At 39.5% G+C, this 72,089-nt stretch overlaps 4 protein-coding genes, 1 long non-coding RNA gene and 1 other non-coding gene across 9 annotated transcripts; 4 read left to right on the plus strand and 2 right to left on the minus strand.

Moving 5' to 3' along the window:
• The first annotated feature begins 604 nt into the window (after window positions 1-604).
• On the plus strand, window positions 605-33,024 carry HPO (serine-threonine kinase-like protein). 3 transcript variants are annotated; one of them, NM_001123346.1, is given in 11 exon segments: window positions 605-627; window positions 20,437-20,539; window positions 21,483-21,641; window positions 23,205-23,432; window positions 23,955-24,163; window positions 24,239-24,348; window positions 24,651-24,769; window positions 25,152-25,287; window positions 25,638-25,794; window positions 26,860-26,935; window positions 28,191-28,349. In NM_001123346.1, coding segments are annotated over 11 exon segments (1,479 nt in total).
• LOC101744364 (uncharacterized) lies at window positions 33,013-39,364 on the minus strand. 2 transcript variants are annotated; one of them, XM_038010904.2, is made up of 4 exons: window positions 39,164-39,364; window positions 37,644-37,734; window positions 36,415-36,654; window positions 33,013-35,211 (listed from the first exon to the last, which is right to left on the minus strand). In XM_038010904.2, the coding sequence occupies exons 1-4, from the start codon at window positions 39,236-39,238 to the stop codon at window positions 35,168-35,170; spliced, it is 450 nt and encodes a 149-aa protein (XP_037866832.1). In that variant the 5' UTR covers window positions 39,239-39,364; the 3' UTR covers window positions 33,013-35,167. The 2 variants fall into 2 exon arrangements, with proteins under 2 accessions (XP_037866832.1, XP_062524491.1); XM_062668507.1 differs by having other exon boundaries at window positions 33,013-36,654; window positions 39,164-39,352.
• A 1,546-nt stretch (window positions 39,365-40,910) lies between these two features.
• Window positions 40,911-42,491, plus strand: LOC105842911 (uncharacterized). Its single transcript, XM_012697172.1, has one exon. The coding sequence runs from the start codon at window positions 40,911-40,913 to the stop codon at window positions 42,489-42,491; it is 1,581 nt and encodes a 526-aa protein (XP_012552626.1).
• An 8,921-nt stretch (window positions 42,492-51,412) lies between these two features.
• On the plus strand, window positions 51,413-51,484 carry TRNAQ-CUG (transfer RNA glutamine (anticodon CUG)). The gene has a single exon. It is a non-coding gene; the product is annotated as a tRNA-Gln (tRNA).
• An 8,671-nt stretch (window positions 51,485-60,155) lies between these two features.
• Window positions 60,156-65,422, plus strand: LOC134198844 (uncharacterized). The gene is made up of 3 exons (XR_009973090.1): window positions 60,156-60,869; window positions 64,185-64,779; window positions 65,285-65,422. It is a non-coding gene; the product is annotated as an uncharacterized LOC134198844 (long non-coding RNA).
• On the minus strand, window positions 62,108-66,113 carry LOC134198843 (uncharacterized). The gene is made up of 2 exons (XM_062668469.1): window positions 65,285-66,113; window positions 62,108-64,779 (listed from the first exon to the last, which is right to left on the minus strand). Exons 1-2 carry the CDS (start codon window positions 66,111-66,113, stop codon window positions 64,670-64,672), a joined length of 939 nt encoding a protein of 312 aa, XP_062524453.1. The 3' UTR covers window positions 62,108-64,669.
• Between the last annotated feature and the right edge of the window lie 5,976 nt (window positions 66,114-72,089).

The raw sequence follows: 72,089 nt of genomic DNA on the forward strand, positions 1-72,089 counted from the left end.
ACAATGTATTGGCGCCAAAATGAGAAAACTCAATGAGCAATCATATAAAAATGACAGATTCCAAATTCAAATGTAATATTTTGTTTATTTTTAATTGTAACAGTATTTATGGCCAGACTAAGTATTGTGTCCTTAAATCATTATGTTCAATATGTGGTCCACCTAGGTCCTGGAACCAGCTCAGGGGGGGGTCATGACCCCCATGACCCCCCCCCTGGATCCGCCCTTGAATTTTCACTCCGTAATACAATTTTTCATAAAAATAGGAATATAAATTAAACTTATTTTATGACTTAAAGGTCTCAGTTACCAGGTCATAAAATCCCTTAAAAAAATATTTGACTTTGACGTTTTCAGTTATCGTTTCCTTCCTTTTTTTAACAGAGAAAAAAACTGTAGCGGTCAAATATATTAAGTGTATGATCTATGGTAGCGGGTAACGCGGGTGTCAACATTTTTCTGGTTTTAAATTGTTTAGTTTTGTTTTCAAATACATCAGTGACAAAAATTGAAATACCTAAGTTTTTATTTCATTTTCTTTATTATATAATGTTCATTATTTGTACATCAAACATTTCGTGATCGTTAAAAGTGATAAGCAAAAATGACGGAAACCTCATCAAAAAGGTAAGAAAGATGACAATAAATTCTATTAATAATATATCTTGTTCTTTTAAACTAATGACAAGTTTATCTAGCTGTTAAATTATGAACATTTAAAATTTCTACCCAATTTAAACCGGGAAACTATAAGATGCTCTCCAAAAGTAGGAATGTTATGTTAGGTCATTAGAACATTTTTGTCTTGTGTGTTTTCTATACTTAAGTAATTTTATTTCGTATCTCAATTTGAGGTAAAGGAACCACGAACAATATATATGCATTATAATCAGTAATAAATGCAATCCATAGTTAAAATTCATTTGCTAATTAAATTTTTTAATTTATTTTAATTGTCATATTTCCGCATCTCCTTAACTTTATCTCCTAATAAGCAGTTAAGTTCCATTCAAACATCACAATTTAATTATTTTTGTTAAATGAATATTGAATGTATTTTACTGTATTTGTTACCTGCTAAGTATTTAAAAAATGTCACATAAAACACTGAGAGTTAATTTGTCAGGCTGTGGCTGTCTCCTACCTTCAGCAGACGAATTAATACACAATATTTTTTTGCATATATTTTAGATGCATGGCCTTTTTTAAAGATTGTGTTATGTGTATAGGTCTTAAATATATAGGAATACATATATAAATACATTCTCGAGCTTATCAAATTGGGTTTAGTTGTCTATATCTGTATCTGTATCTATGGTCTGATTTTAAGTATTACTGGAATCCTTACAGTGCAAAATGCCTACCTTGCCTGCTTACCTTGAGACATACGATTAAAGACTTAATGGCATAAGTAAAAATGAAATGTACTCAAATGCATCTTTATAGCAATAGGTGCACTGACTCAAGATATGTCAATGATTTCTATCTTTAAAACTGCTAAGCAGCAGTACAATTTCAATAAATATGTATAATTGCCTCGTACAATAAGCATGATAGGATAGGACATCATGTTTAAATTATTTGTCATGTTTTTAAAACCAGGATAATAATTGTTTTCCACCGATATATTAAATAATATAATTGGTGTTAAGAATGTAATAGAATAAAATAAATAGTTAATTTGTAGATTTTATATTCTACTTATTTACAAGTTATTTATTAAGTTTATTTCATAAAAGATAATTTTTGCCAGAGACATCAGTACTAGATTATTTATTCAGGGGGTTTATTGAAGACATATTTTATTTATTTATTTTTTTATTACTTAGATGTGTGGATGAGCTCACAGCCCACCTGGTGTTAAGTGGTTACTGGAGCCCATAGACATCTACAACGTAATTACCCCACCTTGAGATATAAGTTCTTAGGTCTCAAGTACAGTTACAATGGCTGCCCCACCCTTCAAACCGAAATGCATTACTGCTTCACTGCAGAATTAAGCAGAGTGGTGGTACCTACCTGTGTGGATTCACAAGAGCTCCTACCATCAGTAAAAAACTGAGAACTAACTAAAAACTAAGCATATATTATTTTAGAGAACACACTAAAGATTTAAGTTTAGTGTATTCAAGAGTATCATAAAAGCTCACCTAGATATGAGCTGTAGGGTCCACTTCTGGCTGAGCCTGAGCTCGCCCACCTGTCCTGGTGTAACTAGAAGGCTGTTGGGCATCAGTAATCCATCTATCCCAATCTATATATTAATACGTGAAGCTAAAACATTGTTCCCTTCTTTACGAAAATTTGCACAGACGGAGGAATGTGAAATTTCCCACCCTTATAGAGAATATAGAGAAGGAGGGCAGAATGCTAATATTTTATTAAGTTATGCTTAAAAAATATATCGATGCTTGAAAGGCAAACGTGACTAAGCGACAATGCGTGAACTTTACAGTAGACTAATTTAAAGTTGAAATACCTGAAAACAAAATTTATTTTAACGAACCTAGCTGTAGTAGAATCTAGCTAGTAGCGGTAGGATTGAAATAATTTTAATAGACCTAGAAATATATATTTTTTGCGCATCGAATATGGTTATTGCCTATCATTTATGTACAAAGCAGTTATTGTCTCTTAGTCACTTTTGCCTTTCAAGCGTCGATATGAAATCAATAAATAAATACATTAATCACTCTACTATGTATTTGACACACATGCATGCATACTATTGGTTTATTGCTCATATGGTCTTATTGCTCACAGTCTATGGTCAAATTGAGAATAGATTAAATATTGTTTGTCTTTATTAATATTTGTCTAAAGCAACGGTGGGCAAACATTTTTAATGGCGGGCCACAAAGTTTAAGAAATTCTAGAGGAGGGCCAAAATTATAGAAAAAATGCATTTTGTATTAAAGCTATTTAATAAACAAAATACCTTTTAAGCCTTGTTAGGCGTGTGAGACGTGAAGCGTGTGATAGATAGGTAAAAAGAATGTTTTTTTTCAAATAAATAAACTAATACCTGTGACAGGCTGTCGAGATAATTATAATTATGGCAAGTTAATTATGAGATAATGAAAGCTCAAAACAGCCCTGACGAATTGGAGCTTTCATTAAAAATTCGAAGATTTTCAATTATAAACGTCAGATTTTATTTTACGCGCTAAATTGCCGACTAGAATATTTAGGATGGATGGACTCTCGGCGGGTCGGATTAAATACCTCCGCGGGCCGTACTTTGCCCATCACTGGTCTAAAGTGTAGTCTTAGCGAAATTTGTGATTATAGAGGTATAATAAATAGCCTTTGACAATAGAATCATAATAGTGTACAAACTTATAATTTCAATTAATTATAGTCGAATTTCGACTACCGGGGGACCACTAGTATATATAAGGTTATGATGTCCCATGCAGTTTATAACCATTACAATATGCAGTAGTTGGAATGTTAATTATGTATTTCTATAGAATATTTGGTACCAGTCTAAGAATATGGACAAGAAACATAGATTAATAGGAATACACCGGTGTCTTAACCTTTAGGCTACGATAACTTCAACCTATCAAACTAAAACACATTAAAATTATATGCATGTAAAATATTTATCAGTATCATGCATACTGCTTAAAAAAGCAGACTATTGATAATTTTATTATCTACTGCATCCAGCATAGGAAGTGTTGACGATTCGATATGAAACTGTTCTCATTTGTTTATAACAAACAAACATTATTTATTTGTTGTGAACCTGCACACTTTCCACCCTTTCGTTTAGTTCGATTGCAATTGATAATTGGACTTCAAGGCGTATGACTAGTTGATATCAGGAGGGCCATGAGTTCGTCTGCCCGTCTTCATAATTTATAAGCGTAAGCTGGAAGACATCGGATCAGCTGTAACGCGAATTCCGCCCTTATCATTAACATTGCAATTAGTGTTAACAGGTGCATCTGTGAACAGTATACAACCAGCGCTCTCCCGGCTTAGAGGGACTAGTGATATTGCATTTGGACTACAAATCCAATTAAACATGATTTTATCCACTTCATGCAAATAAATTCGCCAGGACAACTTTCTCCGTGTGAAACAGCGGTACGACAGGAAACCAGTTTCGCAATGACAACAAATATTTTACGCTGCGGCCTATTTGAATTTTTGTCTCTTTCTGTCAGTCTTACGGTCACTCAACCCAGAAATATATCTATCTGAAATTTAATTATTTAATACTAAGACAAAAGGCAGTCTCTTCTGAAAGTTTTATGTCTATGTTTCGTACTTATCCCATTTGATCGGTTTGAGATGTCTTTTGATATAAAAAGTGCATGAAATTTTGAGGAGAACTAAAATGAGACGGTGCTGGAAGACTAAGTAAATTGTGATATTAATATATAGTAGTGGAAATTATTGTTTTGTGCCATCTCATTCGCCTTACGCTTGATTTGTGGTTATCGAACCTTTACATTATTATATACTATACGTTTTAGAAAACGTAAAGTGTATCAAAATATTGTCGTAATTCGTTTTAGTATAAATAGCGGCCAGCATCAGCTCCGCACGGGTCTTGAACAAAAATTTCAACGATATTTGCCGTTGTTTTATTTTTTTAAATAAAAGAACATTTTTTGCAGCACAACTATAATAGTTAGACATATGCTGTCGCGACACTTTTAGTAAATAATAATGTGTTCTATTAAGTCGAAGTACATTATTTTATTCTATCGTCAATAGTTTTCGCAGGACATGCGATGTAAAGAATATTTTAGATAATTTTTTTACACCTTGAGTTCATTATTGGAGTTGTAGTAAGGATCCTTAATATTTTTCAAAAAAGATTTATGTCACTCGGGAATAGTGTAGCTTCCAAACAGTGAAATAATTTTTCAAATCGGTTCAGTAGTTTTGGAGCCTATTCAATACAAACAAACAAACAAATCTTTCCTCTTTATAATATTAGTATAGATAATATTAGCTAAATTCATGAGATGTCCGAAAGTATCGGCTTCGTTGTGATAAAGGTCGTACGGAACTCTTTTTTTGTCCTCGTTTTCGTTTAGTGCTATTGATTGATCAGCCATTCAATCACTGACCTCGCACAATATCTATCGTTGGACTCCGCTCGGTTACGCTGGCATAGCCTATAAACTATAAAGGATACCAGCTTAGGTAGGGAAGAAAAATTCGTTAGTTAAATCTACAGAGATAAATCCTTGAAGTCTAAACTTAGACTATTTACTTGATTAAAAGAAATAACAAATAAGTATGAAACATCGATGTACCGAAAGTGTAAAACACACAGTACATAGGAACAAAATGTCGGTTTCGAACAGAGTAAAATAATAAAGAAGTAACCTTCGAACTCTCTTTAAATTGGAACGCATAGCTGATTCGCGGCAGAAATAGGAAAGATATTGGAAATGTTACTACTAAGAACGTATGACGCGGAAGTAGTCTTAAGAAGCTGTGACTGTGTACCTACATGGTTGTCTTCTAATTCGGAAGTCGGAATAGTCGGAAGAAATTAAGTACACAATTTTTTTTTTATGGCTTAGGTGGCTGGACGAGCTCACAGCCCACCTGGTGTTAAGTGGTTACTGGAGCCCATAGACATCCACAACGTAAATGCGCCACCCACCTTGAGATACAAGTTCTAAGGTCTCAAGTATAGTTACAACGACTGCCCCACCCTTCAAACCGAAACGCATTACTGCTTCACGGCAGAAATAGGCAGGGTGGTGGTACCCACCCGCGCGGACTCACAAGAGGTCCTACCACAAGTAAACCACCATTTGACCTTAGGTAATAAATTTGAATTTACTAAGTCACATGAATTCAAAAAATTTTCTTTTTGTTCTCTATCTATCCCTATCTATTACCGGATCGGAATCGCGACTCACTGGGAAGATCCGGCGAGAAACTCAGTGGGTAATATTCTTCTTAACTAAAATTCCCTTACAGTTTAAAAATAAAAGTTATATTTAAAAATTAAACTTTTGCCTATCATGGTGAGATCTACGATGAGATGTTTAGGAATTCGTATAAAAAGTAGTTCATTGTTCTTAATTTTTTTGCAAGTTCGTAATGTAAATTCAGAACTTGTTTTAACCATCTCGTCGAATTAAATAAAGTCATTAAATGTTATATTCTCAGAAACGAAAATTAATGTAAGCGATACTATCTTGTTTTAAGTTTCTTTGTTTAATTGTAGCCTATCGAAATTAATGAACGAACCAGGAACTAAGATAATAAAGCTCTCTGGTCCTTTCTATTGCCTTCGTAGGCAGATGACCATATTTTGTGTCCATGATGCACAACCAAGTCACCAATTACCGCTAAGAACTTTTCTCAAATGTTGTTAGCATTTCATGGCGCTCAGGAATCTTCAAGTTTTATTGTAGATCGATCTCAAGTATATTTTTTTCCTTGTAAGGACTGAAATTACTGAGTTACTCTAAAATCTGAATCTACAAAATACCTTGGTGCCAATTGGTAGTCTGTAGCTTACATTTTGAATGTCTGTAAACGTGCCACCCTTTCATGCGGAAAAGGTGCACATCCCTGATTGGCCGGGTCCGGGTCAGCCCTAACAGCATCCTGAACGCATTAACAGACCGTTATGACTGTACCATGGTTCACTTGCGGACTAAACAATAATAATAATAATAATGGTTAGTTCGAAGTAGGTATCAGTGGAATGGAATATTTGAAATGTATTCAACTGATAACTACTTTTAATAAATGTATCTTTTTTATTTGATTGGCTTTGTTAATTTTAAGTATGTTTCAATGATACTTTGTACACATATGGACTTATTGTTGTCTGAAATAAAATAAATCATTCATTCATTCAATATTAAAGATCTCTACAAACTAAGTTTCAAGACTAGAATAGCTACGGTGTGTTTTAGAAATTAAAAAAATATGGATTCTTGCGAAACGGCTCGAGAAAATGCCATTTGCACACAATGACATGTCAAGTGCTATGAAAGAGAAATAATCAAAATTAAAAGCAAAATAAAATTTAGGTGCCCTTAAATATTTGAAAAGAGCTCCATCATCTTATTCGGATTACAAAAATAAAATTTAAAGAACTGAAGAATTTGATAAGATTGGTAATAAAATATTTTGATTCGAATATTCCATTATATGACTTTCTTTGCGACGAAATAAATTAGTTCAAGGCAGAGATAATATACAAACCGATCTCATGGACTATAATATTTGCAATGTTCACAAGAACGTTCTTCCAGTTGCCCACTAATTGCCAATCCAGTTGCCCAGTAATTCTATAGTGAAGACTTATCCAATGTTCAGTAGCAAACTTGCTGCGTCTGCTATGTTGATTAAAGGCCTTTTTTTTTTTTTTTTTTTTTTTTTCCACAGGAGAAAATCGCCGGATCCCCACCCGCGCGGCAGGTGGGGTATGTGGGAGTTGAACCTCACTAAAAACTCCTGCCGCTCACAACCGGCGCCCTACCTCGGACCGGGCCGGAGCCCAGTCGGGGCTATTGAAACGGCGGGACAGGGTTGACGCAGAGCACATTACATCCATCCCACCGTCCCACGGACGCCGGACCGGTGGCCGCCAGCGAAACGACCACCGGTTCCCTCGTTCAGCGGGCCGAGAGCCCGCTTTGATGGCGCCGCGTTACACCTTCCCCCAGAGCGGTCGGGGGAACGCGGTCTACCATCACCCGGCTTCCTATTGCGGGTGAGCGTGCAGAGCACGCCACCCCTCGTCTGGGTCCCTCCCCGCACAAAACGGGTGGGACCCCTAGCTCTTAGGGGGCCAGGTCACGGATACGACCCCGGTCCCGACCCCCTGCTCGGCGGCGGCGGGTTTCTGCGTAGTGAGGAGAGCTTTCCCTCACTCGCCCCGCCGCCTCCTTCTGCGAGATGGTGCACTCGCAGAAGTCGAGCATAGCCTTCCATGACTCATCGCTGCCAAGCATCGACGCCACGACGCCAGGCAGCGACAAGTCAGGTCCTATCTTTGCGACCAGGACACGGCGCTGCACCTCCCAAGCGGGGCAGACAGCGAGCGTATGCTCCGCCGTGTCCAGGTCGTGTCCACAATGGTGACACCTCGTCGTCGGCTCAGCCCCTATCCGGCGCAGGTACTTCCCGAAGCATCCGTGCCCGGTCAGCACCTGCACCAGACGAAAGGTGAGACGTCCCTCGCCACGATTCACCCAGTCATCAAAGACCGGGTAAACCGCCTCGACGGTCCGTAGCCCCCACGTGGGGTTGGCCAATCGCCTCGACCACGACTCGAGCACGGACCGCCGAGAATGGGCCTTCCGCGCCCGCAGCTCACTCTCGGGGACACGCGCCACGCCCCGAGCACGAAGCTCGCTGCGCCACCGATAGTCGGCAGCGAGCGACTCCGCCTCCAGCTCCCATGGCGGCGTCCCCGCCAAAACACACGCCGCCTCGAAGGAGACGGTGCGATATCCGCGGATGACCCTGATGGCAACGGTGCGCTGCGGCCGGCGCAAGAACCGAGCCATAGTGGCCCGGTTGCGCGGCTCAGCCCACACAGGTGCACCGTACAGGGCCATCGATCGCACCACCCCCGCGTAGAGACGGCGCACAACCTGATCCGGTCCCCCAATATTCGGGAGCAGCCGGCTCAAAGAACCGGCCGTCCCCATCAATCGGGGGACCAGCTCCGCAAAGTGAGCACGAAAGGCCCACCGGCTGTCCAACACGAGGCCGAGGTACTTCAACTGCACCCCGACCCCTATCCGGACGCCTCCAACCACGATGTGGGTGTCAACGGGTGGCGCCCTCCGCGGCCCGTGAAACCACAGAGCCTCGGATTTATTGAGCGCCACGTCGAGACCCAGCCTCCTTATCCTTCCGACGACGAGGGCCACTCCCGCTGTGATTAAAGGCCTGAATCAACTTGGTTGAAAGTATAGCCGTAAACAACATTTCACATCTATATCTATACTTCTATACTAATACTAATAATATTATAAAGAGGAAAGATTTGTTTGTTTGTTTGTTTCGAATAGGCTCCGAAACTACTGGACCGATTTGAAAAATTATTTTTCCATTAGAAGCCGACATTGTCCCTGATGAACATAGGCTACTTTTTTTTTTTTTTTTTTTAATTTTTTTTGTTTGTTTCATATGTGTTTTAATGTTTCCGACGCGAAGCGAGGGCGGGTCGCTAGTGTTTAGATAAATCGAAATCAGTTTTGTTTGTTTAGAGGAGCGGATAAAATCACAGTCCATATACGGTGAATCAATTCGGAGATATCAGAATTTGAATTATATCGCCTGTTTTGCCACACGAAGTCTTAATTGTATCAATGCGAATTAAACGTTTTTTTTTTATTTATTTTTTTATTGCCCTTGTAGGCAGACGAGCATACATACGGCTCACCTGATGGTGAGTGGTTACCGTCGCTCATGGACTTCAGCAATGCCAGGGGCAGAGCCAAGCCGCTGCCTACCGCTTATTGTGAGAGAGTGGTTACAAAGACTTTATGCAATGAGAATAGTGTGGCGTGGCATCTTAAAGGTCAGCCATGACCATTGTAATAATAAAAAATAATAAAATAGTTTAAAAAAACTAATAAAATACGCTTTTATAGAAAATCCAACTAAAAAATAGCAAATAAATTTTAATAATTTTGAATTAAAAATAGTGTAAGAAAAAATGATTGTATTGTAAAAAAGCGCGGGGTGCTTTTCAGGATATTATATCTGTTCATAAAATATTTATAACTACTTATACCATGCACCCCACGCTTTTAAAAGCGTATTTTGCTAGTTTTTTAAAACTATTGTTTATTTTTCATTTTTTAATAGTTGAATTTCAATTTTTTCAATATTTTTTTAAATATTGAATTGTCATCGATCCTTAATAAGTATACCAAATTTCCGTTACAAACATACATACATACGTTTGAAGCTAATAAAAGCGTATTAAAAAGCAAAATATCTCATAAGTGAAGGTCGTGGATACTTTGCGAAAGATAAACGCAAGAGGAATATCAGTTTTTGCAAATAAAATTTCCCTTTTTTTTTAATGGCAGGCCGGTTGATATAAAATAATCAATTGGTTTGCAAATTATTAACTGGTCGTATCGCTAGTGCACACGTAATAAATAATTTAGCTGACAATCAATATTCCGCAAAGAAATCAATCTGGGTTATAAAATGAGGTCGAATATCGCCACAGCAGTAAGCGAGTCAAATAAGCAACTTTCATGTTATCACCGGAATAAGTGTCCAGTTGACACGTCGGATAGTATGGAACTTTGATTATGCACTGCATTGTTTATTGTTAACCGCTAAGGACGTGCCTTCAATGACCCCGAGTGAATCAGCACTGCGGATTTTGCGGCCTATATATTTGCTTCTTTTTGTACTTGTGGCTTTTTACTATGAGTTCAAGATGACAAGTTTATTCACGAATTGATGATGTAAGATAATTCAATTTGACTGAATCGCTTTTATATTATGAGCTGTAAACCGTTTAGTCCATCTTGCGACGATTTGAAGTTCAGAATATCATTGATTCATGTCCACGCAATAGTTGGATTAGATATTTCCCAAAGTGGGCGATAACATCCCCTTGTGGGCACTGTAGGCCCAAAGGGAGCGGTAAGAGAAAAAAAAAGGGACGTTGTGTAGAGACTTGTGAGGCGATTTGTAATTTCATCTAGGAGGACTCTTAGACACCGATTGAGCTCTCGCTATAGTGGTTTTTAAGTAGGTGAAAAAATGGGGGCGCTAAAAATTTATTTATTTTCAAAGTGGACAGTAGACAAAATAAGTTTGGGAATCCCTGGATTAGATAAACGGCATTCTCGTTGTACACAGAAACAGTGCCCACCCGCGACAACTACGGTTAATAGATAGAGCCGTTCAAATTGACTGGTTTAGTTTCGTCAATAGCTCCCAGTAGTTTTAGAAACTAGTGTAAATTCGCGAATAGCTTGCGCGTGGGGGTCTCGTATCGGAAAGCGGGATTAACGTTCGTCGCTTCATTCGCTCAGTGTTTCTGGGTCGTCGATCTCATTTGACCTGTCTCGTTCGTCCGAGAGTGTGTGTGCTCCCTTTTCAGTTCTTTACAAGAATCTCGCCGATGTTTAACGTTCTTCGGAATGACGTATTAGTTTCAAGAGACTTCTTTTGGAATTTCGGTCTTCGAAAGGAAAATGAGGAACACTTATAGGTTTCCAGAGACTGGGACTCAGAAAGGACTGGAAAGATATGAAAACGAATGACCACTTAATTAACAAATAAAGCTACAATAAACGTCTAAAATATAAGGCCATTATTATAATATTATGAACGTGTTGATCTATTGATTAGAAACTGCCCTCAGTGAAGGACACACCTAAACTGCCACATCTTACAGCATATCTGTTTATAACTGATGCTTATTGCAGATTATTTACATATTTAGAGTCATCGTGGCCTAAAGGATAAGACGCCCGGTGCACTCGCATCAAGCGATGCAACGGTGTTCGAATACCTAGTTCAAATATTTTTTTACTAATGGTAGGACCTCTTGTGAATCCGCATGGGTAGGTACCACCACCTCGCCTATTTCTGCCGTGAAGCAGTAATGCGTTTCGATTTGAAGGGTGGGGCAGCCGTTGTAACTATACCTGAGACCTTAGTACTTATGTCTCAAGGTGGGTGGCACATTTACGTTGTAGATGTCTATGGGCTCCAGTAACCACTTAACACCAGCGCTGTCAGCTCGTCCATATAAGCAATAAAAAAAGAAAACCGCAGCCATTTACCATTATTCTAATTAAATATGTGTTTGACAAATATTTAGGAATAATTTCCATGGTGAAGGAATCGAAAACCAAACCCGAAAAAATTATAATTAGCGCAATTACTGGTGCTACCGCCACTGGAACCGAGACATAGAACTCATATCTGTTGTGCGAGTTCCACCACTGTTTTCAGTTTTTCTCTTTCATTTTGTATGTCGGTACTTAGTGTATATTATAAGCGCGAAGTAATCATGCGTTTCTGTTTCAAGCGTCATATAACCGTTACTTCAATGCAATCGCGACCGTGACTCAAGGTGATATCCACTTTGGGCTGACTGTGTGCCTCCGTAGCATTTCACGCCACATGGCCTATCTACGTTAATCAATAAAACGTATATAGCGTGAAGTGTGTTAATAAATGCAGTTGGTCATTTAATTTTCTTCTTCTTCGTCTGGCTTCGGTTTCTTCAATACTGAGGGTCGTGACCACCTCCTCGCAACAAGAGTTTATTCTGGATCATTCTACGCATTTTTTTATATTTTATTTCGGACGGGGAAATAGGAATAGGGAAATAGACGGAGTGGTGGTACCTACCCGTGCGGACTCACTCACAAGAAGTCCTACCACCATTAATTACGCAAATTATAATTTTGCGGGTTTTATTTTTAATACACGATGTTATTCCTTCACCGTGGAAGTCAATGTATTTCATTAGAAAAATTGATACCCGCCTGGGATTCGAACACCGGTTCATCGCTCAACACGAATGCACCGGACGTCTCATCCTTTAAGCCACGACGATCCTTTGCTTCTATCTGCCGCCGAGTGTAGAGAATCATGAACTGTGGTGTCGAGAGTAGGGCGGGTCTGGTCAGCGTCTTGCCAGTGACCATTAGCTTCACCAAGCTTCCGTTATCCTTTCTAGCAATTTGGTTACTAAGCTATAAATTAATTTATCCAGTTTTATTTTATAGATTTTGTTGTAGAATTACAACGTCCGCATTAAAAAATAACCTTCCGTCAAGGTAGGCTCAAGGTCCGAATAATTTGTCTTTGTTGTAAAAGAACACCACTGCAACTCGAGCGTTGTATATTGTGCAGTAACGCCTAAGAGTCTACCACTATAAGCAGAGCTATTCTACGAGTAATGTTTCCTGAGTTCCGTAAACTGTGTACTTAACATAACAATGTATGAAACACAAGCGGCATTGGTTCGGACGCAGGCTCTCCGTTCATTGAACTGGTCGGTGGTAAACGAAAACAAAACCGTTTTGCCGACTGTTCTGCTATTTTGGTCTTAACGAAACGCCTGTTATCATTTTGCTTTAGTAATTAGATGATGTTCTTGTAGGTGTTCGTTTATGAGATTATGAACATAGCTACCGAAAACTTATTTTGTCCATTCATTTTTATATTCGTTGTTCTGTGAGCCCAACTAATATCCTGATTGTTGACAATTTGAATGGTAATGGTAATCGCATGTTTTGGTAATTAATAATCTTAGGTGATTTCATGATTTCATTTCATACTTTTCGCAATTGAATCACGTTAGTATATTCAAGTACAGCTTGTCTAATTATTAGCTGTGTTTTAGGATCATGTCATTTGCCGATTGTACAGACAATATAGACGATGATGTTTTGGACCGATTGGTATATTTTACAGAACTCAGTTACAACGTCCAGCCGTTGTGGATGAATCTCAAACTTATCTTTAATTTATGCCTCTATGTCATTCGAAGCGGCATTAATCATACTTGTAATTGAAACTATATTACCCTTGCTTTTTCTAATGGGCTGCAAATTATGTTTGTTTTTCTTTGGGCATTGTTCAATTAAATATGATTTTGGGTTCTTCTAAAACACTAGTACATATTTTTCTTAAGATACCCTCATTGATAGCTACGTCTTGTAGCGCGGTTTTTTAATTTCCTTTTTCTTTCCGTATAAAATATTTTGATGTAGTTAATTAGATATTTACAATACGTTAAGTACTACCTAAGTTAGACAATAATGAGCATTCAGTTGTCATTTTGTCGTCAATAAAATATTATTATAAACACTTAATATAGTTAACTTGCTTTTGAGTGATACCGTACACTTTTATCCACATTTTGAGTGATACCATACACTTTTATCCATCACAGAAAAATAAGAAATGAATCGTCATTCTACGATTTCTCCCATTCCAACAACGGTCGGATGGAAGTATCGGTTAGGTTAGTGGTAAATAGACTTCACGTGGCTACCGAATCGCTACTAAATATTTAGTATCGATTTGCCAAAATATACGCCTGGGTCTCCGTATCTTTTTCGTGATACCCAATACTTGCTATTTACGACCTCAAACTTATATTTGTTGGTGCTAAAAAAAACGAATAAAAAGGTTAGAGTTGTAATGTTGTAGCTAGTTAGAAATTTATTTATAGATAGACCAACACCCCGCATCATCATATAACTAGAGCTCACGTGCCCGTTTCGATATGTCATTATTTCGTGAAATAACTTTGTAGAGATGTGTGAGTTGTGGTGTTTAGGAATTTTGAACATCTGAGAAGTATGGGACTACCTACCTTCCACTAAAATATTTATTTCATTAATCGCTTGCCAGAATCGTTCTGTTGTTTTATGTCAAGTTAATACTTATTTATATAATGTAAAAGACTCATTGAATTTTAGATTTCGTTTTTCTTGCAATATCTAGACATCTGAATACTGTCTAGACCGAGTTTTGAACTCTGAGCACTCGAATGCTGTGAAACCTGAAGTAAATTGCTTTTGGGTTCACTTCACGCAGTCTGGTTTGTGACGTCGACGAGGGCGGACACGCTGTCTCCCATATAAAATGAGCTAATAATAATCTTTACAAAAGATACACATGTTTATTTTCGGCGTAAAGTTTTGTTGTTCTCATCAAGATTGTCTCGCAGTTTGGTTGTTATGTAAACTGTTGAAAAACCCAAAAACTTTAATGGTTCGATGCGTTTTCTAGACGATATTTTCATCGATACAAAATGCTTATCTAATGCACACATGTGTGTCGAATGCCACATGGACCGTAAACCCCATGTCAAACGATAGGCATGTCGTATGTTTACACGACAAATAAACTATCGCATGCATTTGTGAAGAGACGTTCACGAGTTACGGTGCACCAGTGATCTTGAAGATTGTGTAAAGAGCTGAATCTTTGACGCCTTCACCGATATAATTTTGCTGGCGACAATCTCCGTATTTTGAAAATCGCTATGTATGGGATAGTGTGATTTCCGCACCCTCATGGACAGTGAGGGTCGTCTAATATTCTGGAAGAGTGGAGTGTGGGAGGGCGGAGCTCCAACCCTAAACTGCAACACCTGCAAGAAACGTCGCGCGGACAGGATGAGCGCCAACGAGCGACCTCAAGGGTTTGTGATCATTTCAATATTTATTCAATGAAATGTTTGAAATGTCATCACACCATAACTTGATGATGATGAGATCAGGCTTAGTAAGTCTACCAATACTATCTGCTATCACAACTTCTTTTACTACGCTTAACATTTGAATATAGATACGGCTCAATGCAGTATCGCGCACATACTCTGTGATATGATGAGTGCCTCAAAACGTTAAAAAGGGCTTTATAATATGCAGCAATTGTATGAAAATATAGAGTAAAATACTTAAAGTTTGAACTGGAATCGTCTGTAACACGGGAAATAATTTTAGAATGAATCACGTCTCCGTTTCCCCGTAACTAAATAGCTTGTGTCGGTATCGGAAACCTGTTTTTCCTTGTGAAATAATGACTGTTTGAATAGTTAGTTGTATTTTGTTTGTTATCGTAGCATCCGTTTTGATATACGATTTTTTTGTATACTTTGTTTCTGTTTGGTGCTCGTACGATTTTCTCATCGCTGAGTCGCCACTTAGCGGTATATAACTGTAAAGATTCTCACTATTTCTCATAATTGGAGATCTGACATTGTTTAATCGCAATATTAGGTCCGATCGATCGTCTGTTGGTAGACATGATCTCACAACATTTTTCTAACTGTTTGATTACGAGTAGAGTTAATGTATTGTGAAAATTGAATGTGATATTCCTGTCGCGTTCAGTTTGTAAGTCTGTAAGAATCACGTGTTCAACGTATGCTAAGAATTCAATTCATGTTGCATGGCAAAATTAATGACACTAAAACAAACTTTCTGGCGGGAGCGAGAGGAATGAAATTCTGAGAATTGTTTGAATTAGTTCATTTAGTATTCAATCTGGTTTTGCTTAATGAAATAAATTCACAATAATCTTGCATGTGTCCTCTCGGGATCTAACAAGAAGCTCATTGAAGTATCATTGCAATTCCCACTATTTTAGGACGCTAACTTATTTCATCGTGTTTCATTAAAATTCATACCATAATTAATTTGCAATAAACCAACTTCATTTCATTTCGATCATTAAACTTTTCGTAAAACAAAGTACGTAATAAAAAAGAAGAGTTTGTTGAACCCGAGGCTGACAACAATGGCACTCCGGGAAGCCGATTACAATACTGGAGAAATCGGATGAAGACATAAACACAATCTTGTTATTGATATAAATATAAAGAACCAGAATAAAGATAATTCACGCATCTTAACAACCTTTTTATCTGTCGACCATGGTTTTCTTTATATTAGGAGCATTTTTTGGGTATGGTTTGGCCGAGACGAGTTTACAGCCCACTTCGTGCAAAACAGTTCCCCAGACCATCAATACCACAAACCAGTGGGTCAATTGGTCAGATACAACCCGCTCTATAGCCACACGTGTATTTAATTTTGTACCACGATATTATTTTTAAATCGTGAAAGTCATTCATGAACACGTATTGGGTTTATTACTTAGAAATTAGCGCTGGAGAACTGTAGCATCTTAGCAGAAACCTGGATTTGGAATTATTTCGAGAACTTTCGTTGATGTACAAACTCTCATCAATAATTTTGGTTTACCGCGTAAAATGCTTTACGTAAATGACTGCTTGTCATAGTATCAGCATATGGTACGTATTTAAGTTATTAAAGAATGCAGTGTTATCTTTAACGATGAGCTTTTAACAACCGATGTGAGTTGAAACGTAAATGGAGAAAGCGAAAAGAATATTTATTTAAATTAAATTGAATTTTTGAAATACCTGTTACGGTATAAACCAATGATTATTATTTTTTTTTTATTTATTGCTTATATGGCTGGACGAGCTCACAGCCCACCTGGTGTCAAGCGGTTACTGGAGCCCATAGATATCCACAACGTAAATGCGCCACCCACCTTGAGGTATAAGTTCTAAGGTCTTAAGTATAGTTACAACGGCTGCTCCACCCTTCAAACCGAAACGCATTACTGCTTCACGGCAGAATTAGGCAGGGTGGTGGTACTCACCCACGTGGACTCACAAGAGGTCCTACCACCAGTAATTCACAAGTTTCGACAACTCGAATTCTTTGCAATTTTCGGTGTCATGGAAGAGATCGATTATTTTCTGCTTAACCTTCCCTCATCTCGAAAACTAATTATTGATTATATGTACTCATAGTATTCTACTTGAAGCATGAATCATAGCGTACACGTAATGTATAATATTATGTTACATTGTCACAGCTGATCTAATATATTCATAATAGTCATTTCACGGTACCTACCGTCCAGTATATTTATCTTCTAAATACAATTTCATTGATGTATGTCTGTCTGAATCGTTTTGTCTCTTCGGTTTGTTTATAGAATGTTACGTGGAAGTTATTGAGAGTTTCATTAACTACGCAATGTAACTTATGATCTATATTATCTACTTTTTACTGGTGGTAGGGTGTCTTGTGAGTCTGCACGGGCTGGTATCACCACCCTGCCGTGAAGCGGTAATGCGTTTTGGTTTGAAGGATACTGTAAAAAACTGTAAAAAAACTGAGACATAGAACTCATGTCTCAAGATGCTTAGCGACATACCTATACGTTAATGATGTCTATGGGCTCCGGTAACCACGTAACGCCAGGTGGGTCGTGAGCTTGTTCACTCATTTAAGTAATAAAAAAGAGTGGTCGCTGGCTTGACTGTCAACTTCATTAACCTGAATAGGCTGACGAGATCATTGTCCACCTGATTTTAAGCAGTTACCTCAGCCCATAATAAGCTTATGGTTTGTTAAAGTTTATTTCTGTTTAAAATCGGTTGTAATGGCGCAGTTTTACGACGTTCCATAGACGGGATTAACGAGCAGCACATTGGGAGACGGTACGGAACGCTGACTCGGTCTTTAAAATGTAAACTAATCGAGAAACGATTCATTGACATTCATAATAAATAATAGTTTTAAAAAACTAACAAAATTAACAAAACTAACTAAAAGGCGTGGGGTGTTTTTCAGGATATTATCAAAATAACCCTTCTACTCATATCTGTTTATAAAATATTTATAACTACTTATACCATGCACCCCACGCTTTTTTACAATAAAATAATTTTTTCTTACACTTTTTAATTCAAATTTATTAAAATTTATTCTCTGTTTTTTAGTTGGATTTTCTATAAAAGCGTGTTTTGTTAGTTTTTTTAATTATTTAGTTGAATTTCAATTTTTTTTAAGTATATTTTTTAATTTTTTTTTAAATATTGAATTAACATCGGTCCTTAATAAGTATAACAAATTTCAAGTTACCCGACGTTTTGAAGAGGGTCAAAATCATGTTCAAAGATTCCGTTACAAACATACATACGTCTGAAGCTAATAAAAGCGTATTAAAAATGAAAATACTTGGAATTACCTGAAGACAATCTAGTAATTGTCGTGGCCTAAAGGATAAAACGCCCAATACAATCGTATCAAGCGATGCGGCTGTGCCCGTGTTCGAATCCCGCAGGCAGGTGCTAAGTTTTCCAATGAAATACGTACAATGACAAATGTGCACGATTAACTTCTACGGCGAAGGAATAAGGTGTAATAAAAATCCAAATCCACAAAAAATATAATTTGCGTAAATTATCTTCCGTGAAGCAGTTATAAGTTTCGGTTTGAAAGGTGGGACAGCTGTTGTACTGTAAAACCTGAGGCTTTAGAACTTATATATCAACGTGGGTGGCGGCATTTATGCTGTTAATGTCTATGGGCTCCGGTGACCAGTTAGCACCAGATATCCACCATTCTAAGCAATTTTTTTTTTGTTTTGTTCTTTATAAGATCAAAAAAGACTTTTAAAGAAATGCAATTACGAAAAGCGAATATTACTTAATTTATTATTCTGGTTTTAGTATTCATAAAATTGAACATTCCACATTTTAAATACTTATTTTATTATTCTGAATTGAGTTCAAATCATTTTTCTGAGGTATCTTTATGTAAATCAGAACCTTTGAGTTCTGAGAAATCTTTTTCGTAAAATATTTGTCTCAAGTTGCGCATTTTGATTAGTTTCTTTTATTTATTTATTTAAAAACGAATAAAGTATTGGCAGTCGGGTTGCGATAGTTAGTTTACTTTCAGCGTAAAGTTCATAATATTTCGTGCGACCGCTAAAATCATAGATAACGGTTTACAAACCACGTTTTTATTGGCATAGAAGCAGAGACCATTGCGTGCACGAACCACTAGGTGAATCGGAACGAATAGTAGTAGCCCATAGAAACTGGATAAGTCTTTCCACTGCTCTCCTTGTCAGCTATGAGCTATTAGGCAGCTGTCATCATCCGACCGGAACTCTAATTCAATTTCTTCACAACCGCCATTCTCAGTTATGTTATACTTCATTTAAAATCACGTACAATTTACGTTCGCGATCAATTAAAATTATAAGCGGCTTCAGATGATACGAATTGGGACACGCCGGAGTTTGAATGTCCCGATAAAAGGTCGTTGTCTCCCGTTATTGATTACCGTATATTACGATAAAGTTGATGTAAAGTTGTAGCTTTGAATGATTATTAACAATAGTTAATTTTTATTTAAAAAATTTACGTTCTATAAGTTTTAAGTGTAATAACTGAAAATATAGGAGTCGTGGCTGCGGCTAAACATGCAACTCCGACGTATCACATACATTTTTGCTCAAATGACTAAGATATTTAATAATAACCTGGGTTCGGTCGGCGACCTCACGACCCACCTGGTGTTCGACGGTCAGCCCATAGATATTACGATCCATTCCCATAGACACAGAGTTTTGACCGGATCTTCTCAGCGGGATTCCCATCCAGTGGTAGATTCTGCATAGCACTGCTCTTGCTAGGGCCAGTGTTAACAAATTCTCTCAGGTTGAGTCCGTAAGCTCATCTACCCACCTTTTCGCTAGGATTTTTTTTTATCTATTTTGAGATAACAGATCGGAGCTTAAATTACATTGGAATACCGACTGTGCCGCTCTACAAGCCGAGGAGCACGGTCGCTTTCATCAATCACTTTAGTAGTTGTAATCCGTGTACGACATGCACACCAATGTGATTTGACGAGGCCTAGCCCATACATCAGCTTGCTGAGTTTCTCGCCGGAATTCTCAGCGGGTCGCAATTCCAACCTGATGGTAACTGCACTCGCGAATCAGCTGCCCTTGAGTCATAATGCCTTCGGGGCCACTCGAGCAAGCCATCCCTTTCCTTAGGTTAGGTCTCCTTTCGAGGCGCTCGGGCAGCTGTTAGCAAATTCTTACTTAAATTTGAGTTGTTTTGTTTTTCAGTGAATTAAAGAAGTTATCAGAGGAGAGTTTGACGCGGCAACCAGAGGAGGTATTTGATATAATATGCAAACTAGGCGAAGGTTCATACGGAAGTGTTTACAAGGTAAACAGTGCCCTTTTCAATACTTATTTAACCAAGTTTGTAAATGGTTTAATGGTGTATAATTGATTTAATTAACTTGCAACTTATAAGTCGTAAAGGCTGTCGTTCGTCGATATTGATGTCAGTAACATGAGGTTATTCTCGACTCTGCATCTTTTAGAAATATGTTTTGTTTTTAATGTATACTAGATACTACTACTACTTCTACTATATACACGCACGGAAAATGAAAAATTCTGAAGAGGTCCAAGGCTAATACGAAGTTTACGTCGTAGGCAATACGAACTTACGGTCCACTGCGCAGTGAGGCGGTCACCGACTCTCAGGGACATTAGCAATCAAGGGGCAAGCGAAGCCGCTACCTACGCCGATTATAAATTATCGGTAATAAAGTACTCGTAACCCACGTGGACTCATCCCGCTTAGACAATCTGCGAACTTCACATGTGTTCTATGTTGTGCATAGTTTAGTATTTAAGAACGAGCCGATGTCACCAATGTTACCGTCACCGTCCTCGTCAAACCCGTCGATTGCGACGAAGGGCTCGACGAGCGAATTAACTCATAGACACAGCCCACTGAGTTTTTCGCCGGATCTTCTCAGTGGGTCGCGTTTCCGATCCGGTTGTAGATTCTGCCAAACACTGCTCTTGCTAGAATCAGTGTTAGCATCACTTCGGTTTGAGCCCCGTGAGCTCTCCTACTAGTTAAGGTTACGCTGAAATAGCCTCTCAAGGCTATCAGCATAGATAGGAAAAAGAAAACAGTGTTAACGATGGTGATTTGTTTTTTTTGGCTATGACCATATTTTTTGGCAATGCGTCCCAAGCACTCCAATCAGACAGCCCGACAATAGATTTACTGAATAATGATGCAATTTAAATAATTTTTGCACCGCGCTTACTTAGTGCAGTGTGCCTTACTCTACGTTTTTAAATTGCAGGCGTTACACAAAGAAAGCGGACAAGTGCTTGCTATAAAGCAGGTACCTGTGGATACAGACCTGCAGGAGATCATAAAGGAGATATCAATAATGCAGCAGTGCGACAGTCCTTACGTCGTCAAGTATTACGGGAGCTACTTCAAAAATACCGATCTGTGGGTAAGAAATGGGGTCTTTGTCTTCTTCTATGCCCTTGTTCCATTAGGTGGTCTCGGCTACCGGCGAGTTGTCTGACGCGAACTAATCAGGTATTGTGACTACTACTACAGTAGTGGGTGGAAGTGATCTAGGTTTCATATCCGATTAAGTGTATGTGCTTAGTGTTGTTTCTGTGTGAGAAATAAATAGTTAGCGCAAATTTCAACCCAATATTTTGGCAAATAAAACCTCAATGCTCTCGACCGTTGCTGCGAACCTGAGTTACTCCTAATTCCGTAAATAACAAATGCATTCTTAATCAAAAAGGGGATGGCCCATTTTAGGCCCAAAGCGGACAATAGATTATAGAAAAAATACTTAGTGCATTAATTTTGTCATAAATAAATATGCATTTACTTTCTTGCAAATAAGCGCCACTACAGTTTACAATAAGTAGTTTAAAAAAAGTAACTCTATTGAAAAAACAAGGATTTTTATTTTTGCGGGAAAAATATTGCCAGCTTCAAAACCTTTTACGTATGAAGTAAATATTTTGAGTATATAAATAAAACATATAAATAAATCATTTTAAGTATTATCATTAATCAAACGATTTTAATGGATTTTATGCACATAAAATAACATCGAAGACATACCCATTGGACTTTAACTTGTAACTATACTTGAGACCTTAGAACTTATATCTCAAGGTGGGTGGCGCATTTATGTTGTAGATGTATGTGGGCTCGAGTAACCACTTAGCAACACCAGGGTGGCTGTGAGCTCACCCACCCATCTAAGCAATAAAAAAAACTTTACTAGTATTGTTATTTAAATATGTACAACTAAAACAAAAACATAAAAAATAATGTGTACTCGTAAAATAAAGATTAAGATATAAATCAATTATCGGTTATTTAAAAAAATAATCGATATATGAATTTCATGTAATTATTTTTCTTTATACTGACAACACTGAATTTAATCTGACTGACTGATACTTCGCTTGCTGCTTGTGTGTGGTGTTGTGCTTGCGTACAAAATGGATGTGTTTTGATTTTTCTTCGATTTATTTTACTTTTATCAATAACGTTTCATACTACGACTAAAAAACATTGTGTGAATTGTGGTTTTACCCTGACCGAGATTTAAAACCGTGTATATGCTCTCCTTTGCTATTTTTAGATGATACTAATTGTGTATGAAGATGAAGAAAATATAGATATTTAAAGAATTAAGTGTGTTTTTATACCCTATTGGGTAAAAATACATTAGGAACATCTTAAACATTAAGAAAAGAAAAGTTCTTGAAGTATCTCACAATCCGACACTTATTTATATAGAAAATTAACCTCAAAACGAGTTTTTATTTTTATTATATTTTTTATAATAGTGGCCTCAATTTCAATATATTTTTTAGATATCCAATACATTTAAGAATTTGAATCAGTACATTTTTAAAGTAATATTTGATGTCCATCTTGGGCCTAGCACACTATGGAGAGTGGGCAATCCCCTTTTCGTCCTGGCAATGAAAATTCGGATACATTATTATATTGACATGGTGTCTTTTGTAACTTACAGATCGTGATGGAGTACTGCGGGGCGGGCTCGGTGTCGGACATAATGCGGCTGCGCAAGAAGACTCTGTCGGAAGACGAGATAGCGACCATCCTCTGCGACACGCTCAAGGGCCTGGAGTATCTGCACCGGCGGAGGAAGATCCACCGGGACATCAAGGCCGGGAACATCCTCTTGAACACCGAGGGACACGCCAAACTGGCGGACTTCGGGGTCGCCGGGCAGCTGACCGTGAGTTCTTTTTTTTATTGCTTAGATGGGTGCACGAGCTCACAACCCATCTAGTGTTAAGTGGTTACTGGAGCCCATAGACATCTACAACGTAAATGCGCCATCCATCTTGAGATATAAGGTTCTAAGGTCTCAAGTATAGTTATAACGGCTGGCCCACCCTTCAAATGGTGGTACCCACCTGCGCGGACTCACAAGAAGTCACCAGTAATTATGCAAATTATAATTTTGCGGGTTTGATTTTTATTACACGTTCCTATTCCTTCACCGTGGAAGTCAATCGTGAACGTTTGTTGAGTACGTATTTCATTAGAAAAATTAGTACCCGCCTGGGATTCGAACACCGGTGCATCGCTCAACACGAATGCACCGGACGTCTTACTCTTTAGGCCACGACGACTTCGTCCAAACCTTTGAACTTTGGACTCTTACTGACCCTCGAACGTATAATCGTCGTAGGCACGATGTAATGCAACCCTTAGTACAATATGATGGACATGTACACGACTTCCCCATTCTCAGGACACGATGGCGAAGCGCAACACGGTTATCGGCACCCCGTTTTGGATGGCGCCCGAGGTCATTCAGGAGATCGGGTACGACTGCGTGGCCGACATCTGGTCCCTGGGCATCACCGCTCTGGAGATGGCGGAGGGCAAGCCGCCCTACGGAGACATACATCCCATGAGGGCCATCTTCATGATACCCACCAAGCCGCCGCCTTCCTTCAGGTACGCAGTCCGCGCCGAGCCTGCCACTCCACTAGCTCCACACGAGCTGGCTTCATTCTGAACGTTTGGTTGCAGGGAGCCGGACCAGTGGTCGTCAGAGTTCATAGACTTCGTTAGTCAGTGCCTCATCAAGAACCCTGAAGACAGAGCCACAGCAGAGTTTCTATTGGCTCATGAGTTTATAGGTAAGTATAGTGTCTCTTGTGTCGCGCCGGGCCGGGCGCCCTACGGCCACTATTTGGAACTAATACAATGAGTGGGAATTTCTCTAGGACAATACGCGTGTCGTAGGGGGTACGCTCATAAATATATAATCAGAGACAATCCTCACGTGGTCATTGTCCCCGAGCGGAGATCCCCCGTACAGTGGGAACTGGAACACAAATATGTTACATACTTTTAAACATTATACATTTTAACCATCCAAATACTTGTGTGAAGTTGGGAAGCTTCCTCAGCGCGTCAGTAACAGTAATAATTGTCGTAGGTAACGCGAAGCAGCCCAGCATACTGAGCACCATGATAGCGGAGGCCCGGGAGCTGCGGGAGACGCAGCTGTACAGGAGCTCCCACCAGGCCTCCAACAACGCCAGGGCCTTTGCCGGGGTATGAACGTAACGGTCCCCCTAATCCAACCCTCCCGCGCATAACACGCCCGGCACCCATCCCGGGTCGGCCCCCCATCCTGGGTCAGCCCCCCAGCCCGGGTCGGCCCTCCAAACTGGGTCAGCGCCCCAGTCCTATCGCACGTGCCGCGTGTGACCTCGCGCCTGCTAGTTGACTCGTTGAGCTGGGGTTCATTAGGTTTGCTAAAACCAAAGATGTTCGTATGATCTTAGATGTAAATAATTTTGGAATAAACAATACCTTTGTCGTTTTTATAATAAAATATGAAAATTTGGAGCAATTTTTTGGTACTAGCGAGCGCTAGGTAAAGTTGTCAATGGATTTGTTGTGCGAGTGTAAACCGCGTGCTGTGATCCCGCAGGGCCCCGACTACTCCGAGGCCACCATGAAGCAGCGCTCCGACGGGACGCTGGTGCCCGATCAGCTGGCCGACCTCAGCGCCGACCTGGGGACCATGGTCATCAACGAACCAGAACCGGACCTCGCCACCATGAAACGTGAGTTTGCACCGCACCCGCATGTGCTATATGTGGAAAATTCAAAAACATTAAACTCGCTTTACTCTGAAGTAGTCGTGACTCGAATTGATTTCCACATAAAGCTCTCTCCGACGACAGTACCAACCACCACCGAGGAGGCAGCCGGTGGCGTTACAGAAACTGTGTAATTCCTCTTCTTGAGGCTTATATTAGTACCGTATTGCGCTTCTTTACCGCACCGACCAACCTTGTAGCCACTGACCTCTCCACTGCTTCGTGAGCAATATGACGTGTCTCTCTGCAGCAGTGAGTGGTGGTGGAGCGGACAGTAGCCGGCTCGGTAACGGAGGGTAGTTGTATGTCGCCAGGGCACGACACCGACCCCATGGACACCAACAAGCCGAAGTACCGGCCGCTGTTCTTGGAGCACTTTGACAAGAAGGAGATGAACCACTTGAACATCGGGGCCCCCACCAACGGGACCCTCACCGGCCCGCTGCGGCATCTTCCTCAGCACAGCATAGGGTGAGACTCGCGCCGCCCCCCTCGCTCCCCCACGCGCCCCCTCGTCTCCCCGGTGCTCTGTAGTGTACCGGGGGGCTAACGAACGAGGTCGGTGCGCGCGCCCAACTGAACCTACCGTAGTCTCGGTCAATTTACAACATTTTGATGGAGACATTATTTCAATGTACTTAGTTGTATTAATTTAATTTCATATAAATTTACATCATTTCATTTCGCTCTATTTTACTTTAGATAAAACATATGCACGTGTGTATAGATGTGGTCTGTTATAATGAAATAATATGTAATTATAAAAGAAGATTGGACTTAAAGGATTAGGATCCAGGTTATTTGAAAATATAAAAAGGTTTTTTATGATAAAATCATCAATGCATACACATAAGAATACCGCAGAATTCAAAAAGTCTGTACATTAAAGAAAAATAATGAAAATGTAAAGAGGGTAGATGGGGAGGGGTATATAAATTGACGAAACTTAGAATTTTTTTTTGTCTGTTTGTTCGTTTGCTTGTTTGTTTTTACAATTAGATGTTGATATAATTGGGACAAGAAGCACAGTGATTAAAATCAAATGCTGTAATAAAGCTTTGGTGATTTAAGAAAATATGATTAAATTAATTTTATTAACCGACTTCAAAAAAGGAGGAAGTTTTCAATTCGACTGTATGTTTTTTTATTATGTTTGTTACCTCATAACTTTGGAGTGGGTGAATCGATTTTGATGATTCTTTTTTTATTAGAACGCTGACGCTTCCCGGGTGGTCCCATTTTAATTAAATCCAGTTCTGATAATGGTATGCATGAGATAATCAAATAAGTCTTAAATTTGCATTAAGTACGTGCGCAATAAATAGATGTATAACTCAATATCACGCGAACTGATTTCGATGATTATTGTTTTTAGTGTATATTAATTTGTTTTGGAATATCTCTTTTATTTTCTATTTGAAGTCGTTTTTGTGTTAAAGCATGTCTATTTACAATTATCGAAATTACGTATGAAGGTAATTAGAAGCCGCGGGCAGCCGCGGGCTGAAGTGTAACCTAACGTGTTTATCGTTAAAGTGGCGAGAGTGAGGCCAGCGAAGTGGGCGCGGCGGACATCCAGCGCGCGCTGATGGAGGAGGGGAACTTCGAATTCGTAAGTCAACTCCACCTCGTCGCTATACTGCCGCTGCCCCTCTAGCATCGCGTAAGTGCGCGACCTCTGCCCCCCTCCCACTCCCCCTCCCCCTCCCCCTGCCGGCCAGTACGACCCCGACTTCCACATAACATTTTTCTGAACGATTCTGTCATTTATCTGTATTCTGGCCCACAGCACCAGCCGACCGAAGTCAAGTTTTCTAATGAAATATGTACCCGACGGGTGTTTACGAACGACTTTCACCGTACAGCAACCATGTTGTATAGTGCTAAATTAGCAAACATTGTGCGAGCCATTAACGGTGCTTTTAGGTACCACAAGCACCGGTCACCATTCTCGTCGAACCCCTTGCTTTAACCCATAGACCGAATTAACCCACAGATACAGCCCACTGAGTTTCTCGCCGGATCTTCTCAGTGGGTCGCATTTCTGATCCGATGGTAGTTACTGCGAAGCACGGCTCTTGCTAAAGCCAGTGCTAGTAGCAACACACCCGGTTTGAGCTTCGTGAGCTCACCTACATTTTAGGACGAAGCTGAAATAGCCTCTCAAGGCTATCAGCATAAGTAAATAAGATACATATCCAAGTATTATAAACAGTAAATGGGCACCAGAGCCCTGCGGGACCCGAGCTGCCGTCGCACTGAAGCACCGGCTCGAGTTAGCGCGGTAAGATGGGTCCGTGGGCTCGTGCACAAAGAAAGGATAACATTGTGTCTTGGTTGAGAACAAGTTGTCGCGAGGAGAGCGTCCCCTCCGCCGTCAGATCAACTCCCTCAATACAACCACAACTTGTATTCACTGCAGATCGGTACTATACTAGTTACGGTTACGGGGACGTTTGAACCGAAATTAGTACCAAATACCAAAATTACTAAATCGAAAAATATTAGATAATAAAATGCTGATCTTTTACGTACCCAATTTAAAATTTTTTGGTGGTAGGAGGTTTGGTGGTAAAATTTACTGGTGGTAGGATTTTGTGATTCCGTACGGGTAGGTACCACCACTCTGCTTATTTCTGCCGTGAAGCAGTAATGCATTTCGGTTTGAAGGGTGAGGCAACCGTTGTAACTATACTGAGACCTTAGAACTTATATCTCAAGGTGTGTGGCGCGTTTACGCTGTAAATGTCTATGGGCTCCAGTAACTACTACACCAGGTGGTCTGTGAGCTCCTCCACCCATCCAGGCGATTAAAAAAAATGGGAACACGTAAGCCAGAGGATGTGATAAGAGCGACGCCGTTCCAGCTGTGGCAGCTGTCGGAGGCGGAGCTGGAGCAGCGCGTGGCGCGGCTGGACGCGCAGATGGAGCAGGAGATCGAGCTGCTGCGCGCGCGCTACGCTCGCAAGCGACAGCCCATCCTCGACGCCGTCACGCTCAAGCGGAAGCGACAGCAGAACTTCTAGCTCGCACCACCACTCGCAGCACCACCACTCACCAATGCCATCCATGGCTCCAAGCCGGTTTCCGCAACGGCGACCAACATTGTCTGTTCAATAACTTAGAAGCTAATGTCCGTGGTAGCCTATCTTGTTCTTAGACGTGCGCAAAACAGAAGCTACACGTAAGAACACCACCCATAAAGTTGTAAAAAATGGTGGAAGGCGGTATTTATTTTTCAGTCTATTTCTCACCAATGTACTACTGCACTCAACAAACAACTCAACTTCTATAACTTATGTTTCGACTTAATCGCTCTCTATGTTTTGTGAAACATTCGTTCAGTGGACACTATAATGAAATTTAATGACATAAAACGATTGACGTTGTATTCCACGTTAACTTGTCGCCCGAATACCCACTAGTGACGTCACTAGTGCACCCTTATTCTCTCTATTATATAATTTATTTATAATCAAACTGTATATGAAAATTATCCGCCTCCGCATGGTGACCCGTGAGGGAGTCGCCGCACCGCTCAAGTTAACGGGGCCATTAAACTAATGGAGTGCATTTAACTAAAGTTAACTGAGTGTGGTGGTGTCGCGCGACGCTCGCCAGGTGTTGACTAAATTAATTATTGTGCTAATAATAAGGTGCTTTTAACAGCGGAAGTGCCAAATATTATAATATCAATTATTGTTTCTACTGCACGCGGCGCCGCGGGGGGCGGGGGGCGGGGTTAGCGCGACGCGACGAGCAGTAAATGTGAAATTAAAGTGAGCAATATTTCGTTTTATGAGAAGATTCATAATAATTATATTATTCGGGAACGTCGGCGCGATGGAACTACGGTTCTGTCGTTGTCCATATACACACACACAACTTGTATTACTTTGATTTCATAGAAAAAATAGATTTATTTGTTTTATTATATTAAGTTTGTTAGAATTTTAATGCATTTAAAAAGAATTACAGTAATTAACATTTTTGTGTTTCGTTTCGGAATGTTTGTTTGATAAGCCATCGTAGCCAGTGTCACTGTGTTGTTTACTAACCTATGACGTCACGCACTGGTTAAGATGGCTGTTCTATTAACGCGATACCTGTGATCGAAGAATTATATACAATATAGTATTAGAAGACTAACAGAAATGTCTGTGCATTGCTCAGTCACACCCCCCGCGGTCCTCGGGGTCCGACGGGGGTGTCCACGGGCGGTAGTGAGGCAGAGTATATTATTGCATGAGGTCGATGTAGATACATTGTATTATAGTTTAGAGTTATTAGCTAATAAGGATTATACATATGTACGTAATGAAGCGGTGCGGGCGCCGGCCCTCCAAAGATATTCGTCTCAGCGCGCCGGCGCACACTCCTAAAAACTAGATATTGCGGCGCGACCTTAGTGTTCCTACAATGTGCTCACGACTGCTCACCGTGAGTGGCCTGTCAGCAGTGATTGTTTATTATTAACGTGCATTTAAATTAACTGAAACCGATAACAATTGTATGTAAGGCATCTGTTAATTGAATGTTAACGAAGCTTTGACCTCATATGTGAGGCGTGCGATGTCTCACGTTCGTGGAAGCACCGCTCTGTGAAGACTGCGTTAGTGACTAGTGCACCCGGGGCGCGTGTGGCCGTGCGTCGAGGGCGGGGGGACGCGAGGGGCAGGGGGTGGCGCCGGGGAGGGGGGTCTGGCTGTACCCCGCACTATGAGCAGGGCCAATATTAAAAAATCAATCGCAGGAGCCAAGAAGAAATCGTCAAAATGATTTTAAACGATTTCTTCTCGGCTTGAAATTAATGAGAAAATGGAACTTGATAGTACCAATTTTTTTACGTCGAGATAAATGAAATAATGTTTCTCGAAGTAAAAAGAATACTATTTCGATTGATAGTAGTTTGGATATTTCCCTTCAAACCGAATCGCATTATTGCTTCGTGATAGAAATAGTCAGGACGGTAGTATATACTCACCCGCGCGTCCACGGTCGCAATACGGCAAGTAAAACTGGTTCCTTAACTCGTACGATCTCAGTGTAGTATCTCTTCGTCTAAACGTTAGTGTAGTTAATTGTAATGTACAGATGTACAGTGCGGCAGTACACGCCGCGCGCTCGGCGGGACACGTAGCTAGTCGGTTTGGACGTGTGGTGATAGTTTAAGGCTACGTCAAACAGAACGCGTACTTAGCGCTGCGTTTTAACGGCGCGCTCTTTTCATGTCACACAAGTTGACTAGATGAGCCCAACGCTCTTTGACGCAACGTAACACTCCCCATAGTGCCTTTATCGAAACTGCTATAACTGCTATCGAGCAGTATGAAAATTTTAAAGTATTAAAATGTCGAGTGATTTGATTCAGATGCGGCATTGTATAAGCACGGATATTTTTTAACTAATTCTATCAATTTTTCGGGCATTATCCAGTAGTTTAATACATATACAGTCGGACGCTAAAATAATATTTGTAAAAAATTACAACGACTGACGTCAAAGCGTCCTAACGTCGCGACAGAGCGTTGCGTACTTATAGCGCTGGCGTTCTGTCTGGCAGTATGTTACCATAGTAGTACAACACACCTCGGCGTCATACCGCGCCGTCAGTTTAGCGTTCTGACGCGCGCTAAAACGCACATTAAATAAAGGTGACTGAAATAAATTATACTTTTTATTCGGAAGTAGAAAACAAACTAAACCGTCCTTACGCACGGAAAGCTAAGGGACGACTGAAACCATTAAGTAGAATAACTAAATGCGATTACACCTCCCTAAATGCGTTTCTAATTGGCTTCTAAATGATTCAGTCAGTCAGAAACCATCCTTGCTACTGAATTTAGTAGGCTAACTTACTGAATGCTATTACACTTCACTGAATTCAGTCGACTAAATTTAGCCAAGTGTAATAAACCGTTAAGTACGCGTTCTGTTTGACGAAGCCTTTACTAATTTTGTAAAGCAATAAGTACAACGTTTGGTACAAAAATATCTATGAATTATCGAAGTAGAGATGATGTGCTGTTATTATTATTTTGTATCTTCATCATCACATGAGCACTTTAAGATATTGTTTGGGCTTGGGTCCCAGGACGGCGTGCTATAGAGTCGCGTTCTGCATCGACACCCGCACCGCGCTGCTGTCCAGGCACCACACCCTGTAGTGTCCGCGCGGCGCACATCGTTAGGCCTAGATAAAAAAAGGGTTATATTTAATTTTATTTGTACATTTTTAAGAATTCTTTGTAATTCGTTTCTCTTAGTATACGTATACTTGAAAAACTATATTTCGCCTTTAAGTGCCATTAAAATAATATTTTCATACAAAAAATGGATCTAATATGAAATCTAAAAATATTCTTGACGAATCTAAAAATAAGTAATAATAATAATCAAAACAAATGTATTTTAGTGCCATTCAAATGGAAACATTATTTTAGAAGTTCGAAATATTTTTTTACGATTGAAATAAATATTATAAAATGTAGTTTTGTATTCTGCTGCGGCTCTAATTGTACTGGACCGATGCGAACCAAACGTTGGGAGAACGCCGCGGGTCCGCCACGGAGCCCGCCGACCTATACACACGCACACCCACCCACAAACACACTCACAGACGCACACAAACACTCTCTCACTCACACGTACTCACAGACGCACACAAAAACTCACACACAAACACACACACCCACACACACACGCACACACACACACACACACACAAAATGGCTTCGGTGAGAAGATCTTTGAAACTGTTATGTATTGACGTATGTTATATAGTGACGATATTAATTTTATTGATTGTTGCCATCGACCACAACATCGGCGCCGACCAAGGCGATGCCCAAGCGAACAGTATGTGGTAGATGGACTGTTCCTGGGGAATCAATAAAGTCATTTTAGATTCAAAAACAGTATTAATGAACCGACCCGAAGTTCCAAAACGTGTTTCCGATTATAAACTTCGGAAAGGTGCAAGTCTATTTACTGAGAAATAAAACGAATTAGTTGTGCGTGTCGCTCCGGGTGTGCCCCGGGCCGGCCCAAACTGATTTCGTTTCGTCTGTGTAATATGTACAGGGTAAATAAAATATTAATGTATCGAACATTGACTACCGTCATTTTGTATTTTAATTTTATTTTGTCATTTCGGTCTAATCTTCATAAATAAAAGAAAAGTAACATATTTTATATTAGAATACCGGATTTCGTTAATTTAATATACCAAGGACCTGACGTCACGGCACGCAGACTGCCGTGACGTCATTAGTCGCGTCTGCTGGCGCCGCGTAGTTTTCGACACGTGATATATAATTTTTCGTTTTCTAGAATACATCTACGCAAGAATGTTTTCTTTTATTTATTTATAAGATTTACTGTTAACAAAAGTACTCGCGTATTATTGTAACACTAGACTTGTTTATTGCGATTATTATTAATTTAGATTGCGTATAAGATTATATTTAAGATAATAACAATAATAAGCTTGTTCGCGTGATATAAAGAGTGGCCGTCGTTTTGTGATTGTTGTTGAATAGTTTCGGCCTGTGTGTTGCAAGTTTGTTGTTCGCGTACATTGCGTGCTCAGTGCGAGACGCGCAGTGTGCGCCGTCCCGCGCTCAGTGTTGAGGTCGACGGCGTGTGCGTTCTATTTTTGGACAAATGACTCGCAGAATAAAAGATTCATTATAAAATAAATTTGTTTTATTTATTTATTTTATCATAACATTTCAAAATATGAGATCTCACAGTGATTAAAGAAAAAATTAATTATTCGAATAAAATAATTTTGGAAACAATTCCTTAATATTACTCACCTTCATTCTAAATACTACATTTTTAGTACACATCGTTAGGAATACAAATAAACATTAGACAACCTAGGAACTCGCTAGTCACATACTATAACTACATCAGACATTCAAGAGTTGAAACATTAGGTACAACGCTATAACATTAGTAATACTATATACAGTTCCCGCGACGACCGGTTGGCGCTGTAGTTCAACTTCTACTACAAACTCTAATCTAAACGAGAATTACAATTTTGTCTTCACATTTTCTACTATTTTCTTTTAATTACTATATATTTCATAATAAATATATTTTTAAAGAGATTATAATTACATAGTTAAATGATTATTATTATAGTTCAAGAGAGTTTAAAATATTCATTAATTTCGAAATTTAAAACATTAACTTCAGTGTTTGTAACATTGTACAATAGTCGTAGTTTTTAGATAACAGTTTATTGTGTAATTACATTTTCTGTTATTCATTGAACATCAAGGCCCGATCGGATCGACCATCGGAATACTTTAATGCTTAGTAATATTTACATTAACACTAGGAATATGAAATGGCTGCGGCCTACGGTCTATAAATGCAAAAGATTTAACATGTGATATTTTAGATTTTAATCATTGCAAAATTTTTTTTTACCAGTTACATTATTTGTCTTTTAAAGTAAGATAAAATTATATATTAATTTTGTTAATAGTAGTCAAAACATAGGTAAACTATAATTAAACTATGCTCTTTTGACCGTATTTATGAAAAAAATACTGGCGATACCAAATGATTCCGCATACTAACTCAATTTCGAATATTTTAGGAAATTGTACATTTTAATGCGAAAAGACGATATTAGTTTTCATACAAAGTCATAGAAGATGAATTTCATAAAAGTTGTTTCTTAAGCAACCACAGATGATATCGTTTCCAGTATCTTTATTGTCGGGAATGTTGTAGTGACCGTTGGAATGACATAAACGAGAAATGAAACCGTGAAACGTTTTTAAAGAAACAATGAATGAAACGCGTCAAAAAACTTCAATTTATATGAACGCAAGATGACCCCGGGTAGGCACAGAATATTGTTGTCGTTAACCGAATAACTCTTACACTGCATTACTACACGTGGCCATGGACCACAACCTTATTTATGTACTGGAATAAATTAACAGCTTTTTAACGCGGTTACTGTAAAATTCGATAGTTTTTGATTACACACTATAATACTTTGAGGCTTCATTATTATTAAAAATATTTTAAGATTTTGTTTCGTATTTATTTGAGATTCCAACACGTGCGCGCTACGGCTTGGCATGTTCGTTGCCAGCTCGCGCCCGTACTGTTGTTTGACACATACATACACTTACGTAGTAGTAGTAGTAGTAGTAGTGGTACTAGTAGTAGTAATAGCAGTACTAGTAGTACTAGTAGTAGTACGCTCGCGGCCGCGCTACGAAAGCTACTTTAATTCCTCATCGCAGAAAACGTTCCGGAATATTTAGTTTTAAATAAGGACTGGGTTTTAAATGAATTCAATTTGATCTACTAAATTAAACATTGTGATGATATGTAAATACAAACATTTGTAGTTTTCCCTAACAACAATTATATATGTATATTTTTAGCACACAAATATAGATTATATATATGTTTATATTGTGTTATAGTATTTTATATATATTATTGTACGATCGTGTCTCTTGTACAGCCTCTAAGTACATACGATAGAACTACTTAGAACTACAGAACAATTAATATTTATAATAGTTGTAGTAAGAACCGGACACTGAAGCGAACCGAATACCTCATTCTCCGCTGCACATCTCGTAGCTGCCTCACACACGCTCACATTACGTATTCAATTTATATATCTTAATTTACTTCTAGTAAATTCAATCGACTAACAAATTAAATCAATTCATAAAATTTATAAAACATCAATGAAAGTTCTTATAGAACTATTGTATTAGAGGAATGACTGCAGGACTCCTCGGAGTGTGGTGGCGCGGTCGCGGGGCGGGCCGGGGGGCAGCGAGTAGAGGTCCTCCTAATGCCTTAATATCATTTGGCAGTACAGGAAGCTGTCCAGCACTGAAACATTAACGAAATGGTGGTTTTAGGGGTGACTTTCTTACACATTGTATGTAGCTGTTCAAATTATATTAGAATATATCATGAAATTACATGAAGACGGGTGTTTTTATTTATTAGATGAACTCACAGCCTACCTAGTGTTGAGTGGTTACTGGAGACCATAGACATCAACAAAAAGCTGTCACCCACCCTTAGACATGAGTTTCAAGACAATTTTTACAGTACAACGACTGCCCCATTCTTCAAACCGAAACCCATTAGTGCTTCACGACAGAAATAGTTAAGAGTGGTGACCTACCCGTGCGGACTCACAAGACATTTTACCGTCAGTATCTAATTGTGTAATTATAATTTTTGCGGGTTTGATTTTTATTACATAATGTTGTTATTCCTCCACCGTGGAAGTCAATAGCCCGTGGGACTTGAACATCTTTTTTTTCCTACATATGCTGATAGCCTTGAGAGGCTATTTCAGCTTCGCCCTAACATGTAGGTGAGCTCGCGGGGCTCAAACCTGACGACGTTGCTAAACACTGGCCCTAGCAAGAGCCGTGCTTCGCAGAATCTACCACCGGATCGGAAACGCGACCCACTGAGAAGATCCGGTGAAAAACTCAGTGGGCTGTGTCTGTGGGTTAAATCACTCGTCGAACGATGACCGGTGCTTGAGATACCTAAAAGCACCGTTAGTGGCTCGGGAGACTTGAACACCGGCGCACTCGCATCGCTCGATACGAAGGCGCCGGGTCCTGTCCCGCCGCCACGATTTCAAAAGCCAAAGCAAAGGTGAAAATGTAATAACGACATCAGTTGACGTCGGTGCGGGTACACAGCACGCGCGCGGGTCCGTGAGGTCGTTGACCCAAGATCTATTTTGCCTTTTTTAAATAAGAAATCTATCATAACATTTATTTAAAACTCATCAAATCCGTAATAATCAATATCGACACTGTCTCCTCGTCGCTTTCGTGAAGTATTCCTTTACTCCTGGTACAATATCGATTTCGATTATAATACAATTATCTATACGATACAAATATCGATTATAACAGAGCCTGTCATCAGTACATGACGGCAGAGATGACGCGGCACTGCCGTATGTCGTCGACACACTGCTAAAATATATCATTAGAACGTGAGCATTTTTTAAATTGATGACCCTCAGCACGTTGGTCTTCTGTAGGGTAGAGGTGGACTCACGGTACTGCGCGGCGCTGATGAGCAGCTCGTAGGTCTGCACGGGCCCGCGGCCGCGCAGCACCACCTCGCACACGAACACGTACACCACGCGGCTGATCTCGAACATGGAGTCCAGCAGCAGCCACGTGGTGACGTTCCGCCCGGTGTTGTGCGCCGACGGTCGGTTCATGACCACGCAGCTGTTCAGGAACCCTATGCCGCTCGTTAATATCATCAGGCCTGATATCACGTAGTGTATGGCTGGAAATAGAGGATTAATCTATACTAGTATATAAATCTAGTGGTTTTTTTTTATTGCTTGCATGGGTGGACAAGCTCACAGCCTACCTGGTGTTAAGTGGTTACTGGAGCCCATAGACATCCACAACGTAAATGCGCCACCCACCTTGAGATATAAGTTCTAAGGTCTCAAGTATAGTTACAACGGCTGCCCCACCCTTCTAACCGAAACGCATTACTGCTTCACAGCAGAAATAGGCAGAGTGGTGGTACCCACCCGCGCGGACTCACAAGAGGTCCTACTACCAGTAAGTTTTACGGATGTTCCGTTATAACTACTGAACCACGAATCCGATTGACTTGAAATTTGGTATCCATGTAGAAAATACATGTACTTAATGGATAAGCTAATATTTATATGAGTGTTGGACCCCCTAATAATAATGACAATAAATAATAATGCTAATTTTAAATGCCCAGTGAAGCGGGCGAGTACGGCTGGCTAGTTATATTATAAAACGTTTTTCGGACTAACGACTGGGATTGTTACTTCTGCGAAAGCACAGCTGCTATTTAAATGCAGTTGTGACTTCGAGAACTCAAAGTAAAGAGAACCTTTGCGTATTCCAGTGACTTCAGTCACCAGGATTGCTGCGAACTTGTCAGCCTCATCACTTAGATTTGATTGATTGCCAGATACATCTCGCAAGTGCAATTGGGGAATGGTGCATGAAAAGAGAAACTGTAGTTGAGACTGAAAATTTCTAATAAAAGTTGATATGAAGTTAATATTTTATACATTTAGAGATTTTTAGAGATTTTGTCCCCATTTCTTCTGCTTTTATTTAGTTTACTTAAAAACCTGGTCACTGCATGGCTGAAAACATGGAAAATGAATTGCCTATCAACAACCTTTGCATATAGCTTTACATAGTTGCTATGAACACACAACACAGTATGTAAATCTAACAAAGTTTAATTTAACTTATCTTAGACATTTTCTCTCTTACCTAAGTTTCGGTTCTCCATCAGTTCTAAGTAGTATAAATCTGGATTGAGAAGGCGCAGTAGAGCCATCACGAATGCTGTAGCTGATGAGATCTGAAATTTCAAATGTTCATCAGCATCCATGGACATAGGGTCTGTGAGTACATAGAAACCCAAAGCAATTTATGGTCTCAAGTCAGAACAGAAGATATGTCCATTACCTGGTCAAAATTTTTGCTCAACATGTTAAAAGATACAATGTCCAAAGCAATATTAACTAAAAGATAAATACATAGAGGGGAATTTCAATTTGTTCTATACAATCTTCTAATCAATTGTCATAACTATGTTATGTAAATATATTTAAATCACAAGGCAAGCAAGTCATCATGTTTATGTTTACTTTAAATCCTCATTATGTTCTCATAATTATTTGTAATGATAAAAATTTTAAATACAAGTTCACATAATATGATTTTGTTTACAATGTACAGGACCAAACGTTATTTATAAAGAACAATGTTTTATTTCAATCGAATCAAGCAATAGGTTGCACACTAGGCAATAATCATGTAGATTAATAATAATTATAATAATCATAATAACAATAATCATGCTTCTCCAAATACTGATGTATATGAACGACGGCAATACCATGTATCAAGTTTGTTTTTTTATGACAGCAATAAAAAACACCCCTTTGGATGTAAGGTGCTTCTGGTCCAAATTTATAATCGATAACTTTGTTTACATGTATTGTAGAACACATAGCCACTGGGGCCAAAGTGCTTTAGTGGATAATGCGCACTGGATCTATGCAAATAGCATTGTACTATGCAATGGTAGTTGATAATCCTTCTACAGTCTGAACTGAAGACCAGATGAAGGTTGTGAGAATCCACTGGATACAGGCAGTCATTGACGCAAATCTTGGAGAATAGCTCTCCGCCCATACAGCAGTGCAAGCAAGCAGTGGGGTATCTATAGGCTTAAGATGAATGATACATTTAAGTATTATATCGAGGTGATATAATCTTTTTATTTTGTATTTGTCTCATTCATGTTGTTCTGTTTGTTAGCTTTGTATATTTAACAGGACTTAGCCCACTGAAATCATCAAAGTCCGAAAAGAGATTACACCCCTCATTGTTAAAAATGTCAGGAAAGAAAGAGCCTATGAACTATATGAAATGGAAATGCCCAAAGTAAAAAAAAAACAATTCATATAGGTACCTATTCATTAGGGACGATTTACAGCATCATTGCCTTATTTTTGTACAAATTTAGACGGAATACCAGTTTACAGAAATTGTATTAGGAGGATAGTATCAATCTTTATCATTACCAAACCGTTCTATCCACGAAAATATATAATATTTTATATAGGATAATTACAAGCTATAACACGATTCAAATATTAGAAAAATGGCTTGTGCTATTTTCGTTTATTACTCAGACCCATTTCAACTAATAACTTTAGTATACAGTTTTATTTACATTACATTTATGAAGATGACGAAAAATAAATAAAATTTTAACTTACAGAGAACACAGCAGCAACTATTTTTATGTAAACCTTTAAATCTAATGTCGGCATTGTTTTAGACTGGGTGGACATTGAGGTGCTCCAAGTGAAGAAATTACAAGTGACGAAAATATATATTTTCCTTTATTTTGATATATTTAATTTTTGCGGGTAAAATCAATACACAGCATGAATGACAGCAACCACAGATAATACACTTTTTTAAAGGATTTTATGACCTGGTAACTAAGACCTTTAAGTCATGTCTTATTTTAATTTATATTCTTATTTTTATGAAAAATGATATTATGAAGTGAAACCAAATGAAATGAAGATGATTAATTTGAGACATTAATCAACTGGGATGAAATGAAATGAAATGAGATGAGATGATATGGGATGAAATATAATCTCAATAAAGTGGTGTTCAGTTGATTTGTTCAGTGGACTTTTTGGAGGATCACGAAAAGTTACGTCCAAGGGCTTTGTTTCATTTTCCCACATTTGTGCACTTTCACAGATATTAAACAGTTAATAAACCACCGTTATTACACATTTAAACCTGAAGAAATACTAAATAGGCAAAATAAAACAAATCACACAACTTCAATCCTCGCGTTCCCGCCAAAAAGTCCCCGATAATACACTCAATACATACCACAGGCAACGCAATCATTTTTTTATTTTAATTCGGCGATACAACATGCAAAGGGTCTACAGCCTATAGTCTACATATTTTGTAGCAAATGACAAAGCCATGTTTATTGTATAAAAAGTGAGAGGACATGAAAAAAAAATACTTGAAAGTGGAATTAAATCAGATGAGGTAAGATAATACTGTACGTGTTGGATGAGATCTATTGAAGCAACCTATCAGTAAAATGGTGAAAATTTACTGAGAGTTCAATGGACGTTCTAAGAAGTCTTGTTCTACTTTGGTCCCTTGTTAAGTTACGCTGACATAGTCTCTCATAGCTTATATAGGAAAACAAAAGGCTAGTTTGTGTTATTTTCTCAATCTTGAAATATATTAAATAGTTAATAAGCCATTAATAAGCTACATTTATACTAGAAGAAACAGTAAATTAATTAATTCTTTTATTCATTACCGCTTTACAAAACATAAACTTGTTAAGGTTTTTAAAATGCAAAACAAAAAAATGTCCATAATCGGGCTTCCTTCATTAGCGTTTTCACTATTCGCGGATTAAAAAATGCGACCTAATTCCTGCGTTTGCGGTTAAAGATTTCTTTATTCGCGGATCTAATCAATACATCGTTACATACACATAGATAAAAAGGATCCCAATATGTAGATATCCAACCGAACGTCCTTTGTAAACACGCTTTTCCCTATTGACGGCATATTTTTGGAACACATAAGTACCTCGTGAATTTTAATCGCGAATTTTTACTGTACATCCCATAGATCTATCAGTTATCTATTCATTAGAGAGAATTTTCAGGGCTCTGACGGTTTGTCTAAACGTATTCTGTTTGAAAATAACAGATTACAGTTGATGAGTTTCACTAATTAGTTACTTTACTTTTGTGTTTATTGTGACAAAATGTTTATCCCTTTTACGTTTGCTAGTAAGTATTATTACTAATTGTTGTAAGCTTTCGCGTCCATCATAATCGACCGACATTACACCACACTATTAATTAACGAGCTCTTACCATGATTTTAACTGTTTTTTTATTTTTTTATTGCATTTTTTATTTTTTTATTTATTATTATTTCACAACTTCAAATGGCAACACAATGTTTTTCTCCGGTCACGAAACCGAAAGTAAAAACGGCACAGGTATTCTGGTGTCTCGCAAGCTGCGTCATTTTGTCACCGGTTGCAACCCCATAAACGACAGGATTATGACCATACGCATAAACGGTAATCCACTCCCATTAAACATCATCCAAGTCTACGCACCCACAGCCCAGTCGACTAAAGAAGATATTGAAGATTTCTACGGAATCCTACAAACCACCATAGAGAGCATCTCTAAACGTGAGATTCTAATGATTCAAGGAGATTGGAATGCGAAAATAGGGAATACTGAACAGGATGACCACATCCGTCACATACTTGGGAAATATGGACTAGGCACCAGAAATGAAAGGGGTGAAGTGCTCATTGATTTCTGTGTAAGTAACAACCTGACCATAACTAACACCAGTTTTAAACACCACAAACGCAGGTTATACACATGGTCCTCTCCTGGTGACCGTTACCGCAACCAGATAGATTTCATCACAATTGCAAATAGATGGAAATCAGCTGTAACAAACACAAGGACTTTTCCAGGTGCGGATTGTGGCTCTGACCATCAACTGCTAGTGGCAGACATACGAGTACGTCTAAAATCATGCGGAAAGAAAGCAAAGCCTTTAACTAGACTCTCAGTACTGGAATATGATTTCTTCCAAAAACATTCGGAACCAAAACTAGCGGAATTAGCCCCTAAAGTAGCACTTATGAATCCCGAAGAACAATGGCAGCAGTTCAGTCAGAAAATCGTCAGTACACTTAATTCTATGGCCAAAAAACCCATAGACAAAAAGGATTGGATGTCAGAAGAGGTTTGGTCTAATATAAGTTTACGTAAAGAACTTAAACGTGGCGTAAGATCTGAAAAATTCGTGGGAGAGTACTCACAACTCACGAGTACAATTCAAAGACAATGTAGAAGAGATAAAAACAAATTTCTAGAAGACATCTGTACTGAAATCGAACGTCACGCAGTCAAATATCAAACTGCTGATCTCTTCCGTAAGGTCAGGCAAATAACGCGGAAGTTCAAACCATCTTCGCGGGTGATAGAGGACAAAAATGGGAACCCTATACATGAAGTTGCCAAAATAGCTGAGAGATGGAGGGAATATTGTGAGGAACTATATAAGGACCAAATACCCCAACACCAATCTACTCCATCTCTCGAAGTCACGGTAGAAGAGGAACCCTACATACTCCGTTCAGAAATTGAAGCCGCAATCCGGAAGCTAAAAAACAATAAAGCACCAGGACCTGATAGAATAACAGCGGAAGTGTTGAAAGGATTGGGTCCAAATGGCATAATGTGTTTGCATAATTTATGTAGTAAGATATGGCAGACCGGAGATTGGCCATCTGATTGGGTACACTCCTCTATTCTTCCTCTTCACAAAAAAGGTTCGGTACGGAACTGTAATAACTACAGAACCATTGCACTGATATCCCATGCCAGTAAAATCCTGCTTTACATCATCAACGCGAGACTAAGATCTTACCTGGACTGGCAAATACCCCAGGAACAAGCCGGTTTTGTGAAGGGGAGGGGCACCAGAGAGCAAATCCTGAACCTTTGACTTATAGTGGAAAGGTGCTATGAATATAACACTCCTACTTTCATGTGTTTTGTGGATTACCAAAAGGCCTTCGACTGCCTTAAGTGGGAGAGACTGTGGAAAGTTCTTTCCGAGACAGGTGTACCGGACCACCTCGTAATGCTGGTTCGCAAGCTGTATGAGTCAGGATATGGCACTGTGACTGTAGGAGATTTAACATCAGGCCGTTTCAAATTCCATAAGGGTGTTCGCCAAGGATGCGTGATATCTCCCATCCTTTTTAATATCTATGGAGAACACATAATGCGACAAACTTTAGATGGTTGGGAAGGTGGCATAAAGATAGGCGGAGTAAAGATATCGAATCTCAGGTACGCGGACGATACCACCCTCTTCGCTTCATCGGAAAATGAAATGGCGGAGCTACTTCACAAACTGGAAACTGTCAGTATGGAAATGGGGCTTGCTATTAATAAATCCAAGACCAAGCTAATGATTATTGACCGTTTCAAAGCTATCCAACGCAACAATCTCCTACATGACTACGAAACCGTAACCCAGTTCCCATACCTTGGCTCACTGATTACCAACAAAGGAAGTAGCGAACCGGAAATACGGAGACGGACTGGCATGGCAAAATCTGCAATGACCCAACTGAGCAAAATCTGGAGAGACCGTAATATTACCCACCGAACTAAAATACATCTGGTCCGCACCCTTGTCTTCTCCATTGCTCTATATAGTGCAGAGACGTGGACACTCAAAGCCGCAGATAGGCAGAGAATCGACGCTTTTGAGATGTGGTGCTGGCGACGTATGCTACGAATACCATGGACGGCCCGCCGCACCAACATATCTATTCTCAGGCAGTTAAAAATAGAAAAGATTCATCGTCTATCCACAATCTGCCTACAAAGAATATTGCGGTATTTTGGTCATATTGCACGTAGGGATACCAGCAATTTGGAACGCCTTGTGGTGACCGGTAAAATAGAGGGAAAAAGGCCTAGGGGTAGAGGTCCCAAACGATGGTCGGACCAAATAGCGGAGGAACTGGGAATACCTATCAGCGACGCACTCCACCGGGCTGCAGGGCGGGATCGATGGAGACAGTTGGTTGACGAAATCGGACGGAGTCACGATCCTCAGCAGTGAGGAACCGATCGAAGAGAGAAGAGATTGCTTAGGTGGGTAGACGAGCTCACAGCCAATCAGGTGTTAAGTGGTTACCGGAGCCCGTAGACATCTACAATGTAAATGTCGCCACCTACCTTGAGATAGGAGTTCTAAGGTCTCAGTATAGCTACAGCATCTAGCCTACCCTTCAAACCGAAACGCATTACTGCTTCACGGCAGAAATAGGCGGGGTGGTGGTACCTACCCGCACGGACTCACAAGAGGTCCTATCACCAGTAAAAAGGTAAAGTAAAAAGTTGAATACAGTTTTTAATTGATATTTATCTACCACGTTTTGTATCGTAACTGTCACATCCATAAAATACAGTAATACGGTAGTAGTCATGCTTTTTTATATGATTGATGTATTACTGGTGGCTCGGAGGCCTTTTCAGTTTCAGCAGGACAGGAGTGATGTTTTCGTTATGTCTTTATCCTCTGGTAGCTGTTTAGCACAAGGTAAGCGAGTTCGTTTGCCTATCTAGAGTAGTAAAGAAAAACAAAACGTACTTAAAGATTCAGGCTACGTTTAAATTTCAAGAAATTTCATTAATATTATTATACTTCACGTATAGGTACTTTTATAAACTGTAACGGTAGTTACATAACGTCGCTGCGCATGCGAAACCGCGTAAGAGCAGTTTGTAAATACCGCGTAACAGCAAAACGCGCAAAATTCCAATATCGTGCTGGTCGCTTCTAAACTCTCATAGGCATATATTAGACCTCACCTGATTTGAATTATCCAAGGAAAAACACCAGTTTTACTATCAAAACAATACCGCGGAACAGTAGGAGGCATGAAGTTGGAAGCAATTGCGCGTATTTACTACGGTCGTGGGGAAAATGTAACGCAATTTGTGTGTGCTCCCGAAAATAATTATTTTGCCGTGAATAACCACCATGTAAGTTTGTTTTAAATGTCTATTATTTTCCGTTTGTAATGTGCTTATCTTAGAATATTTAAATTACATATAATTATTAAATATACAACGACAAGAACGTGCGAAAAAGGTCGTGGTCAAAGACCGGTCAGGCTTCACAGACTGGCGAAACCCGGGTTAACTCGCAACAAGGTGATGCTGTGTGTGGGGTGAGATTGGAAGGGATTCATTATGGGCCGTTACCACCAGGCAGGACCATCGCTTTTGAAATCTACTGCGAACAACTGATGAGATTAAAACAAGAAGTTGAGAGATAGCGGCCGGAATTAATCAACAGAAGGAGTGTGGTTTTTCATCATGAAATAAATGCTAGACACATCTTTAGCCACTCAGCAAAAATTAAGAGAGCTTGGCTGGAAGGTGTTAATGCATCCGCCGTATTGATGCCTGACCTTGCACTTTCAGATTTCCACCTGTGTCGGTCTCTTCAGAATTCTTTAGGCAGTGTCAGGTTAAGATCACGAGAGGACTGCCAAAACCAATTGTCACGGTATTTGATCAGAAGCCCCAAAATTTCTATAGCAATGGGATTATGTCCCTACCTAAAAGATGGCAAAAAGTTATCGAGCAAAATGGTACCTACATACTGTAGTTAAATGTAAATAAATTATATTAAAAAATGTTGTGAATTTTCTTACAAAATGCTAGAATTTTTTTCCCCAAACTATTATTTAAAAGCGTTTTGCTTGAGGAGAATATTGGATTGTTTCAACCAAAAAAGGATACTTGTGACCAGTGCTGTGCTCACAAAATTGGTAATTTATCAGACGAACAGTATGCTAAACATATTGAACGAAAGGACTTGGCTAAAGCAGAAAACAATTTTGACAAAGAATTAGCCCAAAAAGGAATCATACATGCATTAACAGCAGACCTTCAGGCAATTAAACTATGTTCTTTCCTCAATGCCAGTGCACTTTATTTTGAAACTAATCGCGCCGTACATAACTTTTCTTGTTACAATCTTAGCAATAATTGAGGCACGTGTTACCGGTTCGATGGGACAGCATCCGCCTTAAAAGCCGCTACTTTCGCGTCTTTTTTCGTAGACTACGTAACTAAATTACTGGATAATGATTGAAAGGATGTTATATTTAGAGATGGTTGTACAGCACAAAACAGAAATAATGTTGTATCAAATGCGCTGTTGCACTTGGCTATGGCTAGGAACGTAATAATAACTCAGAAGTACTTGGAGAAAGGTCACTAGCAAATGGAAGTAGATTCAGTCCACTCGGGGATTGAGAGGAAGTTGAAAAATCGGGAAATATTTTACCCTCAAAACACGCCACAATAACAAAGGATCCCAGAAAAGTACCAAGTTCGAAGTAATTACAAAGGGGGCCAGAAAAGTACCAAGTCTGAAGTAATTACACCTGAATATATGTTTTTTAAAGACTTTGGTCTTAAAGATTACCTTATTTATTGAATCTATAAGACCTGGAATGGAAGTCTGAACTCTTATCTCTGTTAATGATCAAATATCAATGATTAAATATTAATGATCTAATAATTATGAATAGGTAATAAATATCCTTTTGTAAACTGATTTCGATAATAAATACGTAATATTTTTGTTAGATTGTACTGTTTCCGATTTGGTTTTTCTAATAATATATACAACCCTTTAATCAATTGTTTCATTTAAAAACCGCGTACCTTTAATAAAAGTCTAATTATTTTGTAATTAGTTAAAACAAAACCGCGTAAGTGACTTTACACAAAATCTAGGCTACCTACGATTAAATTTACGCTATTTTCCATTAAAGAAAGGTGTAAAGAACTAGCTGTGAAGTTCAGTTGGTAATAACAATTGAAATGGCTGAGATATTAAGTTTTTTCTTCCTCCTGTAAAATCATCAAAAAGCAAATACGCGGTCTTTACAAGTTGCTCTTACGCGGATTCGCACGCGCAGCGACGATAAGCTAAAAATGTTACACGATCCTACTTTTAAATTTTTGTGTTTTTAATCGGATTGTGTCAGGATTACAATAATTTATTATGGCTGTCAACAAACATTACAAACGCAGAACATTTATTTCCTCTGTTGGCGCGCAATTAAAAGCCATTAAAAGTGATTTTTACGCTCATCAAAAATCCCGACGGCTGTGACATTTGCATGAAGTCGTAATTAAAACATTTCATTTGATCGCAATCCATTTGTGCTTGCACATGATGTTTAAAATTATTTTTTGAACTGTTGCTATGAAATTATGATTCGACATGATCAAAATATTATTCGAAAATATCATTCTATTTACCTAATAGTATTTATATTTTATAAAATAAAATGGTACGGGCAGTAGAATATAATCGAATGTTGTTCGACAGCTTAAGGGGAAATATTGTTCTAATAACTACGGTAATTGTCAAAGAACCTTATATATATTATGTTTTGAGAATTTGGGAAGTGGTTAAAGTTATTTGGTTTTCTTACAAGGCAGTTGATACTTTTTCCGGCGTTAGAAAAACTATGTTTGCGACTGTTGCCTGCTTAACTGCTACTCCTTTATATTACGTATCCTGTTATCTTCCTTTGCAATCGTGCGTACCTAGTTCAGCTAATCCCTTGACTTCAATGCTGTGAACTGCTTCCAGGACGTGTTGAGAGCCGGCAGGTAGATACTATAGTCTTGTATGTTCATGCTTGCGAAGAAAACGACATTCGCCAGTTTGAAGGATAGTATGTATATTTGATATTAATTATTTTATGTATGTATGCATTTTATGTATGTAAATGGGCAAGTCAAGCGCTGCTCTGGGTTCCAGTAACTCCCCACAACAGCGTCTGAGCAGTGAGTTCGTCGGTCAACTATACAAAAAAATATTTTTTTCACGATTATTACAAAACATAGGCTCATCATTTTTTTCTTTAATATGGAAATGCTTATCAAAGTCCTGTTTGTAGAGAAAAACAAAACCATGAATAAAAACTCTTTGAAATTGGAGCAGCAATTGGCAGTACGGAGGCGCAGGGATGGGGCGCGATTCATTAGGAGCCATTCATCGCGCGACTTCTCGATTTAAATCTAACGATTCCCGATTCAATTTGATTAGATTTACGAATTGTTGCTCGTTGTAAATTTTATTAAATTATCATTTACATATTTCGGTTTATTGTCATTTGATTTATTATTTGGTCGCATCTGGTATGTTTATGGTCCGGTTTTTCGATTTGCGCATGTTGCGGTTTCTTTCAAAAATTGTTTTTAAAGATAAGGATAACTACTGGAAGTAAATAACGTTCTTCAGGTTATTGTCTATTTATTTATTTAATTGTAAAATATATTATCAAGTATCTAGTTATGAAAATAATAGAGATAAAATAGAATAGTGATAAAAATAGAAAAAAAAGGTCCTATCTCTCTTTTCTCTTTCTTCTAACGATGTTGGCAATTGGTCCTCGGTGATGGACAGCGGCTTATAGCAGACCTTAATATCATAGATTTTCTTAAGAGAAGGTGACCACTCACCATCAGGAGGCCGGTATGCTTGTCTCTCTTGGAAGACAATAAAAAATATTTATATCGAAATGTAATTTCTGCCTCTAATATTTTTGACAAGATCAATATCTTTTTATTTGGTTACTGAGTATGATTGCTACCTGAGTGCAATAACAAAACAATATTATTTTCCCGCGGAAACAACACACTTGGACTTAGTAGGGTTATGATCGGACAATGTTCAGTTTCAATTAACTAGGTGCTTGATTAAAATTATCTTTCTAACTTAATTATTTCGAGTGTACCTTACATTTATATTTTCTTTGAACACTTGTTAAGTCATTGGTCAGTGCGATGGTCAATTATTATTCAGTTAAAGGATAACAGTCTTTATCGAGTTGTAATAAGGATGTTTTAGGGTAAGCTATTCATGACTAGCCCTATTTGAGTGGCTAATTGTGAAGCAATAAAACGATATGGTCAACCGTACGCAACAGGGGACAGTTTGATGCAATCTACATTATTAAATAATAATGGTTATCTGTTTGTAACGCTTGTAGTGTTGCCGTGTGATTTTGATTATTGAATGATTTTTTTTATTTTTTTTATGAAGAAATGACACATTGTTTTGTATTTCCTTGGTAAATCAATAGTGAAGCGTATGTCTCAGCAGTAAGGTAAACTTTTGAACGCCCCAGTTTGATTGTCGAAATCTCGATTGAATAGTATAATTATGTAGAATTTATTTACTGGTGGTAGGACCTCTTGTGAGTCTGCGCGGGTGGGTACCACCACCCTGCCTATTTCTGCCGTGAAGCAGTAATGCGTTTCGGTTTGAAGGGTGGGGCAGCCGTTGTAACTATACTTGAGACCTTAGCACTTTAAACTCAAGGTGGGAGACGCATTTATGTTGTAGATGTAATAACTACACTGGGCATCTTACATAGAGGCACTAGATGATTCTGATTAAAAATAAATAAATAAAGTATCAAATATGTTCATGCCCCGTATGTTATTCAGAGTCATACACTCCGGGCGTCCACCGCAGATATGTCAATATACTACGAATAATAAGCGATCTTATTCATATTGTATTCAAAATGTTTGCTAATATAACTCATGTGTGCTCAATGGTGCGAGCGGACACTATAACAGCGAATGTCAATAATGTGTATGCATAAACGGACGACTATTTACGACTTTATTTCAATGTTGCTTTTTTAAGGAATAATACCCACTAAAAAGGTAATTTGCCTTTTCCTTGGTAGCAAAATTTTATGGTGGATTAGTTAATTTTATGGTATGGTATTTTATTTAATGGTATGGTTTTAAATGCTTAATATTAAATGATGTATACTGGGTGTTAGGAGCCCGCTTCCGAAAACGAAGACAGACGATAGTACTAATGACACCTTTGATGATGGGACGGAAAAAAAATCGATCCTGATTAACAAAAAAAATAAAACATATTTTTAAAACGTTTTATTAGTATTGTTTACGCTCCATCTGGTCAGAACAGCTAAATGAAACGATAGTTTCATAAAAAATACATAACTTTATTTTATTTTTTAAACCAGGAATGAAACACAAAATCAAAAACAGCTGATGCTCGGATCAACGAACGCACGGACGCGGCGTTTTTCTTTTACACGCACACAGGCGCGGCGGGGGCTCGACGCTGATACCGCGCTCCCCAACATTTCAAACTTTGAAGCTACAAAATTTTCATTTTCGGACGCGGTCTCCTAACTCCCAGCATGTTACCTATTCAATTATTATTTTTATATTTGATAATCTGTAAGGTAGGTAGGCGCTAATTATGCAATTAGTGCCTACTAGTAGGTACTCCCTGGTATTCCTTTAATGCTTAACAATTCTATGAAACCGTCACTTAAAAACCTTAACAAGTCTCATTTATTTTATGTAACATGTTGCAATTTCTATAACACAAAGCACAACAATATCGAGTAATTGAAATTCAATTTAATAGTACTTATTGATAATTTAATAAAAATGCTATATCGATAATTGGCACATGTTCACCTCTTCCCGATTACGTGTCAAAATTTATGATTGATTGTAAACGATTGTTAATCGATACAAAATTTTGGGTGAATTTTATCGATTTCATTTGTCTTTCTTCTGTCACTAGAATTAATTTTGTACTTTTTAGAAACTAAAGTTAATTAAAAAAAATATGATATGCTAATACAGTCCTGTAATGTTGAATATTCACCCGATAAAATTCGTATCGAGCGATGTGATAATGTCGGAATTAAAATATTGTAGGCAGACATATATATATTTTTGAATCAAGTGTGTAAGACGTGTTCATGAATGTTTTCCACCTTGAAGAAGCAGCATCGTGTTATAAACGTAAAATTAATTGGCAGGACTAATTGTGAGCTCCTACGGGTAGGCACTATCGTCCTACCTATTCTTGATTGAAGGGTGAGAAAACTGCTATATAACAGTAATTGAAACTTTGACGTCTCTAGCTATGTAGCCGCATTTTTTTTTCTTTATTTTTTTTTATTGCTTAGATGGGTGGACGAGCTCACAGCCCACCTGGTGTTAAGTGGTTACTGGAGCCCATGGACATTTACAACGTAAATGCGCCACCTACCTTGAGATATAAGTTCTAAGATCTCAGTATAGTTACAACGGCTGCCCCACCCTTCAAACCGAAACGCATTACTGCTTCACGGGAGAAATAGGCAGGGCGGTGGTACCTACCCGCGGGACTCACAAGAGGTCCTACCACCAGTAATTACGCAAATTATGATTTTGCGGGTTTCACTTTTATTACACGATGTTATTCCTTCACCGTGGAAGTCAATCGTGAACATTTGTTAAGTACGTAATTCATTAGAAAAATTAGTACTCGCCCGGGATTCGAACACAGGTGCATCGCTCAACACCTATGCACCGGACGTCTTATCCCTTAGGCCACGACGACTTTACGTTACAATGTTCACGGAGTTTGGTGACGATTGAACAAGTTTCCACCATATCGAATTTCGCAACTCATAGACATAAATCATAAATAAAAAGAATTTTACATATCTAGGTTATCAAATGTTAGTGAATTATACCTGAAACGTCAAAACTTTTAATATGAAAAAAATTACAGTTATTTTAATGACGTGCTAAATATAATGCGTTCATTCTTGGCAGCTTGGTGTCATTCATACTGTTAAAGTATTCACATCGTTAAAAACAAACAAGCGACTGATCGACAATGTTAAAACCATTGGCCCATCTACTGGGGTAGCTGATATTGCTCGAAAATACATATAACAGTGTACAAAACAGCTTATACTTAGCGCGAAGCTTAGTTGCTGCTACCAATTACTAATTTGGCGACATATGTTCAGTGGTTCCATGGTGTAATGGTTAGCACTCTGGACTCTGAATCCAGCGATCCGAGTTCAAATCTCGGTGGAACCTGTTTTTTACATATAAACATGTCGTCGAAGATTGTAATAAAGACACTGCTTTCTCTGGGGTTCATAGTTCATCATTCAACAGGTAGTTTAATATAAATATTATAATAACATGTTTACAAGAATATTTTATTTGGAATGAGAGCTTTAATAGTTTATAAAATATTACAAATAGTCAAATAAAATTTCTTTTTTTTTCGAACTGATAAAACTAGAACTTTTAGAAACATTTTTGGCAACTGTGTCACGTATCAAGCTATATTTAACAAGCTATAGATTTTAACCATACTTTGGTTGTATTTTAATTGCTTTTGATACTAATGAATTTATTTATTTTTTATCGTCCTGGTCGAAATAATCTTGCGATCCATTGCGTGTTTATTTATCTTGACTTGTCATAGTTTCTTTTTATTGCACACTTGGATGTTCGAGCTTACCAGCGGGATACAACCGAGAGTCCGTATCCTTACCTTATCTTAGGATAAAAATAACAATACGTTCAATTGACAAAAAAACTACATATGTTTTTATTACTTTTTATTACAAACAAATGATTTTATTATGGTCTACGACATGATAGTTAAATTATAGTTATAATTTAGAATAAAATAAAATAAGTCTTGAACCCGATATTGTTTCGTATTTTCAGTAGAATGAAACGTATCATGAGGCTTGGATCGATCAGAGGGAAGAGGTTGTCTATCGTTGGTTAATTATAGATAGTACTATCCGTGATTGTGAAACGCAAACTAAGGACAGAGGACTTTTTCTATAATCGGAGATAGCAATCTATCCGTAATCTCAAATAGGTTATTGAAAACGGCCGTAAATGATTATTGTTTTTCCTTTAGTTAAGCGCGGTAGTTCAATCCCGCCTAAGCACACCGGACGGTTCCGGTGTGCTTAGGCGAGTTTTTAACGTTCTCGATAGCGGAAAAGTTAACTCAAATTTGTATGGCGTTGGAACGTTTGCCTACGTTTTCCGCTAGGGGCGCTGTTCCAACTGCATACAAATTTGAGTTAGGTACTTTTACGCTATCGAGAACGTAAAAAAACTCACACTAAGCACACGGGTCGGTCTCTTTACGCCCTGTATAAATTTACTGTAGTAGTGGTAGTAAGTGGCACGCGTCGTCCACGCGACTAGCACGTGTTCGTGTACATTTACTTCCACAATAATGAGTAAAAATATTTAATTGCTTTCACTCAGCATTGTCCTCTGTAAATTTTAATCTCGTGTAGTGCTTGTTAACTGCCGAGCTGACTGACAGACAACGTCATAGAACCGTTGCAGTTTGAAGATAACAAATATGTTTTCAAAGCATCGTAAAGCTTAAAGCTTGCATTGTTAGGGTAGTATGTTTAATAATTAAAACACTCTACCTAACAATTGCTGGATTTTCTTTTTGCGCCGTTTAATTGGTATTTTACCTTTAAGTAATATCATATGTTGCTTCGAGATGAACTTTGAGTTTGAGCTATAAAAGTTGTAGACAATGACTCTTACTGATAATAGTAATAGTGAAACTATTGGCCCAGTCCTGAGCTTCATCGAACAAGAACCGCTATAAGCGTTGGGATGTTACAAGCCTGCGTGGATACCACCATCCTGTCATAATTCTGCCACGAAGCTATCACGCGTTCGGGTAGGAGGATGAGGAGAGCCAGTATACCGATGCCTACTCGCAATACAAAAATTTATAAACTTTACATATAAATAAAATTGGAGTTTCTGTTTGTAATATTGCAATAACCGATTTTTACTACATGCATATGAATATATAAACGGTATATACACCAAAATAACATTTTTACATTTTTAACGTTTGTTCCGGCTAATCTCTGGAACGTCTGGACCGATTTTGACGAGACTTTCACTGATAGCTACCTGATAATATAAGGAGTAACTTAGGCTACTTTTTTTAGACAAGCTTCGCCCCGCGGCGTCACCCGCGATACGACAATAACCGTGGGACTCAGCTATCAATAATAAAATTTAATGTTTCCAAAGCGAAGCGAGGGCGGGTAGCTAGTTTTTAAATAATATTAAAGTTTAAACACACCTTAGAGTTAACCACGAGTAGCCATGTTGTATTCGATAACATAACATTTTTGTGTTAACTAAAATTCATTATACTCCGGCGTTACTTTTAGGAACGCTCATTTAGTGAATGTTCGTTTTGATTACGTTTTTATCCCTCGACAACAACTTACAAAGCAAAGCTGAAATGTTTTAATAAGCAATCATTTCTTCCGCTGTATCGAATATTAACCGTAAAAACCATCAAAAAGTGGGTCTAATAAATATGTATGGAGAGTACACTTTCCGTAACGTCTCCTCATAAGTGTGCATAAAATATAATAAATAATAATATATAAAATATAACGCGTTCCATCCGGCGCGTGCCGAAACATTTTTGATACGCTTTTACGAGTACTAGAGGTCCCGCAGTAGTCGAAATTCGACTATAATTAATTGGAATTGTAAGTTTGTACACTATTATGATTGTATTTTATAGTTCTATAATGACAAATTTCGCCAAGACTACACTATAAAAACATTAACAAAGACAAACAATATTTAATCTATTCTCAATTTAACAACAGACGTCAAGAACAATAGTTTGACAATAAATAGTAGGTATGCATGCGTGTGTTCGTCAAATAAATGGTATGTAGTGTGTGTGATGTTTTCTTTATTGATTTATTGTATCTTTTAAGCATTATTTTTAAAAAATATTAGCATTGTGCACTTCTTCTCTATATTCTCTATCAGTGTGGAATGTTTCATACTCCTCCGTCCGCGCAATTTTCGTAAAAAGGGTTACAAAGTTTTTGCTTCACGTATTAATATATAGATTATTATATAATAGCTTCAGATGTATGTATGTATGTTTGTAACGGAATCTTTGAACATGATTTTGACCCCCTTCAAAACGTCGGATTAACTCGAAATTTTGTATACTTATTAAGGACCGATGACAATTCAATACTTAAAAAAAAAGAAAAAAAATTGAAATAATTTAAATTCAACTAAAAAATGAAAAATAAATAATAGTTTAAAAAAAGTAACAAATGCTTTTTGACAATAAAATCATTATTTCTTATACTATTTTTAATTTAAATTTATTAAAATTTATTTTCTATTGTTTAGTTGGATTTTCTATAAAAGCGTATTTTGTTAGTTTTTTAAACTATTATTTATTATCATACATTTCCGATAAAATAAAGAGCTCTACGACTTTTAAAACGTACCGTTGAACGTATTATAGTTATGCGATACTTGACGCATTAATAACTTTACAGTAATTCGTCTATTGTTGGGATTTTATAGCGATTAATTCGCGGTCGCGTGCGGCGGCGCCACGCGTGAGAGCGACGCGCGCTTTGCTTCCCACGGCGCACCCCCGCTCCCAAATACAACAATTTATTTACACAACATAAGACTAAGTCAACTTGTGACCGTGATCGGAGCACAGTTAATCAAAACGGTAAAGTACATACGTGTCAAATATCCTTGCGTGTTAAAAATATTTTTGGTTACAATTACATCGACTTTTTAGGTTAGAAATTTAGAGAGGTGACGTGTCACGAGAGAAAGAAATAGTTCTATGAATGATATCTGGTGATGCGAAAGAAAAAAAGTTTAATTCTGATTTCACATGCCCGATCTACAAATAGATCGACTCTCCGAATGTCCAATCCTAAATTATAATTAAGTTTAATTCTAACCGGGAATCAAACTCGGATTTGAATCAATAAACTTCGAATCCGCTGAGAGAAAAACTGTGAAACCAGTATTAAAATTGAAATGTCGGAAACGAATTTAGGAAATGTTTTTTAATCAACGTTCAATAAATTTACTTTTATTTACTATGTAACAATAATGAAGCGGTGTAGCAGCCGAGAGTCGGACGAGGCACGTGCGCGTTTCGTCGCGTTATAAGCACACGATCGGAGCCGCGTGGTCGCCGACGACGCTGATAAACATCACGTATAGATACTAGATATGACAATTAATAAATTTCATAGGTTCGTTTTGATAGATATTTTCAAAGACACAGTGAATTTGTTACTTAAGTCCAGGAATAGAAAAAAACAGCACGATAGCCAACGCGAAACCGTCTTTTTTTTATTGCTTAGATGGGTGGACGAGCTCACAGTCCACCTGGTGTTAAGTAGTCACTGGAGCCTATAGACATCTACAACGTAAATGCGCCACCCACCTCGAGATATAAGTTCTAATTTCAAGTATAGTTACAACGGCTGCCCCACCCTTCAAACCGAAACGCATTACTGGTTCACCGTTGAAATAGGCAGGGTGATGGTACCTACCCGTGCGGACTCACAAGAGGTCCTACCACCAGTAAAAATACATATTTTTATTTATTTATTTAGTAGATCCTCCACCTAACACCACTTAGGCCGTAAAATTGCTCAAAAAAAAACATATAAATTACATGACTTCATCATACATTACCTACACACTATTTGTTTGTAGACATTTTAGATGCTTTTTACTTTGAATAATTGTACTAAGTATGTATTTCTTGGAGCGGATCCACGTCGTTATCATATCGTTCGATAGGAGTGAAACTTTTTTTTACTGACGCTATTAGACATATGATTGCCGATATCATTTAATAATAGCAGTTCTAGTTTATAGCTTTATATCAGTGTAAATAAAAAACTTATTTTATTCCTCTTCAATAAGGTTTCTTTGACGTATTTATTTTACAAAAAGAACGGAGAAAAAAATGTATTCTTTCAGATGATTTAGAATACATGAAATTCCTGTTATATTATCCTGCTGAAATTGATCAAACGTGTTGCTTACTTTAGCATTGTTTGTTCATGTTTTGTAGCATCGCAGTTACTGGTGGTAGGACCTCTTGTGAGTCCGCGCGGGTAGGTACCACCACTCTGCCTATTTCTGCCGTGAAGCAGTAATGCGTTTCAGTTTGAAGAGTGTGGCAGCCGTTGTACTGTTAAAAGTGAGATCTTAAAGCTCATGTCTCAAGGTGGGTGGCGGCATTTACGGTGTAGATGTCTATGGGCTCCGGTAACCACTTAACACAGGTTTTTTTATTATTATTTTTGCTTAGATGGGTGGACGAGCTTACAGCCCACCTGGTGTTAAGTGGTTACTGGAGCCCATAGACATTTACAACGTAAATGCGCCACCCACCTTGAGATATAAGTTCTAAGGTCTCAATATAGTTACAACGGCCGAAACTGCTTCACGGCAGAAATAGCCGGGGTGGTGGTACCTACCCGTGCTGACTCACATGAGGTCCTACCACCAGTAAGTGGTGGTAGGTGGGCCGTGAGCTCGTCCACACATCTAAGCAATAAAAAATAAATTACCACTACATTTATATTAATTGAATTTGAAAATCAACTTACATTGTAAATCATATTGTATACAGAAATACAATTGTTATGTGTTCATTAGTTTGTCGTAATCGTATCGCCGTCGTTCCATTAAGTTAAAACTTATACTTATGCTGTTGTTGTTGTTGTTGTTGTTGTTGTTCATGTTGTTGTTGTTGGTTGCGAGTGCTGAATGTAACACTTTTCAGGTATATATTCCATTCAGTCTTTTACCATTCATTTCACGTAATGCGTAGTTAGTGAGATTGAGAACAGAGTGGCTGTTTGAATTTGTTTGTACGACCATCGTTCTGATTGGTGTTCAGCTTCCCGTAACAATTAATAAGCTTTATTTAGTAATGATATTGGACAAATTTACGGATTGAGTGAACATTTGAATTTAAAATTACTTATTTAATTATATTTATTGGGTATAAACATGTTATACAGCACAGAACATTACAGGTAACTTAAACATTGATTTCATACAAAATGCTAACACAATTATAGGTACCGACTGCATGCATTGGTAAAAAAAGCGGTTCGTTGTATAATACTAGAGAATTTTTTTTTAGATATAACATTACATGAAAACCTTCCATTATTACACATTTACTACCAAATACCTTATTACTTAACTGAAAAAGCTCATTGAGCAAGGTTGTAGACTTTTCGTCTAAAGCTGTCAACGGTGCCAGCAAAAGCATCCAGAGAATACTTGCTATGCAAATTGGAGGCATCGGAACATACTCAAGAAGACGAATGTGAAAATCGTTGTTACCACGTTGTTACGTTCGTTTTCCTAATCTTTTTATATGACGCCTGGACCTTAAAAGAGTCTGATAGAGGATGCATGGACGCGTTTGAGATGTGGTGCTGGCGGCGCATGGTGCGCATCCCTTGAAAGGCTTTCCGGACAAACGCTTCCATCCTCAACGAGCTAAAAGTGGATGGAAGACGACCCAGAGGACGGAGCCAAAAAAGATGAAGTGGTCAAGTGTCCGAGCATCTGGATACAAGACTGAACGACGCGCTTCACTGTGCCACTGACCGACATAAGTTAACAAGAAAAAATCTCAGGCGGGTGCATCACGATGCTCAGCAAAGAGCGATTGATTGGAGGAGGAAGCGTAAAAAATGGCCCACTGAGTTTCTCGCCGGATCTTCTCAGTGGGTCGCGTTTCCGATCCGGTGGTAGATTTTGTGAAGCACTGTTCTAGCTAGGGCCAGTGTTAGCAACACTCCCGGCTTGAGCCCCGTGAGCTCACCTACACGTCAAGGAGAAGCTGAAATAGCCTCTCAAGCTATAGGTAGAAAAAAACAGAAGGGAAAATTACTTTTTATGTCGGTCCGTTACAGGTGTCCTGACATCTATTAGTAACTCGATTCTGAAACGTACAGTTGGTGATCCATAAGTGCTCTTACATGGTTTCCTGCAAGATATATCGGCGCTCGAGTTAGCTTTTTAAATTAGTGTAGATAGAAAGGCCAGCTTGTGATCTACCTAATTTTTAACGTTTATCTGCAGACACCCTAACGTGAACACTAAGGGCGTGAATATTGAACTATCAGCTGTATTCGTGCACGCACCCAGCTCACACCACATTATGAAATGTTTTACTATGTACCCTACTATTATATAAACCTAATTTTGCTTGTTCATTAAGTCGTCCCTGGCACTATTGGGTTAGTTGTAAATAGAAATTTAACAAAATAGCGAACTTATACCCGAGTGAGGCTATATATAATAAAGGAGTGGTTATAATCGATCAGGATATTAGATTTGAACCTCAATTTTGCAAATCAAATTTTGAAAAGTTATGATCTTTGTAAGGTAATTAAATTTTGATAATTAAATATAACTGGACGATGACCGATGTTATGTCTTTAAAGCGGTTAGTTGCCCTCAATTAAGAAAAATAGTATTATCATTCACCAATAGATGTCGGGAAGAGTTGATTATTGAAAACACGAATAAAACAACATTTTCTGAATATAAATCGTAGCTAGATCGATTTATCGCCCCCGAAATCCCGTTTATACTAAATTTATCAAAATCGTTTGAGCCGTTTCCGAGATTCAGATTATATAAATATATATAAATATACAAGAATTGCTCGTTTAAAGGTCTCTCAGTGATTTCAAATAAAGCTTCGACGAGCAATTGCTGGCTTACTGTGGAGCGGGGTTCCTCCAGTAGTCTAGCTTAATCTGAGTAATATGTATGTTATATTACAGCTGAAATCAATCACTCTGTGGGTCACGCACTGATCGAACAACGAAAGCGTACTTTGCGTCAGGTGAAGGGCCAATACGCATGAGCGATACTTTGGAAGGCCGGTCTACTTTTGAGGTCGTGGACTAATTATTTGATAACGTCCTTTAAACTGGCTGACTCGGTGGTACAGTGGTTAGTGCCCCTGACTGTTGCGCCAAGGGTCGTGAGTTCTATTCCTACATTGGGCAAGCATTCGTATGATGAACATGTTTGTTTGATCTTTGTTTGTTTATCTATAAATGTATACATATATTTAATCGTATATAAGTGCGTTTGTCAGTTGCCGATACCCATCCCATCCTAAAGTGGGCCCGGAAGACTGTGTGTGCTTTTTCCCAGTTATTTATTTTCTTTTTTTTACTTATGACTTATTTATTATTATTTTTTTACTGATGGTAGGACCTCTTGTGAGTCCGCACGAGTAGGTATCACCACGCCGCCTATTTCTACTGTGAAGTGTGTCGTGCGTTTCGGATTGAAGGGTGGGGCAGCCGTTGTAATTATACTGAGACTTTAGAACTTATATCTCAAGGTGGGTGGCGGCATTTACGTTGTAGATGTCTATGGGTTCCAGTAACCACTTAACACCAGGTGGTCTGTGAGCTCGTCCACCCATCTAAGCAATAAAAAAAGTTATTTATTTATATATGATATTTATATACGAAAACTCGTTTGCCTTAGATCGGCGGGTAAATGCACCCAATGGCTACCACTTACTCGTGACTCGTGTGTTCCTTTAAGGCGTTCCCATTTCCTTTTTGCTGCTATTTCATAATACTGTAACTGTACTGTAGCTGTGTATTATCGAGTATTTTTGGTAAATGAGAACAATCTGGTGAGTCGTATTATTTTTATTTGGATTTTGGTGCCGAATGTTCTCTTGTCGAGAAATCTATATGCGATGGTTCTCATAAAAGGTCGGTTGATTAGAGTCACAGGGATGACTGTTGATTGTAGTCACAGGGATGACTATCATTGAACACTTGTAGTCACAGGGATGACTATCATTGAACACTTGTAGTCACAGGGATGACTATCATTGAACACTTGTAGTCACAGGGATGACTATCATTGAACACTTGTAATCACAGGGATGACTATCATTGAACACTTGTAGTCACAGGGATGACTATCATTGAACACTTGTAGTCACAAGGATGACTATCATTGAACACTTGTAGTCACAGGGATGACTATCATTGAACACTTGTAGTCACAGGGATGACTATCATTGAACACTTGTAGTCACAGGGATGACTATCATTGAACACTTGTAGTCACAGGGATGACTATCATTGAACACTTGTAGTCACAGGGATGACTATCATTGAACACTTGTAGTCACAGGGATGACTATCATTGAACACTTGTAGTCACAGGGATGACTATCATTGAACACTTGTAGTCACAGGGATGACTTAGTTACTGTGTACATGAATTGTACGGGGAGAACTTGCAGCAGTAGTAAATCACTTATTTTCGTTTGTGTAATCTTTCAATGTCGTTATAGAATTTGTGATGACACAAGACTTTTATTTAGTAGAGTGGTCAGATATGGCCGAGCGTGAATGATACTGTGCGGTATTGGCTTTTGTTTCAGATTAACACACGAGGACGTGTGTAACACAGGATGGCCGTGTCGCATCCGGGTCAATAGTTCGGAATATCAACGATACACAAACGTCAAAGTGACAGAATGGCCGTGTCGTGGTTGACGACTTTTAGTAATATTAAGACGGTGGTTTTGATTATTATTTTAAATGATGAAATGTTGTTTTGATAAATATCACAAAATGAAGGGTAGACTCCGTAACGCCACAGTTATAAAATGGCGGTACGTGGACAGAGTCGTGGCATTCGTGTCAGACAGTGATTCCGTCCGTCTCAGTCAGTCAGTCAGTCGGTCTGTCGGTATGTGCAACGAAACTGTCGGTTTATCCTGTCATTGTGAAAGTTGTATGTGTTGAGTTTCACTAACTATTATTGAAAAGTTTTATTTACTAAACTGAGTTCAATCGAATACGAGTGATGACGAAAGCTACCGCTCAGCCATCCCTGACGTGTGCCGACATCAGAAGCGGGATCAGGACTCTACTCTCACTGGCGTGACGTGTTTGAACATGTTCGAAGTACAGCGAAAAAACATGATGCAGATCAGAATACCAGTAACGGTATCTGAGATCACGGGTCGGAAATTCATCGGGAACAGACAGATGCCGATCCACGTGTTTGGTGCGCTACGGTTGATATGTACCTCGATGAACGTCTACTGGATGGTGCATAGCTCATTGTCGCGGATTTCACAAGTAAGTGTCACATGGAGGCATTTGCGACTTATTTCTCGCTCGTTATGCAAAATTCTTGCTGCGACGCTTATCAATTTAAGCAATGGTAAGCCACAAAAGCGTGAATGCAGCATACGCAAGTCGTGTAATAACGTCTGCACGTCTGCTACCGCGATGGAAGATCTGAGCCACGAAGAAATCGTCACATATTACGTTCTGGCTCATGTTGCCCAGTTGACTCTCGACTTATCACATGGCATTTACTAGCGGAAATACGACACGTAACAAGCTATTGCAAGAAATTAAGGCAAGTGCAAATCTCAAGTGAAACTTCGATCGCAATAATGGATCTGTCATGACGAGTGGGTAGTTCCGACACGAATCGTTTTTAAGCCAATGACTACTGCTAGAGTTACATGGCACTAGTGCAGTAAATCAGGACATAAGACTGACTTTTCGCTGAAACTTTAGAATCTACTAGATTCAATACCAATAACACTACACGTTCGATGACTTCGGGCTCCAGCAAGCAAGCAAACAAGAAAGCAAGCAAGTTTCCGTGGGGAAGAAAAATTGACACATCTGAAGTCGTCGTGACCTGTAAGATAAGACGTCCGGTGCGTTCGTGTCTGGCGATGCGGCGGGGTTCGGGTCCCGCTGGCGGATGCAAGTTTTTCTGGTGAAGTGCGTGCTTGTGCGTGCTTGACAAGTGTTTGCGGTTGGCTTCCGCAGTGTGGGAGTAACATCGTGTAGGAGAGGTGGAACCCGCAAAATTGTAGTTTGCGTGGTGGCTGGTAAGATTTGCTGTGGTAAAAAGTTTGCGTGGTGGTAAAAAGTCTTGTGAGTCTGCACAGGTAGCCGGAGGTGAGTCTTCCGCGGTCGCGGCCTACCCAGTCCGCGAGAACCAGGCAGATCGCCTCGACGGTACGGAGGCCGGCCGACGGGTCCGCCAAACGACGAGACCACGCCTCTAGCACGGACTGCCGAGATTGGAGCCCCCGCGCTCCAGCTACACTTGCGCTAGGGCGCGCCACCTCGTAGGAGACTGTGAGGTATCCTTGAATGACTCTGAATGCGATCGCGCGCTGCCGGCGTCGCAGCGCGGCGACTTTCTCGTGGGTAAGGACGTGGCACCAGACGGGTGCTCCGTATAGTGCCATCGACCGCACGAGTACCATCACCCTGCCTATTTCTGCCGTGAAGCAGTGTGTATTTCGGTTTGAATGGTGGGGCAGCGGTTGTAGCTATGCTAAGACCTTGGAACTTGTATCTCGGGATGGATGCCGCGTTTGCGTTGTGGATGTCTGTGGGGTCCAATAACTACATGGCACCAGGTGGGCTGTGAGCTCGTGCATAGTCCAAGCATCTAAGCAAAAACATTGCCACGAGTTGCCGCCGAGGCAAATTGATGGCGCGATGTCATCGACGGCCGCGAGCAACGCAGCAGCGGAGCAACGCCGTGACGTGCCGGTAGCTGCGTAACATCTGGTATTTTGGTAAATGAGAAAATCTGGTGAGTCGTTTTTATTTTTATTTGGAATCTGGTACCGAATGTTCTCTTGTCGAGAAATCTTTATACGATGGTTCTCATAAAAGGTTTCTGTTGTTTTGACCCAAAACTGTACAGAACAAATCCTATGCGATGGTTTATTACTTACCTATTGTATGTCATGTACTACCTGATAGTTGTTTTAATCGGTTCAATGAGATTGAGCATTCAGCGAAATAGAACACTTAAATCTAGTGTCCTTAATCAAAGCCCAGACTTGCGTTATTGATGACCAAGCTCGCGATGAGCTCATGGAATTGTTCTTGACAAGAAGTGCTAGAAGCAAATCTTTTTTTAAATTGTTTTATCCAACGTATAAAAAGGGTGAGCCCTCTTGAGCTTTTAATAGTTCGCGTGCCATACCCCCAAAGATTTTTACCGATATGTGATACTGAAAAAGTTTCAGAACCTTCAAACTGACATTGCTGCAAGTACTCTAGAACAATGAATGTTGATTGACTGTCGATTAGTCACAGGGATGACTGTTGTTAGAGTCACAGGGATGACTGTTGATTAGAGTCACAGGGATGACTGTTGATTAGAGTCACAGGGATGACTGTTGATTAGAGTCACAGGGATGACTATCATTGAACACTTGTAGTCACAGGGATGACTATCATTGAACACTTGTAGTCACAGGGATGACTATCATTGAACACTTGTAGTCACAGGGATGACTATCATTGAACACTTGTAGTCACAGGGATGACTATCATTGAACACTTGTAGTCACAGGGATGACTATCATTGAACACTTGTAGTCACAGGGATGACTATCATTGAACACTTGTAGTCACAGGGATGACTATCATTGAACACTTGTAGTCACAGGGATGACTATCATTGAACACTTGTAGTCACAGGGATGACTATCATTGAACACTTGTAGTCACAGGGATGACTATCATTGAACACTTGTAGTCACAGGGATGACTTAGTTACTGTGTACATGAATTGTATGGGGAGAACTTGCAGCAGTAGTAAATCACTTATTTCCGTTTGTGTAATCTTTCAATGTCGTTATAGAATTTGTGTTTAGAATAAAAATTATTTGATGACTTTTAAATTTTCCGATAAGTCGTAAAGTATAGTCAGGAGTGATCGAGCGGAACAAGTGTTCTCGTGGATGTTTTTGATTGTAGGTTAACCATCACACGAGGACGTGTGACGTGTCAGAATGGCCGTGTCGTGGATAACGACTTTTAGTAATATTAAGAAGTTGTTTTGACTATTATTTTAAATGATGAAATGTTGTGTTGATAAATGTCACAAAATGTAGGGTACACTACGTGGCGCCACAGTATAAAATGGCGGTACGTGGACAGAGTCGTGGCATTCCGTGTCAGACAGTCATTCAGTCCGTATCAGACGGTCGGTTCGTCTCAGTCAGTGAGTCAGTCAGTCAGTCAGTCGGTCTGTCGGTATGTGCAACGAAACTGTCGGTTTATCCTGTCATTGTGAAAGTTGTGTGTGTTGAGTTTCAATAACTATTATTCAAAAAGTTTTATTGACGTTCAATCGAATACGAGTGATGACGGAAACTACCGCTTAGCCATCCCTGGTGGCGCTGCCGTCGACATCAGAAGCGGGATCAGGACTCTACTCTCACTGGCGTGACGTGTTTGAACATGTTCGAAGTACAGCGAAAAAACATGATGCAGATCAGAATACCAGTAACGGTATCTGAGATCACGGGTCGGAAATTCATCGGGAACAGACAGATGCCGATCCACGTGTTTGGTGCGCTACGGTTGATATGTACCTCGATGAACGTCTACTGGATGGTGCATAGCTCATTGTCGCGGATTTCACAAGTAAGTGTCACATGGAGGCATTTGCGACTTATTTCTCGCTCGTTATGCAAAATTCTTGCTGCGACGCTTATCAATTTAAGCAATGGTAAGCCATAAAAGCGTGAATGCAGCATACGCAAGTCTTGTAATAACGTCTGCACGTCTGCTACCGCGATGGAAGATCTGAGCCACGAAGAAATCGTCACATATTACGTTCTGGCTCATGTTGCCCAGTTGACTCTCGACTTATCACATGGCATTTACTAGCGGAAATACGACACGTAACAAGCTATTGCAAGAAATTAAGGCAAGTGCAAATCTCAAGTGAAACTTCGATCGCAATAATGGATCTGTCATGACGAGTGGGTAGTTCCGACACGAATCGTTTTTAAGCCAATGACTACTGCTAGAGTTACATGGCACTAGTGCAGTAAATCAGGACATAAGACTGACTTTTCGCTGAAACTTTAGAATCTACTAGATTCAATACCAATAACACTACACGTTCGATGACTTCGGGCTCCAGCAAGCAAGCAAACAAGAAAGCAAGCAAGTTTCCGTGGGGAAGAAAAATTGACACATCTGAAGTCGTCGTGACCTGTAAGATAAGACGTCCGGTGCGTTCGTGTCTGGCGATGCGGCGGGGTTCGGGTCCCGCTGGCGGATGCAAGTTTTTTTGGTGAAGTGCGTGCTTGTGCGTGCTTGACAAGTGTTTGCGGTTGGCTTCCGCAGTGTGGGAGTAACATCGTGTAGGAGAGGTGGAACCCGCAAAATTGTAGTTTGCGTGGTGGCTGGTAAGATTTGCTGTGGTAAAAAGTTTGCGTGGTGGTAAAAAGTCTTGTGAGTCTGCACAGGTAGCCGGAGGTGAGTCTTCCGCGGTCGCGGCCTACCCAGTCCGCGAGAACCAGGCAGATCGCCTCGACGGTACGGAGGCCGGCCGACGGGTCCGCCAAACGACGAGACCACGCCTCTAGCACGGACTGCCGAGATTGGAGCCCCCGCGCTCCGGCTACACTTGCGCTAGGGCGCGCCACCTCGTAGGAGACTGTGAGGTATCCTTGAATGACTCTGACTACGATCGCGCGCTGCCGGCGTCGCAGCGCGGCGACTTTCTCATGGGTAAGGACGTGGCACCAGACGGGTGCTCCGTATAGTGCCATCGACCGCACGGGTACCATCACCATGCCTATTTCTGCCGTGAAGCAGTGTGTATTTCGGTTTGAATGGTGGGGCAGCGGTTGTAGCTGTGCTAAGACCTTGGAACTTGTGTCTCGGGGTGGATGACGCGTTTGCGTTGTGGATGTCTGTGGGGCCCAATAACTACATGGCACCAGGTGGGCTGTGAGCTCGTGCATAGTCCAAGCATCTAAGCAAAAACATTGCCACGAGTTGCCGCCGAGGCAAATTGATGGCGCGATGTCATCGACGGCCGCGAGCAACGCAGCAGCGGAGCAACGCCGTGACGTGCCGGTAGCTGCGTAACATCTGGTATTTTGGTAAATGAGAAAATCTGGTGAGTCGTTTTTATTTTTATTTGGAATCTGGTACCGAATGTTCTCTTGTCGAGAAATCTTTATACGATGGTTCTCATAAAAGGTTTCTGTTGTTTTGACCCAAAACTGTACAGAACAAATCCTATGCGATGGTTTATTACTTACCTATTGTATGTCATGTACTACCTGATAGTTGTTTTAATCGGTTCAATGAGATTGAGCATTCAGCGAAATAGAACACTTAAATCTAGTGTCCTTAATCAAAGCCCAGACTTGCGTTATTGATGACCAAGCTCGCGATGAGCTCATGGAATTGTTCTTGACAAGAAGTGCTAGAAGCAAATCTTTTTTTAAATTGTTTTATCCAACGTATAAAAAGGGTGAGCCCTCTTGAGCTTTTAATAGTTCGCGTGCCATACCCCCAAAGATTTTTACCGATATGTGATACTGAAAAAGTTTCAGAACCTTCAAACTGACATTGCTGCAAGTACTCTAGAACAATGAATGTTGATTGACTGTCGATTAGTCACAGGGATGACTGTTGTTAGAGTCACAGGGATGACTGTTGATTAGAGTCACAGGGATGACTGTTGATTAGAGTCACAGGGATGACTGTTGATTAGAGTCACAGGGATGACTATCATTGAACACTTGTAGTCACAGGGATGAATCATTGAACACTTGTAGTCACAGGGATGACTATCATTGAACACTTGTAGTCACAAGGATGACTATCATTGAACACTTGTAGTCACAGGGATGACTATCATTGAACACTTGTAGTCACAGGGATGACTATCATTGAACACTTGTAGTCACAGGGATGACTATCATTGAACACTTGTAGTCACAGGGATGACTATCATTGAACACTGGTACTCACAGGGATGACTATCATTGAACACTTGTAGTCACAGGGATGACTATCATTGAACACTTGTAGTCACAGGGATGACTATCATTGAACACTTGTAGTCACAGGGATGACTTAGTTACTGTGTACATGAATTGTACGGGGAGAACTTGCAGCAGTAGTAAATCACTTATTTCGTTTGTGTAATCTTTCAATGTCGTTATAGAATTTGTGATGACACAAGACTTTTATTTTAGTAAAGTGGTCAGATATGGCCGAGCGTGAATGATACTGTGCGGTATTGGCTTTTGTTTCAGATTAACACACGAGGACGTGTGTAACACAGGATGGCCGTGTCGCATCCGGGTCAATAGTTCGGAATATCAACGATACACAAACGTCAAAGTGACAGAATGGCCGTGTCGTGGTTGACGACTTTTAGTAATATTAAGACGGTGGTTTTGATTATTATTTTAAATGATGAAATGTTGTTTTGATAAATATCACAAAATGAAGGGTAGACTCCGTAACGCCACAGTTATAAAATGGCGGTACGTGGACAGAGTCGTGGCATTCCGTGTCAGACAGTCATTCAGTCCGTATCAGACGGTCGGTTCGTCTCAGTCAGTGAGTCAGTCAGTCAGTCAGTCGGTCTGTCGGTATGTCGGTATGTGCAACGAAACTGTCGGTTTATCCTGTCATTGTGAAAGTTGTGTGTGTTGAGTTTCAATAACTATTATTCAAAAAGTTTTATTGACGTTCAATCGAATACGAGTGATGACGAAACTACCGCTCAGCCATCCCTGACGCCTGCCGACATCAGAAGTGGGATCAGGACTCTACTCTCACTGGCGTGACGTGTTTGAACATGTTCGAAGTACAGCAAAAAAAACATGATGCAGATCAGAATACTAGTAGTGGTACGCCACAAGAGCGTGAATGCAGCATACGTAAGTCGTGTAATAACGTCTCTGTTACCTCGATGGAAGATCTGAGCCACGAAGAAATCGTCACATCTTACGTTCTGGCTCATGTTGCCCAGTTTGACTGTCGACTTCATCACATGGCATTTACTAGCGGAAATACAACACGTAACAAGCTATTGCAAGAAATTAAGGCAAGTGCAAATCTCAAGTGAAACTTCGATCGCAATAATGGATCTGTCATGACGAGTGGGTAGTTCCGACAAGAATTATTTTAAGCGGCTGACTTCTGCTAGAGTTACATGGCACTAGTGCAGTAAATCAGGACATAAGACTGTGACTTGTCGCTGAAACTTTAGAATCTACTAGATTCAATACCAATAACACTACACGTTCGATGACTTCGGGCTTCAGCAAGCAAGCAAACAAGAAAGCAAGCAAGTTTCCGTGGGGAAGAAAAATTGACACATCTGAAGTCGTCGTGACCTGTAAGATAAGACGTCCGGTGCGTTCGTGTCTGGCGATGCGGCGGTGTTCGGGTCCCGCTGGCGGATGCAAGTTTTTCTGGTGAAGTGCGTGCTTGTGCGTGCTTGACAAGTGTTTGCGGTTGGCTTCCGCAGTGTGGGAGTAACATCGTGTAGGAGAGGTGGAACCCGCAAAATTGTAGTTTGCGTGGTGGCTGGTAAGATTTGCTGTGGTAAAAAGTTTGCGTGGTGGTAAAATGTCTTGTGAGTCTGCACAGGTAGCCGGAGGTGAGACTTCCGCGGTCGCGGCCCACCCAGTCCGCGAGAACCGGGCAGATCGCCTCGACGGTACGGAGGCCGGCCGACGGGTCCGCCAAACGACGAGACCACGCCTCCAGCACGGACTGCCGAGATTGGAGCCCCCGCGCTCTGGCTGCACTTGCGCTAGGGCGCGCTGCCTCGTAGGAGACTGTGAGGTATCCTTGAATAACTCTGACTGCGATCGCGCGCTGCCGGCGTCGCAGCGCGGCGACGTTCTCGTGGGTAAGGACGTGGCACCAGACGGGTGCTCCGTATAGTGCCATCGACCGCACGGGTACCATCACCCTGCCTATTTCTGCCGTGAAGCAGTGGTGTATTTCGGTTTGAAGGGTGGGACAGCGGTTATAACTATACTGAGACCTTAGAACTTCTATCTCAAGGTGTGTGGTGCGTTTACGCTGTGGATGTCTATGGGTTCCAGTAACCACTTAACACAAGGTGGGCTGTGAGCTCGTCCATACATTAAAACGAAGAGCGTAATCAAACGAAATTAGATACGAAGTTTAAAGGGCCGTTTAAAGTAGTTGAAGTATTGGATGGTGACCGTTACACATTGAAAGCTTTAAATTCAAAACGTACTTACAAATACCCACATGATAGGCTAAGAAAAATACCAGCATGACACATACCAGTCGAGGTTGATGTAAATGATGATGATGAAGAGCAAGCTTAAATTGTGGTGAAAACTCGAGTAAGGATAGTCTATCGGCCGTATTGTGTTCGACCGTACCAGTAGCTATTACGTAGTCGTAGCCCGGTAGAAATCGGTGTCTCTTGAGGCAACTCAAGTAGTCCGTGGGTGCGCGGTGCGCGTTTGGCTCTGGCGGAGGTCGGGGTCTGTAAAGACCATCGTGTGTAGTCAGCGGGTGATGCACACGGGCGATCCACGCTGTGGATGCGCATCATGAGGGCAATTGCGATTGCTGGTCGGCTGGAGAGCCGTGGCGTTAGATATTTTTACTCGGAAGTTTTCTTTGATCTGAGTTCCTGTAAGCTATGCCTGATTTGTACAGAGTAAATTTGAAGTTTGATGAACGACTGTGGTACGTGATCTGGCTGCTGAATAGTGAACTTTGTATACCCTATTGTTTGATTTGGTTAAAATGGTATTAAAACAGTTTAAAGCTTTGATGACTTTAAATTTTCCGATAAGTCGTAAAGTGTAGTCAGGAGTGATCGAGCGGAACAAGTGTTCTCGTGGATGTTTTTGATTGTAGGTTAACCATCACACGAGGACATGTACAATCAGGAAGACCATGTCGCAATCAACACGTGATTGCTGCAGCCAATACGAGATATGGGACGCAAGCACAGTCTGTCGGCGCTCGATGGGTCAACTATTCACCGGCCGAGCGGAGCGACGTGCCGGTAGCTGCGTAATATCGGTATTTTTGGTAAATAAGAACAATCTGGTGAGTCGTATTATTTTTATTTGGATTCTGGTGCCGAATGCTCTCTTGTCAAGAAATCTATTAGTAGTAGCTTCATAATTCAGCAATTTTATACGATGGTTCTCACAAATCCTATGCGATGGTTTATTGCTTACCTATTGTATGTCATGTACTACCTGATAGTTGTTTTAATCGGTTCAGTGAGTTTGAGCATTCAGCGAAATAGAACTCTTAAATCTAGTGTCCTTATTCGAAGCCCAGACTTGCGTTATTGATGACCAAGCTCGCGATGAGCTCATGGAATTGTTCTTGACAAGAAGTGCTAGAAGCCGTACATCTTTTGAAGTGAAAACTTCTTTAGAATCGTTGTGATTTCAAACCGGATGCAACGAAAAAAAAAAAACGACAGGTAAGAGACACGAATACAAAAATGTGTTCCACAGAGGGCGCTACCTTACAATTATTTACTAATGACAAAATTTTACATTTACTTAAGACGTTTAGGATAATTGTATTTTAATTTTGGAAGGTTTCACTTCTACCACGTGTGAATTGCACACATTTTGTTTTTTTTTTAATTGTTCTACCTTAAGAATAACAGAGGCGAGCCCCTTCGAATTCTTTATAGTTCGCGTGCCATATCCCAAAAGGTTTTTACTTAAAATGATACTGAAAGTAAGAGATTAACTTTGACGAGACCAGAACATTGGAAATTTAGTAAAATTCGATGTTGAATTTTGTTGAAATGAAGACAGATTGCTTTAACTGGTAATAGAACCTATGATTACATAAGGTTGCCTCTAAGTAGTGCTACTGACGAGACTGATCAGTGAGGTGAGAGCATCTCCATCGATTGGTACAGCGGAGACCTGGGTCTCAATGGAGACTATTGTTGTGTTGGTCTAGTAATGACTTTGACTCTATATTGTGAAATGATGTGTATTGGTTTTATCATTTGTTTTAATGATAATGTGGGTGGCAATGTCACTAGCTGCGCCGGCAGCCAGGCCAGGAGCGTTCTATACGATTTTGTTGAAACTAGTGATGTAGAAGATGTAGGATCAAATGACCACGATACAACTGACTGATTAAAGTAAGGATTTTGTTGTCCTATTTTGTGTGATTAGTAAAGAACAGTATTCGGTGTCATTTATGACTGGTAATTGAACACATCGCTCGATTTAGGTGATGTGTTCGTTTTATTGCCGGATGGAGGCATTAGTGTTTTGTGTTGAAGTTGGGTACCGGATGGAGGTCCCACTTATTTGCCGGATGGAGGCAATAAGTAGTCAAGAGCTACTTGATGGAGGTGGCACTTGAATTGGTTTATCGTCACTCGATATAGGTGGCATGAGTTACTCTCACTAGATGCAAGTAATTGTAACGATAGTTTGTGGTTGATACAGAATACTGATGAAATACTGCTCAGATTGAGTTGTTTTGTAATAACTCGGGTTTCTAATGCTTATTGAGCATTCATGAAATTTTTCAGTTGTATAGTGTATCACTAATAATTGGGTAATTAAGTTATCTACTCACACAGGTTAACATGGTCTGTTAAAGATCTTGTTGAGAGCTAACGTTATGGTTTGTAATGAAAGGAATCCCAATCCTCAATCGTGAATGTATCAGGATTGGCCGAGACGAAACCTGTTTGATATTGCAAAAGGTTGTTTTTCTTGCAGGAGCGTCACACAGGGACGTGTGACATGTCAGAATGGCCGTGTCGTGGATAACGACTTTTAGTTGTCGTGGATAACGACTTTTAGTAATATTAAGACGGTGGTTTTGATTATTATTTTAAATGATGAGATGTTGTTTTGATAAATATCACAAAATGAAGGGTAGACTACGTAACGCCACAGTATAAAATGGCGGTACGTGGA

Source organism: Bombyx mori, chromosome 5, assembly GCF_030269925.1.
Source record: "Bombyx mori chromosome 5, ASM3026992v2".
Classification (NCBI taxonomy): domain Eukaryota; kingdom Metazoa; phylum Arthropoda; class Insecta; order Lepidoptera; family Bombycidae; genus Bombyx; species Bombyx mori.

What these genes read in the sequence shown, in the direction of transcription:
- LOC105842911 (XM_012697172.1), top strand. Translation starts at nt 40,911, where the DNA reads ATGTTTTTCTCCGGTCACGAAACCGAAAGTAAAAACGGCACAGGTATT.
- LOC134198843 (XM_062668469.1), bottom strand. Translation starts at nt 66,113, where the DNA reads ATGCACGAGCTCACAGCCCACCTGGTGCCATGTAGTTATTGGGCCCCA. An exon ending in CTTTCTTGTTTGCTTGCTTG is followed by an intron (nt 64,780 to 65,284) that starts CTGGAGCCCGAA and finishes TGTGACACTTAC; the next exon opens with TTGTGAAATCCGCGACAATG.
- HPO (XM_038010794.2), top strand. Translation starts at nt 15,033, where the DNA reads ATGGACAGTGAGGGTCGTCTAATATTCTGGAAGAGTGGAGTGTGGGAG. An exon ending in ATTGGCTCATGAGTTTATAG is followed by an intron (nt 24,349 to 24,650) that starts GTAAGTATAGTG and finishes TAATTGTCGTAG; the next exon opens with GTAACGCGAAGCAGCCCAGC. An exon ending in AGGAGGGGAACTTCGAATTC is followed by an intron (nt 26,936 to 28,190) that starts GTAAGTCAACTC and finishes ACGCCGTTCCAG; the next exon opens with CTGTGGCAGCTGTCGGAGGC.
- LOC101744364 (XM_062668507.1), bottom strand. Translation starts at nt 39,238, where the DNA reads ATGTCCACCCAGTCTAAAACAATGCCGACATTAGATTTAAAGGTTTAC. An exon ending in TAGTTGCTGCTGTGTTCTCT is followed by an intron (nt 37,735 to 39,163) that starts GTAAGTTAAAAT and finishes TTGAAATTTCAG; the next exon opens with ATCTCATCAGCTACAGCATT. An exon ending in GATGGAGAACCGAAACTTAG is followed by an intron (nt 36,655 to 37,643) that starts GTAAGAGAGAAA and finishes CTCTATTTCCAG; the next exon opens with CCATACACTACGTGATATCA.